The following is a 72,089-nucleotide window of genomic DNA, read 5'->3' on the forward strand; positions in this document are numbered from 1 at the left end:
TTAGAAAAGCATCCATCCATATTGGTATATGTGATTTACTGTCGTTGTTATCTGCCTTTGACTGATTAAACCAAAGGGAGACGCTTCTTAAGAATTCAGTGTTATTACAATATACATATAATAGCAATGTAGATAATATTAATAATATACTATAAAGACAACCAATATGCAATGACTATAAAACACATATAGGCAAAACTGTGAGGGGGGTAATTATTTTTGATATATAACATGCGCCAAAATTTTATAACACATATGATGTCGAGATTGGACAAATTATCAGATTTTACTTGTTCGTTGGGCAAGATAATTTAATACATTTCTTGTCTTACTTTACAATTTATACGAAGTAATATTTTTAGAAGGACAATAAACAGCTCTCTTTTTATTAACCTGAAGATGACCTAAGAAGGTCGAAACGCTGTTCTCTGCTTTATTGGTAAAATTGTTAATACTCATATTAGCAGCCCGGAGATACATTTTTACTTCAAGTGGATTTCTCGTCATCATGAATCACGAATAAACAGTTTTGCATAGATTTATTTGAGTGACTATATATATCCAGTGGCTTTGGTAAATTTTTAGTTTTTTATTTCGAACAGTTGAAGAGAGAACGAAACTTATTTATTTAGTCTAAAATAAGTAAATAGCTACTAAATTAGTGTGAAGAACACAGTAAGTCATGATGTTATAAACCATAAAATCGTTTTTATATTGTGAATCATTATCTACAGTAAGAAACTGACATCAATAGCTAGAAATGTTTAGTTGTTAACTGTAATTGTTTTATAAGCGCCCACGTTTGGAACGCGTTTTGTTGAAACATTGAACCTGATTTTCACTCCTATCTAATCCATTTTTATAGTGTATAACATCTGCGTGTTTGTTTTGTTCTTATAGCAAAGCCACATCGGGCTATCTGCTGTGCCTACCGAGGGGAATCGAACCCCCTGATTTTAGCGTTGTAAATCCGTAGACTTATCGCTGTACTAGCGGAAGGCGTATAACATTTGCAAGTTTTAGTATAACCTAATAGTTTTTGTATTATTTGTGGCTATAACCGTTACTACGACAAATCTAATGCTCCACTATCTTTGAACAACATTAAAAATAAGTGACCACAGTTAAGCTGACCTTCCGCAGTTATTTGTTATTTTTTTTACTGCAATACAGAAAAACTTTTTTTGGGGGGTTGGGGTTAACAACTTGCTTTAAACAATGGAAGTTAGCAAATGGCTAATGTTGTATATCAGAGACCATGACGTAATTCGATAGATTAATGTATCACACAGGATTAGCACTGGAAACAAAATGAAAAACATAATCCTTTTACGTTGTAGGGGCGTATTATTACTAAAGTAAGTATAACTTCCATTAGTCTAGACTAAAGTATTATCTGCTCTTTGGTGTTCGGCTACATTAATTATGCGGTTTTGTGATAATAAAAGACATATTTAATTTAAAGTAGTTTAAACTTGATTTATTAATACTTTAAACTATCTAAATATTTTAATGGTAAGGGCAGTTATACTTACTTTTGAAAAGCACCTTTTTTTCTTGGCCAATGCTAAATTGCACAATATTTCACTCGTTGGCAGCCTCGACAATACTTTAATTTATAGTAATTTATCGTTGAAAAATGCCTTTCCCGAAGGGCTGTTGTCGCTCCTCCCATAAAATAACATCTTCTAAAATTAAATAACGTTTATTCGTGTGTGGTATCACTTGGTAACCATGAGCATGAAGTATTTTGAAAACTGAGCAAGTTACAACAATGAAAGCAGAAGTTTAATTCCCTGATGTGAGCACTGATGTGTTGCTCTGCTCTAAAAACAAAATAAAGAAAGACGGATCAACTTCTACCGTAAGTGCACCTAACTGTCTGAATTGCTGAATGAGCAAAATATGAAAAGTTGAAACTTAGTTTGATACTTTTGTGAAGTATAGTAGCTCCAAGTTCTTTATACGTATTTCAATATTAATAGAAAAGTTCCATCTTTGTGCACAACATTTATTCTATTTAATGCTTATTAGCTTCAAACGCGAATAAAATTAATCTGATAGAATTAGGGTACTAACATGTATATATTTTCGAGGACTGTCCGCATATAAAAAAATACTACACAGTTTTTAACTTTTTAAGATATTTAAATTTTTTATGGTCATAGCTTTGGCAGTGACTTCAGTCAGCGTTGTACGTTTTTATTGTTCTTTTTTGTGTGTATAGTTTTTTTTGCAAGAGATACAGCAACGTATTCTTATGAAGCTGTGTACAGGTATTTCTTATAAAAGGCCCAGCATGGCCATGTGGTTAAGGCGCTCGAACCAAAATCCGTGGGTCGCGGGTTTGAATTCCAGGCGCACCAAACGTGGTTGCCTTTTCAAGCGTGAGGGCGTTATAATGTAACGGTCAGTCCCACTATTCGTTGGTAAAAGAGTAGCCCAAGAGGTAGCTGTGGGTGATGATGACTAGCTGCCTTCTCTTTAGTCTTACATTGCTAAATTAGGGACGGCTAGTGTAAATAGCCCCCGTGTAGATTTGTGCAAAATTAAAAAAAACAAACAAACAAACAATATCTTATAACAAACCTGTTAACAGCTTTTCAATAAAAGTGCTTTTCTGATAAATAAAGGACGAGGCCGCTTAAGAAAAGTATTTATATTTTAATAATGGTGAGTTTTACTTCAATGCTAATGGCGGATAATTCAGTGTATAAGTCGTACAATACATTTCTTATGTCATCTTATCTTATTCTGGTGAGATGATTCATCTTATAAAATATCAAGCAACTGTCAGTACTGTGATTGACTGTTTATGGTACTGCGTGGTTATTTACAAATATATCTGTTGTATTTATTGATGAATGTTTGACTTTCTGCTTCGAATATTAAGTGGTACAATTTTCAATTAAATATATATTTTAATCTTTTTATTGAGGAAGAAGGACTTAGCTAACCTTTTTTCTTTTATCCCATAAGAGTAACAATCAGTTTGATTTAAAACATTTCGGCGAATATTTTAATCAGTGTGTCGCCGGAGAGGGAGCAGAGGTAAGAAATCTAACACAAGTGTTTTTTTTTTTTTAATTTCGCGCAAAGCTACACGAGGACTATCTGTGCTAGTCGTCCCTAACTTAGCAGTGTAAGACGAGAGGTAAGGTAGCTAGTCATCACCACCCACCGCCAACACTTGGGCTACTCTTTTACCAACAAATAGTGAAAATGCTCATCACATTGTAACGCCTCCACGGCTGAAAGGACGAGCATGTTTGGTGTAACGGGGATTCGAACCCGTGACCCTCGAATTACGAGTCGAGTGCCTTAACCACCTGGCCATGCCGGGCTAACACAAGTGAGCCTTCATGTCGAAAAAATGAAATACTATTTCAAATCAAACTAGTTTAACTATCACGTGATTTAAACACTAAAAGATAAATCTTTAGCGGAAATTTCACTCCTGAAATAATTTATTAAGTTAAATAGCATTTTAGCACACTTTCTAGAGTTTTCTGAACTGTTGCTAGTTTCTTAATTATTTGTGGTATGCGAATGGTGGACGAAAAATATTTATGTCATGTTGTGAAACGTTTCGCATATTCAGGGTTAATGTCACTTTATTAATAGTAAGTATTAGTATTGTACGTAGAAAATTTCCAATATTTATTATGTGGTATATTTGCATAATATGTATGACTGTGCACGGACTTGCAACGATAAAATCAGGAGCTTAAAATTTAGCTTTGGTGTTTATTGCCTAGTAAACGTTGTAGTAGGTGTGCCTTATTCACTGATTTTTGATAAATCTACATTGCAGAATGACCAGTATTTAATAATTATAAGCAAGTGTTGAGGCTTGCTAAACATGTTGATTTCGTATCAGGCTTAGGTAATGTGATCATTCATTACCTACAAACTGTAATTTAAGAGCGTTTCTTTCTTTTGATTATTAGTATCTGCTCTACGTTAGTTAGTACTTTATTACTTTCGGTAACAATAAACAAATAGAAACCTGGCTACGGCTGCTTTTTGTCAGAGCAAGTTTTTTTTAATACACATATTCGTAATTTCTACAATCTCTAGTGACAAGTAGTATTTGTTTCATAATTATTATGTGTTTGTTGTATATCGATACTGCACAATAAAGAAAAGATATAAAAGGACTACCTGCGCTAGCCGTCCCTAATTTTGAGCTAATAGACTAGAGAAAATGTAATAGGTCAATAGCACCCACCATTAGCTCTTGGGCTGTGCTAATTAAGTTCTTGAATTTGGATGCAATCAGCTCTTATAAGAAACCCATGGCTCCAAAATGCTGAGTACAAATGTTTTATTTCCAGTGCAAATCATACTGGAAATTTATTAGTATATGTATAAAAAAATCATGTTAATCCTATATCTCTTTTATACAGGAATTAAAGTGATACTAATAGTATTAACGGCATTATAAAATGGGCGCGGGCTAATCCTAGAGTAAAAATTTGGACTTTGAAACTGACGAACCGGGTTTGAATCAGTGTGATACCACAAAATATCCTCCCCTCCACTTCAAGCTGCAGATGTTTTATGAGAATGATCATCATTACTTCTGTAGATGGTAGAAGTTGTACGTTTTCGCTGATGGCTACCTTCTCTTTGGTAAGTAATTTAAAATTAACACTCCTACGAAAAGACGTTTCTAGGCCTGATTTCTCGAAGCCCGATCCCCTGGCTGTGGTTTCGCTAGATAGTAGATAGGGACAGTGGGAATCTCGTTAATCCATTCATTAATGGATTTAAATGGCAATTTCATTTAAATACAAAATTATTAGCCTAATATTAATAACCTTTCAAGTTGCTCTGGGGCCTATTAGGCCCCACTTTTCGTAGGAGTGTTAAGGAAGATAGCTGATAGGTTTAATAGCTTTGTCACTGCAATAGGGTTTTAGTATACAGTACAGAGTAATTATATTATTATTTATTTGCCACATTTCAAATAGTTTGTTCTCTGAAATACGTGGGATTTGTAACATTTTTGCATCTTATACACACTTTCATTTCAATAAGTTATCTAACTTCTCTTAGTATTTCATATTAGTGATCGTCATTACAAAGCATGCTGAAAAAATTACAGAGGTACATTGGAGACTTATGGTGATATATGAATTTAGCTGTACCGAAACTTCCATCAGTATTTATCCTCAGAGTTTTCATAACAATTTATATGAGCATTAACTTTCTAATTGCATTTTTAGTTATTTAAAGTTTTATTCATAACATCTTTCTTTTATAGAAAAAAGAACTAGTTATAGTTATAACTTTGAGCAGTACATACTTGAATCAGTAAATCTTCTATTTTCTAGAGAACACGCCCACCAAACAAATTAGGTTATGTGTTACTGAGCACGTTATATTTTGAAGTTTCATTCTTGAAAGAAAGAATAAAATGGAACTCTATTTTATTTACATTTGTGTTTATTATACCTGTATTATGGCAATTAATTTGCCAAATTGTAACTGTGTAGAGGTATGTATGTATATATATATATATATAAATTTTTCATATTCACATTAATCAGTTTCAAGTTCACCAGTATTTGTCCTTTATTTTCATAGTAAAATAACAAAGTGCAATGTTTAGAAATATACCCTATATGTGAAACAGGTAAGTTATTTTAACTATTTTACAGTGCTTCCAATGGTTCTGGGTTAAGTGGAAGGGCTCTTACTGCTAAAATCCAGGTTTCGATACTCATGGTAGTGGGCACGACTATTAATTTTGTGTTTAACAATGAACAAACAGGCAATTTTACAAACTTTAAGAACAATCACAAATGATTTGAGGTGACGCAAAAAACAACAACAATTAATAATCAATCCACCAATATTGTTTTATCACGATAGAAACCGGAATTCGATACTCGCGGTGGGCAGAGCACAGATAGCCCATTCTGTTATTTTGCGCTTAACTTCAAACAAACAAATCACTTAAGTTAAATTATTAAATATATCATTAAAATCTGACGTCAGAGATAAAAGTGAAACTAACTATAGAAAACCTAAATCGTTGGTCAACTAAAGCCATAGTTAAACCTGTGTTTACGTAGACCTTCTGAGTAATAAGTTAGCACACAGGACCATCTACAAAGTTTTAATGTTTCCAAACTAGATCCAAAGCTCAAGCACTTTCGAAAAATTCACTATTCTTCTTTATTCTCGTGAAGAATAATAATCAATTATTCGAAAGTACTCGAGTTTTGGGTCTAGCTTAAAAATTCAAATAGCCATAGTATCCATGATAACACCAACGTCAAACTGCAGAAGTTTATTTTTTTATATTCCTCTGAACTTGTTCAGTACGAATTTCAGAAAAATGGTGTTTGCATAATTAAAGCATTTCATAGTTTCAGAATTAATACTCTCGTAGCTGATTTAACTATTTTACATATATATTTTAGAAGTAAGCGGTTTACTCATACGGTAGCAAAATCATACAGCTTGGAGTATACTATAAACAAAGATCGTAATGTTTGTTGTCTTCTCTCAAAATTCAACAACAGTTTGCTATAAAAGAAGGACCGTTGTAAAGAAACTATGTTATCCTTAAGATAGATTTTTGTATCACTGGTAATAAAGAAAACAACAAAAGCAATAGTAACAAATAATACTGTTCTTCTATTACTTATTACAGTATGAGATAAAAGTAAAAAACATTCCAGATATTCAGATAACACTAATACATCTATCTACCTCATCCCTGTAGAAAAATTAAATGGCCATTTTGAAGGTAATGCTTTATAGTAGCATTTCTCGAAGTGTGGGCGTGTCTTCCCAGGTGGGCGCAAATGATCTCTTGGGGTGGAGAGTGATTAGAAGGGTCAATAGTTCAATAATGTAATATTAAGCTCACGAATTTATTTTTGTTATTGAAGATAATAAGAAATTATTACAACAAATATAGCATTGTGATGCATATCACCTAACTTACAGTTTTACTAATTTAATAAGAGGTCAGTGGGCGTAAGAAAGCATATTTATTAACTGGTGTGTAGATAACAAAAGTTTAGTAAGAACTAAAAGGTTAAGTTCATATCATACAGTTGTTTCTAATTTTTTGCTTGCAATTTATGTTTTCCATGTACCTAGAAGTTAATTCATGTACACGTCTTGTGATTTAGATTGTAAATGATTTACTTTATTTTTGATTAAAAATTGTGATATCTATAATCTTTAATACGGATAAATAATACAACACTGTTTAATGTGTCCAGGAATAGCTCAGCCGACCATCGTATTGTTTGATGGTTTCATTTATACGTTATGGATTTTCACAATAGATAGTATTTTTAAATAGAACACGAGTATATAATCAAACAAACACTATTTGTGTTCTTAAAGTATCGATATACTTATCCATTAAGTTTTTAATGATTGTATTTTCAAAAGGCTTATGTTCTTGGTTAGAATACTGATTTTCCTGTTTACCTTACCATAGTTGACATACAGCGTCTAAAACACTCCTGTCAAACTGAAATCAGTATAATAATAAATTTGTTCGCTGGAGTATCAAGTGAGTAAATTAAATATTAATTTTAAAACATCGACGTTGTCTGCCCGGGGCCAACGACGCTACCGATAAACGAGCCCGGGAGACAACTGGTCTTCTGCCCGCACAGCGAGCTCTTAAGTGCAATACCTGTATGCGGTTTCTCGCGTCTGTCTCAGACGACAAGGGTGCTGGCGGTCGTTGAACCGCAGGCTACAGATGAGTTGAGGGTGTTTCCGCACTTAAAGTGTTTAGCTTGACCACTCCTGACAGGCTTCTGGTGGTCAGTTGGTGGCCACGTGACCTAACCACCCAGCAACCCTTGCGCTCCTTCCGTAACGGTATATATAATTGTAGACCGTGACGTGGGGAACCTGCTAGTTAGTGACCTAACACAGGGACTTCACGACACCGCCCACCCTGCAGCGCTACCTGGCGAGAAACCCTATTCTACACTGTCCAGTCGTCTCCTAGTGGCACGAACAACCAGACGCAGTGAAAGCACGGGCTGAGCTGTTACCTGCTTGACCACTAACGCCATGTGCGTCCCTTTGAAACCATGGTTTCTTCTAGCACTGCTGATATTCGGCAGCTGCGATTCTCACCTGACAGACAAAGAGGGAATTACAGGTATGTTCCCATAGCAACCTAACATACCCGTTTTATTAAAAAACTAAACATAATTGTAGAGAAATTTGTGATATGACATTTATTTCATGTTTTATTTAAAAAATGTCAAGGTAGGTACAAAAATTATCACTTTTGAAAACACTGATAAACAAAACATTGATACATGTAATTACAAGTTTGCGTAACGAATTGTTGAAATACAGTTCAGATATAATAACCACTGTACCAAAGTATGATAGGTTGAATTTACACATAACGTCAAAAACTGTCCTCGTTTCTTAACTAAATTGCTATAACATTCACATTTCAAAACAAAAATATATTTTCTTGCTCAATGTTAACTACTCAATTAAACATTTTGCCTAATAAGGTTAAAATTTGTCGTCCAGAAAAAACTCTCCTGATATCAAAGGCTAGTATAAAATGTTTTTCATATTACCTTTGAGAATTTCTAAGGACAAGTCACAGATGAGCTACTTATTCACGATGTACACCTGCTAATTTCAGTCACTCATAGAAATTTATTAGCTGGTCTGGTTAGACCAACTGAATTTGTATTGGTTTAATAAACGTAATCCTGTATTTCATTATATTAGCTATTGTTCGTCTTAAACCATATTACAATTTCGAAAAGTATTATAAAGGATTTTATGGTTATATTATTAACCCAATTCAAAGAGTATCATATGAGATTTTGTGGTTATATTATTAACCCAATTTAAGACTCTTTACGATCTTGAAAGCCACTAGAAAGAAACTTACGTATTAAGCTACAAATATAATGCATTTAATGTGATTTCTCAACTTTCTGTTTATTACCTATCATATTTGAAATCAATTCCACAAGTTAATTATATGTTTTTGGCATTTAAAAGTTATTTCTAGGGTTCCAATTGAACTCGTGGTTATGGAGCACAAAATGATAGCTTCATCACTCTTAATGTAAGCCATAAAAACAGGTTCGACGACCCAACATAATCGATAGTTTTAACGGGTAATAAATCTATCAAGTTTAGCAACTACACAGAATATAAACTGGTGTAATGTAACATAGAAGTCACTACATGGAGACTAAAGTGTTAGAATCTCTCTGTACACCTGCTAATTTTAGTCATTCATTGAAATTTATTAGCTGGTCTGGTTAGACCAACTGAATTTGTATTGGTTTAATAAATTATTCAAGATCTTGATATTAAAACGTGTACTACTTCTTCCATGTACAAGAGGTGCTTTGATTCTCATTATGTTCGCCCACTCAAGCAAAGTAATAGCTTTTATTAAATATCTAGTTCAATAATTTTTAGCCAGTGACGATCCGTACAAAAGAAACAATGTTTAGTGAGTGAATTTGGAAAGTAAAATATTACTATGTTTGGGGATGGTTGGAATATATTTAAATAGTTACTGTCCTTAGAAAGTCTGGAGTTACTGTTCTGTGTTCACTGTGTTAGATATTCGTTCGGGAATTCACCTACATGAGGGCAAATTCGTCTTACGATTAAAGATGTGCTACCTTCGAGAAATTAATTCACGAATAAATAATACTAAATGATCCATTAAGTAGCTAATGCCTATTACATAGAATAATCTTTCGATGCTACTAGGTGTATCGGGAGTGACGAACATTCTCTGTAAAACAGTTCAGTATAAAATAATCTATACAAAGGTATTGGATACTTCAAATATAAAGACAGATTATTACTTCTGGTCATAAAGAAACTACGGTGGGAGTTGAAATTAAAAGTTTAATAACAGATAAATGTTTGAATTAAAATACTGCTTATATTATGTTCAATTCCATCTTTGAACATTCAAATTTCCTATCGCATCTATATCAAAAATACGTGGGTGAAGATAAATGTCATGGTTTCTAGAAGGACAGGTTGTTGATCGCGATGCGCTACATATTAGATTGTAACATAACTATACATATGACGTATGCCAGCGATTGAATCAGATTAGTATTATTTTTCTTAACTGGTGGACGTAAACCTAAGCAATTTCGCTCAAGAAAGGACACTAGGCTATATAATGTGTGGAACTACTCTTAGTTGAGTTTAAGACATAGAATAAAATTGAGAAATTTGCTTTAAAGTAAAATTCTGACTTTTCCGTTATTCCTCGTATCCACATTATGATAAAGAATGAGTCCAGTAAACTTATAAACATTAGATCAATGACTTAACTTTGGGGTTACGGCCAAATATATGACTAACAGCACGGGTACGCAACTGACAAAAAGAAAAAAAGAAGCATTTTCATCTTTACAAAACCCTCAATGACACAGCGGTATGTCTGCGGACTTATACTGCTAGAAACTGGGTTTCAATACCACTGGTGGGCAGAACACAGATGGCCCTTTGTGTAGTTTTTAATAGCATAATATTTATGAGACTTAAGAAGAGTGTATTTAACTAGTCAGATTAACCTTAAGTTTCGTTTCAAGTACAGTTTACTCTGGTGGAAAGTTATTATTATTATAAACCTTGTGATTGGACTTATGAAACATTCAAGAACTAGTCAGTATTATTTGCTCTCAAATTAAGCTATCGCTTATTGTAGGTGGCTTACAGAATGCTCGTATACGAGTAACATATGAGGTGCCAGTCACATAGACGGACAGTATCTTCTATAATCTTTCTTCAAGGCCGTGCCATCATGAAAGGATAGAAAATAACATTAAAATCAAAAACAATGATGGACATCAGGTGATTATTTCTAAGATTTGGAAGAAAATACTAATAAAGATATGTTGGTCGTATTCTCTTTACGACTTTTCTTAAGAACATTGATGTCAAATAAGCAGAATATTTAAACAAGAGATTATGACACACGAGAGAGATTGTTAAATGCTGACGAGATGGACTTAATTAACGTTAAATCATAGTTGGATTATTTATGTTTGCAAGCTGCAGACATATTCTTAACTAGATATCCAGTTTAAAATCAAAACTTTCAGTGAAATATCATTATTGATAACTTATGTTTAACTCTTTACGCCATGTAACAGTGACCATAGCTTTTCTTATATGGCGCTTCATATTTGACAATATTTTTCGTTCTCAAGTTTTGTTCAGTTTCAAGACTCTGGATAAAACGTTAGGAGAAAGGTATACCGAAGACAAATGAAACAACGTATTAATATATTATGTTTTGCATCCTATGTTGCTTAAAAATAGCAAAACTTTGTAATACCCATAACGTCATAGAGCGTAGGAACACAGTTAAATCGAGCAGGGGAAACTTAGTTTTCCGACTTGTATTAAGTCAAGTAAATAGTATGAAAAGTCGCCCGGCAGAACTTGGTAGAATAGAACTTTAGGTGAAAATATTCACTTTATGTAGTGTTTTATTAATACGCTCCCTACACAATAAATAAAAATAAAACGCAACTAAATGTATATTTGAAGACATTTGCCACTTGTTTGGTCTACTCACGTAAGAGAAGGCAAATATAAACGTTTTTATAAAACTAAGAATCTGGCAGTTTGAATGTAACTCACTGGTAAGAAAACAGTAAAACGTCCTGTAGTAACAGGATATGTGACTTACAAACTATCACAGAGCAATCCCTTACTTAAAAGTGACCAAGTACACTTAAGTACGTACTAAAAATATAGTCATTTGATTGCACTACTTCGACAGTGCAGGTCCCGGGGTGCCCGTGAACTACGGTAGAAAGGTGCTACTAAGGCGTCAAGATGACTGCTCCCACTGTAGGACAGGTTAGCAGCCGAGTAGCAAGGGTCATTGGCTCCTAGGGGGTGGTGTGGGTGGCAGGGCAGCCCTAGTCGTTCGTGGGTGGTTACGAGCTAGTGTTTTCTTCCGTTTCTTACTCGTCTTTCCAAGGTTTTTTTTAAAATCCTAAAATTCTTCTGAAAGAGGTTATCATTAAGAGAGAAAAGTATAAAAGAGCTTCATTGATATCAGTGTGAAATGGGTGAATGTTATGTAAATCCAAATAAGATATAGGACCTAGATAGGTGGGTTCTGGAACTTGAAACATAATACTAAATAAAAAATTCTGACACAAAAAGTAGCATATTTTGCTGTTTAAATAAGCCAAGCTTTCTGTTACACGCTACCCTTGCTAGAAAGGTTAAGCTTTAAATAAGAATTACGTGATTTTATACAGTTGAAGTTCAATATGGGAAAAGTGATGTAGAACAGTTTTTTAATAATTAAAGAGTACATCTTTAGTGATACATGAAACATTAAAAGCGTATTGTGACGAGTAACCAGTTTTAATGGCAACCACGACTCAAAAATTTCAGGTTTGAAACATTAAGTGAAACAAGTAAGTTGATAACAGCTTGGCTGCTAGTGTTAGTGTTTCGTTACCACACTTATAAGGAGTACTAATTGAGACACTTTTCAAGTTTGTGGTGTTAACTAACGTTTGCTATGTGCCATTGTTGAAAGGTTAAGAATTTCAAAGCAATATAACTCGGTAATTTCTAAGGAGAGATAAGTAGTTACAATACTCACAATGCTTACACGCTTGAAAAAATTGATCAGCTAAAATGAACTACATATTCGAACGTAATAACATTACGTTGTCTTATGTTTCCGTATTGCGCAAAATAAACGAGGCAGTAGTTTATAATATCAACTATTATTACTCAATGGCTGTTTTTCAAGTTAGTAGAGGGAAACATCTTGAAAGAAGCTAAAGATATATGCTTATCTGTTTGTCAAATATCAACCATCCTGTGCACGTTACAGTAGATGTTAAACTTTCGACAACACAATTATAGTTGTTGTTATCCTTCAAGTAGACGCGTTGTTTATGGGTTTAAAACAAGATATTAAAGCACACACAAAAAATGACCCTTTTTTAAAATTCCAATGGAACTCTTATTTCCACGAAAGGTTTATCTGGTTGTTCGTAAGAGTAATGAAACTTTTTCCTGTATGTTCTACCAGATTATGGCAGGTTCATAAAATACGTAATTTAGACTGTTACTCTATCTGCTATGTTCTTTCGGTTTTAATCGAAATAACTAACGTCAAAAATCTGAAGAAAGTAAAATTAACTGACAACTGTTTTCAACCTTTTTCCGTCACGGCAATAAAATCAATCAGAAACTGATTAAATAATTCGATTATTTTCCTTACAAAAGTATTTGTTGTTGTATATATTAGTCAAGTCTAATGTTGTGCATATCGTGACTTGTTTATTTCGCATGTATGCGCAAAGTTACTCAAAATCTATTGCGCTAGCCGTCCCTATTTTTGAGTTGATAAAGTAGAGAGAAGGCAACCCATCAACAGCATTCACCGCCAACGTTTGGAATACTCTTGAATGACCGTATACTGAGGTCCCTACAACGCCTCTATTACCTCAATGAAAGTAGTGCGATTTTTTTTTCGTGTTAACGGGACACAAATCATGTACTCGCATATTTGTAGTTCGTTACGTTAACCACTGGGCCGCGCATGGATTAGGACAATATAACATCGGGATTTTTTTTTTACTAGTAGTAAAACATAGGATACTGGATTGTTCAAGCTAGTGAGTGATATGATATTGCGACTGTTATCTAAATAGCTGTTGTTGTTATCTAGTCACATAGTCGTGTTTGATAGAGAAACGTGATATATATACATATTTCAGAAACTAGATTTCAAAGTGATTGAACAACCAGTTAGGGAAACACAGAACCATTTCGATATCACTGATATAAGTTTCTTTGCCTTATGAGAAATCGACGTTTGTAACTTGCTATCGCTGGTGTCCTCCTCTCTTATCAGACACTTCTTCCGCTAAACGAGCCGGTGCTTACCCTATGTCTCTCACAGTTCAGGTCGTTGTTCGGGAACTAAAAGCTAAGCGTACAATCTATCTTGTTCAGTGAAACCTGCTGACAGGATATACACGAAAGTTAGTAAACAGATCATGTACATTAATTATTTTAATCATACTGTATTTGATTCACTAACAGTTTTTGTTATGGGTTTGGATGGAACCGACAGGTTTATATGTTCGGTTGCTTATAAGCATGGGGCCAGTCCGAATCGTAACGAAATTGCTTTGGCATATGTGTTGTATTAAAACTGTCACCTAAATTAATTGCAGTGCTTGTGTTCATTAGGTATAGAAAAGTCACGATGACTATTTGGGTTAGTAGGGATACTATTTACGAACTAAAATATTATTACCTGTTTGTTCTGTCAATTGCAAACTCCATTAGCCACGATAAAATGGAGTAATATAAATGCATTGTTCCTGTTGTACCGTGAAGCCAAACAATTGATTCCACTATGTAACACAAATTTTGTTCCTGGATAGTATGTGTTATTTTTTAATTTCTTATGTTGTAAAAGTACAGAAAATGGCAATTATTTCCTTTAAACTTTGCTTTTGGGACATGAATAATGAAATTTAAAAAATAGCCTATTTTATATATAAAAACGGGCAAATTTGTACATTTTCATTTACATAAGGTCTGAATAAAACAACATATGAATCAAGATTTACATGTATTTACACTAAAGGTACACAAAAATGAACAAAAATGTTTAACAGTGAATAGTTTTACCAGATTTGCAACTGTAATGTAAATCACACTTACGTAGGAGCCCCCAAAATATAGTCTCCCATCATGTTTTCGTTATACGCTTCAATGTCCAGTATATCTTGGTGAAAGCGCTCGCCTTGTTCCTCTAAGCATGCTCCCATGTTCTCCTTGAATTAATAAAGATAAGCCTCAAGGATACGGATTTTCAGGGACATTCTGCAGCCCATTTTAGCCGTAGTTCTTCACCAGAGCCTCAACCAGTTCCACAATAATTTCGGCCTTCTGATTGCCCAAGAATCTCCGAACCACTGCGATAAAGCTGCCCCAAGCTTTTTTTTTCCTTCCTAATGAGCTTCTTAGGAAATTCTGTGCACTCCAGGATCTTTTTTATTTGTGGTCTAACGAAGTCACCAGCTTTGACCTTTTCCTCAGACATCTTAGGGAAGAAGTCTCGAAGGTACCTGAAGGTTGCAGACTCCTTATCAAGAGCTGTGACAAATTGTTTCATAAGACCCAATATTTATGTGCAATGGTGGGAACAACATCTTCTGGAGGTTCGCTAGTGGCTCACACTTCACATTGTGTTTCCCCACAGAGAACTCGCTCCGTTGTAGCTAGTGCTTCCTATTATAGTGCGCTGCGGTATCCCTGCTGTCCCAAAGGCAAAGATAACAGAAAAACTTGGTAAAGCCTCCTTGGAGACCCGTCAGGAATGCCACTATTTTGAAGTATCCGATAATCTCCCAGCAATACTCATCATACTTCAAGGCTTCTAGGAAAGTCTTGACTCTGTTGTATTTCTCTTTCACAAGTACTTTTTCGCTCTTGTCTTGATAAATTGGTCACATGCATAGCAGAATGCGTCTGAAGAATGCTTGCAGCTTCTTGATACCATCTCTGATAAAATCAGATAGGTCTTTGTATTCACTTACGCCGCTAGAACTAAACTGAAGTGGTTAGTGGTAAGCCCCTGTATATATGTTACTACGGAAAGTTATTGAAAATTCTTGCAAGTTTGAGAAAATTCTCTATCAGTTACTCAGCACTGAATCTACCTGGAATGTTCTGGAAAATGGGTAAATTTGAAAATTTCATTATCCAGCTCACAAAAACAAAGTTTGAAGAGAAAAATAGGTCTTTTCCATTTACTTTAGGGGCCCGGCATGACCGAGCGTGTTAAGGCGTGCGACTCGTAATCTGAGGGTCGCGAGTTCGCATCCCCGTCGCGCCAAACATACTCGCCTTTTCAGCCGTGGAGGCGTTATAATGTGACGGTCAATCCCCACTATTCGTTGGTAAAAGAGTAGCCCAAGAGTTGGCGGTAAGTGGTGATGACTAGCTGCCTTCCCTCTAGTCTTACGCTGCTAAATTAGGGACGGCTAGCACAGATAGCCCTCGAGTAGCTTTGTGCGAAATTCAAAACAAACAAACAAAATTTACTTTAGGGATTAGCAATTAAGAAATAACACTCACTGCCCAGGAACAAGGAAAGGTAAAAATTTTGTTACATCGTGTTCTTTGCACATTATCTTCTGCTAGGCAACGAACCCTGAATTTTAGCGTTGTAACTCCATAAATTTATCATTGACTTACCAATAAACCAAGGCATTGTCAGGTAGATTTTACCTGAAAGCTGTTTGTAATGTCATACTTGCCCGACACAACACTTTTAGTCATATTTTCTTAACTTTTTTAATACGTTAGATGTAATAATACTATGTAAAATAAGTGAATAAAGTTACACTAGAGGAATAACTAAAACCAAGTAAAAAATAAACGATCGAACATATAACACTACGGTGAAAAAATATTCATTATTTTATGTCGAAATTATATGATTTTGTTTCGTTAGCTTTTTGAAATTGGTAAAAAGTTTTCTTGGCTCTTTGGCTCTTTAAAATACTGGTTTGAAATTTTGCCAAAGCTACGCGAGGACTATCTGTGCTAGCCGTCCCTAATTTAACAATGAAATACAGGAGGAAAGGCAGCTATATTTCATCGCCCCTAAATTTGGATATTAAACCAAAGGGAAGACAGCCAATGAGCTACTATATGTGCAAAAGTGATCGACTGTCATCCTTATATTGCATCCACAGCTTAAGGTGTAGAATATATAATATTTTAAAGTATCGCTCGGGTTCAAGCCCAGCTCACCAGCTTCAAAATTTCTTGCCCCTATAAATGAATAATCTACGACGTTTATTAACAAAGGAAAGATGAAAATCGTGTAATAGCTCTTCAGTAAGTTCTTCTCAGTTTCGAAGAATTCATTTATTGGTTTAGATTGGGAAATCTTATTTTTATTCGAGTGAAATATTTATTTCTAGTTATATTTAACCAGGTTTATACGAAACTTAAGGAAACATTTTTGATACTTCTATTGAAATGCAGCACTGATTAAACATAATATTCGAAGATGCGTGATACTTTTTAGATCAAGAAAGTAGATAAATCATGCTTAAAAGAACCGATATGAAAATAGTAAATGGACCCAGCTTTCTCTGTGATGTAGAAATGTCTTAATTTCCGAAAGCAATCCGGTTATCGGGTCTTTTAATCGTTATTTCAGAGTCATAGCTAAAGCTTGTATAACTCTTTATAGTGATCTATAAACACAAGAAAGGAAAGACGATTCAGACAAATTTGTAAGTACATTCTAAGCAGATTAATACAACAAGTTTAATTTTAAGAGAAAAAAGTTATATTCAGGCTATGAAACTATTAATAAAGTTTGCTTGCGACTTCAAAATACATTTTATGAGAAAAAAAATCAAATACTGAGGGAAAGGGTAATTAATTCTTTATGATGTAAATAAATTTTGTTTAATGTCGTTTAACAGAAGGTACAAGAGTCGTAACAGAGACAAGATGCTTTACAATATATATTATCCTCTGCTGAAATATTGTTTTATATTAAGTAGCAATGACATTCTACAAATAAGTATTTGAATTCAACTTTGCAAATTATTAAAGGAATACCATTGATATTTTTGGACTGACTGGTGTTAATAAGGCTAGTATTGCAATGCTAGTTGAGTGGGAATAGTGTTAAATGTAATTGTTTTTTAATGTTTCATTCGAAATTACTTTCTTTACCGTTCAACAACAGATACATAGTATACATAGCTTCCGTCCTATGCTTAATTTATAATATATATATATGTAAATATCCACACGTAAAAAATAATGTTTATTATTACCATAATAATAAGAAATAATTCACAATTTCTAAAATTTGTACGAATTACAAATTAAGATAATATTATGTTCAAGTTGAAATGAATTCCTGTTATTAAACTCAATGAATACAATACATGGTTTGTTTGTTTGGAATTTCTAGTAAAGAGGGTGATCTGCGCTTTCAACCCATGCAATAGAATTATTATTTTGTCGTTACTAGATGACAATTTGCAATATTTCAATTTATAAAAGTAAATATAATGGTTTGCGTTAAATTGGAAAATAATTATTTTTAACTCACCCTTATATTTATTATATATAATTGTTTTAAAAAATTGTCCAATAATACGAAACTGAAATATGTGAAATCAAATCAAACAAATTTCCATCTTGTTGTTTGTGTGTTTTTTATCCTCCTTAAAAAATCAAATTGTGATGTCAAATTCAGTCATATTTCTAATTTTTATGAAGCACCGAGAGACTGCAATTACAGTTGTCCGGTACAGAAATATCGGTAAATCCCCATAACAATTTACTATTTATGGGCATGTTGTAAATTTCCAAAATAGTTTTGTTCGTAAAACGGAAAATGCTTAACTAGAGCTACAAGCTATTTCGTTACGTGGAAAAAAAACAAAACAGTTAACTGAACAGAACAAATTCGCAAGCTTCATGAAGTGTTATATTATGCATCTGTAAAGACAACGTAATGATATAATCACAAAATCGTTTCTCTTAAGCAACAAGAGCTGTATGCCACAGTAGCCACAGTAGGCAAATTAGGTAATTCTCTGTGGCCCACCGCTTACGGGTAAGAAAGAATCCATGAGACCAATCGGGAATTGTACTAGCAAATCGCAAATTTACTGTGGCTCATGGGCCATAATTACTTCTATCACCATGTGAAGTAAACGTTCGGGAATCAGCTGCTAGTAGAGCATGGGGCATTATCAAATAGTGCTTGCAAATTCATAGACTCTTGCGAAAGTCCTGCTTAGGGCCAAAATTCTTCTATACCCGCCATTTTATAGGTGCATATATAATTCAAATTCAATTACACTTCTGGAAGTTTTTCACCGTTTTAAAATCTGAGTTCGTTAACATTAACAAACATGTAAAATCAGAAGTCAGAACAGTTATATGTCTCTTTCTCAGATAGAAGCATATTTATACGTTATGTTTATTTACTTCAGGACTTTCGCTCCAAGTTACACAAAGGGCTATCTGCTTATAACCTCCTTGGCCAAGAATAATAGACTAGAGGGAAGACAGCTTGTTAACGGTACTTTCCTACAATTCTTATAATGCTTTTGTCTGATTGAATAGTGAGAGTTTTTGTGGTACCTGGATGCAAATAATAAAACCTCGGATTCATAGTACCAGAAACAAATGTGTTAAAGAAAGTTAGACCCGAGCACTATTAAGTATTGCTCACTATATACGTAACGAAATAATACACGATACCGTCTAAAATCCCCCAAAAAAAAAAAGCTGTGGAAACATTTGTTAACATGCTTCTAATCTTTGAAAGATCTTAGCATTGTTTACAGAGATAACATTATTATACAATCAAACATTATTGTTTTTTGTGTAATGTTTTCGTCGGTGAACAAGTTGTTTGGCACGTGTAAGATGGATTAGGGAAGAAGCCTCGTAAATCAACAAGTTGTTTGACACGTGTAAGATGGATTAGGGAAGAAGCCTCGTAAATCAACAAGTTGTTTGACACGTGTAAGATGGATTAGGGAAGAAGCCTCGTAAATCAACAAGTTGTTTGACACGTGTAAGATGGATTAGGGAAGAAGCCTCGTAAATCAACAAGTTGTTTGACACGTATAAGATGGATTAGGGAAGAAGCCTCGTAAATCAACAAGTTGTTTGACACGTATAAGATGGATTAGGGAAGAAGCCTTGTAAATCGATTCTTGAATGGCCAACGACTAAAGTAACGACACGCAAAGAATTTAATATAATAAACACAAACCACAAATGATGTCGAACATTGCTAGTTAACTGTGAATATTTATTTTGATTGTGAAATTCAACTAAACATCACTAAGCCTTTGCGTCCTGTTACCTATCTTAAGGATATTCCTTTCTATTTGCTTTATAGCAAATCAAGGGTTGAAGAGTAAACTAATGTCATGAATCAACTTCACCCCAACGTCAAAATGACGTCAGCCATTCCACTATATTCCATCATATTTCTACTGTTTAGTTACTATTTTTGGAGATTTTGCGTCACTTTTTCGAAACAGTACACAACACATATATAGTTTTTTATATGAAAACCGTTAAACTTTTGTTTTAAAAGTGTAATCAATTATCTTAACTTTTTTACTTCTGTTAAAAATGTTTATGGACCATTCAAGAGCCTCTCTTATCCTGTTACTTGGCTTATTAACTATTCACAGTATTTCAGCTTCGAAGTCCAAGTTTTTTTTTAAACTAATAAAATATATTATTGTCATTGGTACTGGTTATAAACGCAGGTTACTAAACAGCCGAAAATATCGCTTTCAATTATTGAGTAGGTGAGATAGTGTAATTCTGTTCACTCAGTTAAAACGATAAACTTTTTAGACCTTAAAATTATGAACCACACAAAACCTGTGACATTTTACTAAATTGAAGGTATAACATGCATAAGTTTGGTCTTAAAACTATTCTTTCGCTTATTTTATACAAAGTTTAAGCTATTTGTAATTTAATCTTTCAAGTCGTGAAATGTCATTTCACGAATATGTATTCAAGTAAAGCTATAAAAATGTTTAAACTAGAAGAGTGAAACTAAGATTTTAAAGTTTATTGTCCTAGAATGCCTTTTACACTGCTGTTACTTAGATAAACTAAGTTGTTAAAGTTTACAGTCCTAGAATGTCCATTACACTGTTATTATTTAGTTTCAACTAATATGGTAAAATTTATAGAACTAGAATATCCATTACACTGCTGCTCTTTAGTTGAACTAAGATGTTAAACCTTATAGACCAAAATGCCTTGTACACTGCTGTTATTCAGCTAAAAGTGTGACTTGTGTGAAGTTTATAGACGTGAGGTGATCCACAAATATTATTTTCACTTCGTGTAGCCCGACATGGCCAAGCATGTTAAGACGTTCGACTCGTAATCCGAGGGTCGCACCAAACATGCTCGCACTTTCAGTCGTGGGAGCGTTATAATGTGACGGTCAATCCCATTGTTAGTTGGTAAAAGAGTAGCCCAAGAGTTGGCGGTAGATGGTGATGACTACCTGCCTTCCCTCTAGTCTTACACTGCTAAATTAGGGACGGCTAGCACAGATAGCCCTCGAGTAGCTTTGCGAAAAATTCTCAAGAAAGAAAGAAAGAAAAGTAAACACTTCGTGTAATTCAAGTGAAACCACTGTATGTTTGCAGCTTATTTCTCAGTTGCTAATTTGACTTTTGTTTACATAATAATAGACAGTTACAGTTTTAAATCCCCCGTATGCACTTCTCTTTTTTTTTCCTTATATTGAAATTACAATATATGATACTTTAACTATTTCACTGTCATGTGTGTAGATAAACAATTATTACAGAATTAGATTATCTTTAACTATAAAACGAGAGATAAATGTGTATTTCACTAATTATCTGAAATGTAAAGGTTATAAGCTTTGTAAGTTTGAAGGAAAAATACCCTTTCTTCATGAAGGTAAAAAATTCAAAATTCACATGTACTTAATATCACATTTTTCAAGACTAAAATAGAAATTATATATTGTGTCTCATATTTGCGTCCATAAGAATGAGAGTTGGTTAATATTAAGTTTGTAAATATGTTTATTTATTACAATTATTTTGCCTATAAACGTTTTTTTTCAGTAACTAAAATATTTGCTTAAATTCATAAAACAGTCAGAAGTAAAACTAACAGTGCTAAAATCACCTTAAATATTAAAAAAAAACTTAATATAAATTACCGCATGTGTTTTAAATCAAAAAACAACAACTTAGTCTTATAAAATTGCGTTGCTATTCAACTATTGTGTTTGTGATGACGAAAAAGAAATTATGTTATTGAAAATGAAACACTATGTAAGAAATAAATTCAAAATCAGTTGTACATTCTTAATTTACAGAAGGACACGATTAGGGTTCGAAGTCGAACAGATATCATTAATTTGTCCTTCGCTCGAAAGATAAATTTAAGTCAACTGGTTATGCTCTATAATTCCAGCTGTGTCGCTGACGCAACTGATAACGTTATCTAACTCTTAAAACGACGCACCTACCAAACATCTTGTGTTGAATGATGAAAGATTTCTTGAGCAGGTGGCACAATAGGAAATTCAAAGCATGTTTATGGAGTTAAAACAACAACAACAATGGAGAAACAAGTGTTGTTGACACTATGATGCTGCAGGTATTTGATATAATATTTTTTATAAAGTATCAGCATTCTTATCACACAACTAAAAGTTTGTACGATTGTTTTAAACCATTTCATATTAAACTCGTGTAGAAATTTCAAATAAATGGCTAAAATCGGTTAATAACATCATTCATATACTACGATACAGAGAAAAAAGTGGTATTAAAATATTTTTGAGGTGTGACATTTATATATTCAAGTAACTTCTAGTCTACTTGCAAAAATAAATATATATATATATGTATATTATAACATTGCTGTCACAGTTTACAAAATATCTCGTTATAGATGACGTGGCATGCAGTCATTACTTATAATAATGGTCCTAGTAATCTTAGCATATCATTACACGTCATTAGATAGCAGTTCATATAATTAAAAAACAAACCCTCTGGCACATAAGTCATGAGGCTTTTATTATTACCATTATTACTTATTCAAATATTGAATTGACGCGACCTAAGATTTTTCAGATTTCAATCATAAAAGTTACAGGTGTTATTAAGCATAAATTTGTTAGCGGATATTGGAATAAATATGTCGTGGTGTTATGTAGTTTTTGAACATACACTGTAATCGACAGTAAAATATTCTTTACCGATTTTTATGTTAAAAACAATTCATTTAAACAACATAACTAATAATAATATTAATAGGCTAATGCAAACATCACGTATTCGTATACGAGATCGAATATAGATAAAATAATCAGTTCTTTATTCTGGTTGCTATGATCAAAGTTGCTTTTGGTTTGTTCTGACGTTTACCTTAACCGCCAACTATTGTTCTAGGCGGTTGTTCAATGATAAAAAATAAAAGTTAAAAAAAACAACAAAAAACAGTATTTGGTTGAAACAGAGTTTTTTGAATGATCAAACCTTTATCAATAGAACCTTAATTATTCATTTGGTTAAGGTTGTTTCCTGAATTTTTGTTTTGTTTCCCCGCCTAGGGGCGTTGGTGGCGTCAAGCTTTCTCGCACCTGCAGGTGTGAGTTACAAATATCTCTTTACTGCTTCTTCATCTACCGAGCTTAATTAGTATTCCGCTCAGAATCATTTGTGTGGGTTGGAGCCTTATTAATGACACAAACCTTGTCTGTTTTGGCATCTGTAGATAATAGACGGCAGCAAGCCAAAAACCTTTGATACACAATACTAGTTTTGTATTATTTAGAAAGTTTCTGAAAGTTAATTTGTGATGCTTGTACACATCTTGAATGATTTTTTGTTCTATTCTCATTTTCAGCGGCTCCAGTCATATTACACTGACATAGTAAACTGTTTCAGAGACGTAGTAACTCTAGACGTTTAAACATTTTGACATTGGTAACACTAATATGAAGTTGTAACTTTTGCAAAAACGGTTTGTAGTCAAGTAGGTTGTATAAATTTGTTTGATAAACGCTAGTCCCCGTATTTCTATGTGTAAGTTTATAAATGTAAGTCGTTCTTTAAAAATTAATTATTCAAGTGAAAACGACAAAATTTCACATAGAAGTATTATTCTGCTGGATTTAATAATAATAATAATAATAATAATAATAATTGAAGTATGTGTTTGTATTGTACGAAATAAGCAATCGTGCTTTGGTAATTGTTTGACAAATAAGGAAACATTATTGTCGTCAGCTTAACTGGAATGATAAAAACCGATAAAACTCGAAGCTAATGATATTTTGAGTTAGTTTTTTAAATAAATATTTTATGTTTGTTCAAAGACACTCAGGTATTTTGCAATAATCATTCTTCTATGTATTACCATTAAATACTATGAACAGAACTTAATTCAATTTTTTTTCTGAACGTTGAAATCCTTACAATAATAAATTTTTAATCATTTTAAAAAAATTCATTGACAATTTAGGTTTAAATTTGCTTTAACTTAAAATTAATCTGGTTTATATACATAAATTGTATGGTATCGTTATAACTTAAGATGTAAGTCTAAAGTTACAAAGTATAATTTGAAGAGGTTATCATCAAGGGTGGTAAGATAAGGTAAATTAACGTTTAGTAATAACATTTACTCAATAAATGACATTTCTGGAGGCAACAAAGTGTACTTCTTTAGCATAAGTAAAATTCCTATTCTTAGAAATATCGATCATAAATAGTTTTTTCTAACTCATTATTTAAAAATATTTATTACGTTAAGACCTGTTTCATATCAAAACTAAAAGATAAAACTGTTTTTTTTGTTTATTGTTAAAGTATTGTAATTCTATACTATGTAATGCCACACAAAACACCAATCTACAAATAACGTTTAGCAGGCATAGGGCATTAAGTGCCGTATAGGATCATATATGATTTAACTGTAGCATATTATTAGATGAATAACTTCGCTATTTATAGTCATAATAAGTTTAAAATAAAATTTATTGACATTTTTGTGTTTCATAAAATTTGGTATGAATTAAATTACAAAGAGGTTGGTGTTGTTTAGAATTAAACACAAGGCCACATAACGGGCTATCTGTGCTCTGCCCCTTCACGGTTATCGAAACCCGGTTTTTTGCATTGTAATTCCACAGATATACCGTTGTACTACTGGGGTTAACTGGCTGTGCCCCAGTAAAACCAAATAATCACTTAAGAAAATTATAAAAGCAAATAATTCCAAACGTTGGTAATTCGCTGCTCTCCTTACAATAAGGAAGACGGGGGATATTAACATTTTTGAAAGAGTGTACAGACAGGCTATTAAAATTATACCTAATTCATGAAATTTAACCTATATCGAACGGATCAAAGTCTTGGAGTTATTTTCTCTGAGGCCTAGAGAAACTAGAGATGACTTGATTCTTTCTAAGGTGTTGGTTCACTCCAGTATGTGTTGTTCAATCAGATGTTTTTCCAACGCGAAACAACTCTCAATTTCACTGATGCTGCGAAGGGAACTGACAGTTCATGTCAGTCAACAATGTTGTATTATGTAGCCATTATTTCCTACTAACAAACTTTCTTGAAGAGAAAAGCCTCCCTCTCTCTCTCAACAATGTTGTATTATGTAGCCATTATTTCCTTCTAACAAACTTTCTTGAAGAGAAAAGTCTCCCTCTCTCTGTCAACAATGTTGTATTATGTAGCCATTATTTCCTACTAACAAACTTTCTTCAAGAGAAAAGCCTCCCTCTCTCTGTCAACAATGTTGTATTATGTAGCCATTATCTCCTACAAACAAACCTTTTTCAAGAGAAAAGCCTCCCTCTCTCTGTCAACAATGTTGTATTATGTAGCCATTATTTCCTTCTAACAAACGTTCTTGAAGAGAAAAGTCTCCCTCTCTCTGTCAACAATGTTGTATTATGTAGCCATTATTTCCTACTAACAAACTTTCTTCAAGAGAAAAGCCTCTCTCTCTCTGTCAACAATGTTGTATTATGTAGCCATTATTTCCTACTAACAAACTTTCTTGAAGAGAAAAGCCTCCCTCTCTCTGTCGACAATGTTGTATTATGTAGCCATAATCTCCGATTAACAAACTTTCTTCAAAAAAAAAGATTCTCTCTCTCTCAGCCTAATATAAATGATACTGATATATAAGTGTTATTCATACTGCATAGGTAGAATCGGTAATTGTTAAAGTGGCGACCAACGTACTTGTCTATTCAGATGATGTGCTTGGTGTTTTGTAGAACACGTGTCACATTTAATTTATAAGGTTTAAGAAGTGATATAATAATGGTGGAATGCATACACGTCATATTTTCTCTGCTTTTCATTGAGTTGCCACTAAAAGGTATGTAAACGATGTAAAATTAGTGTAAAGACTAAATTTAGTTTCAAAATACAGCTTAAGATAGATAGCTTCTGAAGTGGATTATTGGAATTTAAACATAATATATACTGTGTTTATATATACATACTTTTAAGTCTTTAAAATTTTTATTTCAGACTGATGTTTGCTTTCATATTTGTACATTAACAAAGTTAATTGGACAACGTTTCTGCATAGCGTGACACTGTATTGAAGAACAGATATATGTAAAGCAGTCAATTTTGGCTATGTTCAAGTTTGTCATATCTAACACTGACAAAGCTAAACAAATCAATTTAAGAAATTCAGAATTAAATTTGACCAAATCAAAGACGTTAATGTAAGTGAAAATCTCAAGTTTTTTGATAGTGTTAGTAGATTTATTGTTAAAAATATTAACGAGTAACGACCGCTCCCACCCTTGTCAACAGGCGTGCTGCAGAATTAGCACAGTAGACATGATCCACTAATTCGGTATTGAAATTAGGGCTGACGAGTGTTTAAGACAAATGCTACAGTATAAGACAAGTCAAGGTATAACAGATAAAGGAACTTTGGCTACGTTTCAGGAATTTTTGGGCGTGAAGCCAAGGAAGTGTTTTTGTTTTTTTTATTTTTAGAGAGGTATTTGACTACTTCTGATTTTTAAAAAAATGTTAATAAAGTTTGTTTGTCTTTAATGCCACATGATGTTTTTGTTTGTTTTGAAATTCGCGCAAATCTACACGAGGACTATCTGCGCTATCCGTCCTTAATTTAGCAGTATAAGACTAGAAAGAAAGCAGGTAGTCATTACCATCCACCCCCAGCTCTTGGGATACTTTTTTATCAACGAATAGTGGGATTGATCGTGCCATTATAACGTCCCGATGGCTGAAAGAGTGAGCACGTTTGGGGTGACGGGGATTTGCACCCACGACCCTAAGATTACGAGCCGAGCGGCCTAACCACCTGGCCATGCGAGGCCTTAACGTCACATGAATAATTACTTAAATTTAATTATTGTAAATATCTAGACAAAAATATATATGTAAAAACGGCTCGTTTGGGTTGAGAAAATTAATTACGTAGAGGAACGAACAACGTTTCGACCTACTTCGGTCATCGTCAAGTTTACAAAGAAAGAAAGAGGTAACTGACCGGAAGTTGACCACATGTTTGAAAGGGGTTGTGTAACTGAGTGTCGGAATGTAGAGAAACATAAACCAAATCAACACTAGGAATGACAGAGACAAAAAGATCTGCCACAACAAAAAAACTAGAAAAACTAAGATGCAAACAACAGAAAAGACACCACGACAAACCGTTGACTAACCTCATAATTAACAGATCCGACCGGCAATTAAACACAGACAAGATACATCTATTTAACAAAGGACTCAACTTCGCAATAACACCTAGGTACATTCCAACCTTAAAAATCAAAACATGTTTAGAATATCTAGCCAGGAGACTTGTGATACTTTCCACAGAAACCAAAAACACGAAAACAACCAACAGAAAGAAGATAACTTAGACAATTTTATTGACATCCAACAGCCAAACTTCCCAGGTAAAATTACAAATTTATATTTTCCAGAAACACCTAAAAACAACATCTTAAACGATTTTTTCAAAGAATTTTCTCACAAAACCATTAACATAATTTCACAAAACAGAAAACTAAAAAACAACCTTACAAAAAGAGACATTAATTCCATTAAAAACCTAAAACAAGACAAAAGCATAAAAATTCTAAAAGCAGATAAAGGTAACGCTACAGTCATAATGAACACGAATGAATACACCCAAAAAATGAAGAACATCCTATCAGACACAAACAAATTTAAACCAATACACACAAATCCAACAAAGACACACGAGACGCAACTAAACAAATTACTACTACAAATGAAAAAAGCCAACACAATTTCACAAACACTTTATTCTTACCCACGGAAAACCGACTCACGCACACCACAAATATACGGCATCCCCAAACCTCATAAACCAGATTGTCCATTACGACCAGTAATGTCCACATATGAATCGTTTAATTACGATCTTGGTAAATACATAGCATGGGCATTCTCCAAATATGTAACATCAGCCAGCTTATTCACCAAAGACTCTTTTAATTTCAAGTCTAATCTTAATCAACTTAATCATAAAGCCTTAATGGCCTGTTTCGATGTTATATCCCTCTTTACAGAAGTTCCAACCGCTTAAGCCTGCAAGATAGCCTTAGAACTCTATATCCGAGACCCTAACCCATCTATAGACATTCCCAGCAACCAATTAGCAACCCTCATAGAATTCACCACGATGAAGACAAACTTCATGTTCAACAACAACATTGGCAACCCAGTATCACAAGTTTTAGCCAATATTATTATGACGCATGTTGAAACACAAGCAATTAACACAGCATTACATCCACCACCATACTGATACAAATATGTAGATGACACGGTTGCGGGATTCACTTCTACAGAACACACACTTAATTTTTTCAATCACATTAACTCTATACACCCCAACATTAACTTCACATGTGAACAGGAAGAAAGCAATGAAATATCATTTCTTAACCTCAAAATTACAAGAACTGACACACAATTCAAAACAGAAATCCACCAAAAAAGCAGCCATACTGAACTATACATTTCTTGGGATTCAGCACATGAAACAAAAGAAAAAACTCAACACACTAAGAAACCAAATAAAAAAAAAGTCATAAAACTATGCTCACCAGATAAAATTAACGATGAATCAGACAAAATAAAACAATACTTCATCAACATCAATAAGTATCCTCCACAAACCGTAGAAAACATTATACGCACACACCTAGACAGAAAGCAAAATCAACCAACAAAAGTAAATATATCTAACGAATCAAAAATCACGAAACCATATACTACTGCATACCACATATCCCCGACATCAGCAGAAAAATAACCAACATTTGGCAAAAACTAGTAACAAAATATGACATTCCAGTTAATACCAAATTTATTCAAAAACCAGGCACAAAATTGAGTTAATACTATGTAAAAACTACACTGACAAACACCACACCAACATTGTTTATAAAATGCAATGTGATAACTGCCACGACTTCTATATTGGAGAAACAAGTAGAAAAATGGAAACCAGATTCAAAGAACATAAAAAGTCACCTTCACACGTTTTCGAACACTGCAAGTCAAATAAACACAACATAACCATAGAAAACACTCAAATACTAAATAAAGAAACAAACATAAACAAACGCAAAATTAAAGAAGCCTTACTTATACAACAACTTAAGCCCAAAATAAACCAATATAAAGAAACACCTTTATACCTATATTAAAAAGTAATATAATAAATAATAAAAATAAAGTAGGTAATATAAAAATATATATTCAACCATCTAAACATGCCCTCTACATTCCGACACCCAGTTACACAACCCCTTTCAAACATGTGGTCAGCTTCCGGTCAGTTACCTCTTTCTTTCTTTGTGAACCTGACGATGACCGAAGTAGGTCGAAACGTTGTTCGCTCCTCTACGTAAAAAATTTTCTCAACCTAAACGAGCCGTTTTTGCATACATATTTCTCTACAAGTGGGTTTTCTCGACATCACTGATTATTAAATCACTAGACACTTTATTACTATTCCTAGTGTGACAATTATCTTTCTACCAAAAACTGGTTAACGTTATGTTATAATGGAAAAAGAAAACTAGAATAATAAATTCTCATTCGTAGCTGAAATATCATATTGCTGTGTATGAACTCCATATCAGAAATGGGTTAACTGTTGCTGTACATAGTGGCAAGTTGTAACCGCAGTTTTCTTACGAGATGTAATCACAACTATTGTGATTTAATATTTTGGTATAAAAATCATCTCTAAATGTAGTGTGTTTTTATAAAGCTTTTTTATTGGGGGGGAAGAAGTTTGTTTTATTTTTTGAATTAAGCACAAAGCTACACAATGGACTATCTGTGCTCTGCCCACCACGGGTGTCGAAACCCGGATTTTAGAGATATAAGTCCACAGACATACCGCTGCGCCACTGGGGAGCGGGAAAGAACAGTCATTTCCCCCATTTCTTTCTTAAACATAATATCAATAGGTATTCGGGTTATAGCAATCTGAGTGCCAGCAACACATTCTAAGAAATAACTCCAAGTGATGCTTCTTTCTTTGAAAATTCATTTGGAAGTCCTTCCAATCCTCTCGGAACTTTAAACTTAACAATATCTTACAGAAAAGTGAAAGATATTTTTGTATTATTTTTCTCAAGTCTCAGTGAGCATTGGTGCATGTTGGTCAGCTGTTGCTGTAGATGTTGTTTTTATTTTTAAGTTTTTAAGGCCCTGAAATAATTTATCATCTCGCTTTTAGCGCATATTCACGCCAACCTCTGGGAACTTTTCAATTAACTTTATATTTCTTATCAAAATCGATTTTTAAATACGAAATTCACGCTTTATTGGGAATGAACTTTTTAGTTGGAATTGGAACAGTTACGAGATTTTGAAGTCATGAAGAAATAGCTGGTCAGAATAACAACAATGATTTGTAATCTATACGTTATTTACATCAATTATGGATGATTATTAACTGGGTGGGTATATTTGTTTTCAGACATCATATATCTTTGTGAGTCTGATTTTTCGATATCTTGGAAAAAAGTACACTTCGCCAAGGACGTCATGAAAATCGGTTATGTTCATCTTACGTTTTTATAACTGATTTATTTTTACAGAATGCCATTCCTAAGAATTAATAAATAAACATCTAACGGACATTAAAATAAGACATCCTTAGGTTTCTATAAGACGTTAGAGTCTCCCACGATTGCCATTTCAAGAAAAGCATTAATATTTTACTGTGTGCATTATAACAACCATAATATCATTGTAATGGCGGATAAGTATCTACTTAAAAAATAGATGGCGCATTGGAGTTTGTGGTTGTGGTAAGTTGATGATTGCGTTAAACTTGTATAAGTGATATTAATAATGGATAAAAATATCAACCGAAAATTGTTTTTGCAACCAGTTACAGTTTTAACAATTTGAAATGATGTCATTTAGGCTGACAAGTGCTCTAGTGACATTTTAGAGATTAATGCATTTTGTGCTGTTAATCCAATTCTATAATACGAATATAATTTTCAAATATAATAATTGCTTGTTTTTAACTTAAGTAACATATGCTAGAAATGACTGACTATTTTTGAATGGTTTAAATTATGTTAATTACGTCTTAAACTTTAAAACTTGAGACCAAGTGTGTTTTTTAAATTTTATTTTATGATAGAGTTCTGAATTACTATACTTTATTACAGGTCATTCGAGTTAAATAAAGATATAATTGTCTGTTGAGATGGTCCTTCAGTAGCACAAAGGTATGCCTGCGGACTTACAACGCTAAAAAGTGGATTTCGGTGCTCGTGGTGGGCAGAGCACAAATAACTCTTTGTGTATTTCTGGGCTTAATTCAAAACAACAACCGTTGAGAGATACTCCTAACCGACTTTATTTTCTTCTGATTTTATCAAGTGCGTTTATTATGTCTACAGATATTTTAAATTCTAGTTTTGGAGGAGTTGGACTCAGAGTAGAGGAAATGGGTCAGTAATTACAATAAGATAAACGAATTAAGAGTTATTTATTTTAGAAATGAAACATAAATAACCGAGTATGAATGTTTGGGTGAAAAATATGTACTATTATTTAGGATGTTTTTGTTTTATTTTATACACTATTAACAGTGTATTAAAACTGCTATTTACGCAACCAAAACCCCTTGATTGTTTAGAACTTTGTTTGAAATATTTAGTTTGGTTTGTTTGTTGTTAAGCTCAGATTTATACAATGGCCATTTGTGCTTTATTCACCATATGTAGTAAAACCCGAATTTTAGTGTTATAAGCCTACATACTCACCGTTAAACCACTTGGAGGTAGGATTGCTCAAGGAATTTGTTTTTACTTTCTGTTACTTATTGGCTGAATAAATAGTGGCTACTGTTTAAGTAACTTCTCTACGATGTACGATCATAGTAAGTAGCATTCCTGGTGAATTGAATATTGGAAGTATGTTCAAAGATAAGCTACACCTGAATAATCCCGGTTTACCTAATTTTATCACATACATAAAATACCTTAGAAGGTCGTTAGCCTGATTCATTCAGTTTATAAGATAAAACAGCATTTTATATACTATGGGGCCAAAGTTAAAGTATCACATAGCTGATCAGGGTTCAAAGTATCGCTCTAAACTCTTTACGCAACCAAACTCTATATTCGTTTTCATTATAATCCTGTTGCAGAATATCTGGGTATATCTCAAAATGAATTTTTTTCCGTCTAGTAATGACGAAAAATGTGAAAGTTTTTTGTGCACACCTTTTCTCCGTCAGGTGTCAAAACAATCCCAATAAAGACCTGCAGTTCTGAATTGTCCACATTTGTTCGTAGCTGTTTGTTAAAGTAATTTGCAACGGATTTTATAATTCCTTTACCATAATGTTTAGAGGGAGTTATATTTTAGTTTATATTATCTAAATTAAGAATTTATGTCTACATATGAATCAATCAAGCCTATCACTTACAATTAAATATAGATGTTGATTAACCAAAACAAGGAGTTGGCATTGTATTTTCTGATGCACACTTATACAAGCAGACTTTTATGCGATATGCACTGGGATTTTGTATAGAATAACTAATCTAAGATATGGTAAAGGCTAGATACTGTCCAGATGGAAAAACTAGTTTTCTTATTTATTGGTCTTAATCGTGTAATTCAATAGTTCGAAGATGGGAAATAGGAAGGTGATTGCAGTGTCATCTGGCGAGTTCCTGGGAGTGTATCACATTATAAGTATTCAATTCCTTTTTTTCCCTACACTTTTAATCAACTTTGATTGGTTTAAGTCACACTTTTTACGAAGTAGATTACCACCATTTTGGTAGAGTAGATATTAACAATAAATTAGACATATCCGTTGAGGATTCAAGTTCTGTGTAATCTATACGAGAAGAAAGATTGGATAGAGTAAAACTAACTAGATTTATTGAGGTTTTCGATGACAACAATTCTGAGGTAAAACTAGAGGAAAGCGGCAAAGGTGATTGAATTACGGGTGTTGGGAGGAACTCTTAGGATTAGCATGGCAGGTATTGATTCCACCCATTGCGTTCTAGTTGTTTAAATCTGAGACAAGAATAAGATTTACGTTAATTAAATTAGGGTGATAATTTAAGATTTATTTTTGTTTCCTTTTACAAAGTTCATTTAAAGTTACTTCGTGTTATTTTATGTAATAGCAAAAGACAGATGTTTTTCCAGTAACAGTAAGTTCTGGACAAAGAAGTTAAGAATTTTGTAAGCTTCTTTTTTCCTCAAAATAGCATTTGTTGGTCATTTATAACCACTGATTTCCCATGTGTATAATTAAACTTGTGGTTTCGCTAATTTGTTTCTACTGGCTTGGAACTGGCAGTGGTCATGACATTTCCACGCGAACGTATCATTTACACGTTAGACTCTGCATGTATTATGTGAAGATAAGTATCTTGTGGACGTTGTAAAGAATGCCGTTACGTGTGAGAACAGGTGTCTGTGTTATGCCGGAGCCTTCAGTCTTTGCAAATTCTAATGCCGCTAGAGTTGAATAAAATAGTAGCTTGTTTTGATAACATATGTTCTTATGCTAATGAACTGTCAATGATGGATGTTGTATTACGTGTCCACTATACCCAGGAAACAAGGGTTCTTTGAATAAGAAGATATATCTGTGTGTGCAGTGTGAATTTGTTACACATCTACGGGCATGTTAATCATTCTGTATAAGTGACGTCAGCGAACCATGTCAGAGATCTTGTGACCTGCAGAATGTAATCATCACAACGTGCTTTCATGGTATTAAGTTGTCACGATCAGTATTTGTTTTTGAATTTTCGCACAAAGCTACACCAAGGCTATCTGCGCTAGCCGTCCATAATTTAGCAGTGTAAGACTAGAGGAAAAGCATCGAATTGTCATTACCCATCGCCAACTCGTGGGCTACTCTTCTATCAAAGAATAGTGGGATTGACTGTTGCGATATAACGTATCCACGGCTGAAAGGGCGAGAATGTTTGGTGTGACGGGGATTAAAACCCACAACCCTCAGAATACGAGTCGATAACTCTAACCACCGGGTCATACCGGACCTATCACGATCAGTAATATTCTTTTTACTGCCCTCTGGAGGCACAGTCTGTGGACTCACATGCTAGAAACCGTGTTTCAATACCCGTAGTAAGCAGAGCACATATGTCCAGTTGTGTAGCTTTGTGCTTAATTCCAAATAATCAATCGGGCAAAAAATACTATTTTTACTACATCGCACTCGTATAACAACTTGCATGACGTGGAAATGTTTTTTTTTAATATGACTCTTTGGTAATATTGCTGTAAATGTAATTATTTTAACTATTTTAATCGAATATAGTAGCAATAAACCACATGAGAATCTATGTCTTGGCGAGTTGTTGTGAATGTCTTAATCAGAAACGATGAAGTTAAGAGTTTCTAATACATATTACTCAAATTTACCGCAACTCGTATATCAGTTGATTCAATTATTCGTGTGTCTGCTTATAGCTCACGAACCGCTGGACCGATTATCACCAAACCTGGTATTGTATGTAAAGGGTCTCTTGGGGAGGTCTTAGCTCCCCTAGGTTACCTATGAGATACCTTACATATTTCCATTGCATTGAACGTATACATCAGCTAATGTCTTGTATTTGAATAAGTTTAAAAAAAGGCAGATTTCTTCTACATTTTTGTAACTTTTATCATAATATGTACTTAAAGGGTTATTTAAGTTTACAAACTATATAATATACAGTGGTACCTCGGTTCTCAATACAGTGGTACTTCGGTTCTCGAACGACTCCTTCTCGAACAATTCGGTTTTCGAACACATTGTTTGAAAAAAAAAATGTCTCGGTTGTCGAACATAAACTCGGTTTCCGAACCAAGCTGTTGTGGCCCGAATCCCCGAAATAACCCGGCTGATGACTCAAACGACCCTTCGACCATTTTCGACCGACGTTAAGCTTGCCCAAACATTTTATCCACACCTGTCGCTCAGTCCACACCCCCGCTAAAATCTGCTGTGAACGTTTTCGTTTTTCTTTTTGTTTTTTTTTCTAAATATTCTGATTAAATAAGCCACCTTGGGGTCAAAGAAGGATAATGAAAGCAGCAAACCAAAAAGAAAAGTTGTTAGAGCCACAATAGAAATGAAAAAAGATCTCATAGCGAAGTATGAGAGTGATATTCGCGTGTTAGACCTTGCTACACAGTTTGGTATGGCAAAGTCCACAGTTTGCACCATACTGAAAAATAAAGAGGTCATCAAAGGAGCTGATGTTGCAAAAGGAGTGACAGTGCTTACGAAACAAAGATCACAAACAATGGAAGAGGTATAAAAACTGTTGTTGATTTGGGTAAACGAAAAACAGTTAGCTGGTGATAGCATTACTGAGACCATCATTTGTAAGAAAGCAAAGCAGTTGCATGCTGACCTCCTGAAAAACATTCCTGGAACGAGTCGTGATACAAGTGATGCCTTTAAGGCTAGTAGGGGTGGTTTGAAAAATTTAGGAAGAGAAAAGAGAAGTAGCATACATAGTGTGGTGAGACATGAGGAGGGTGCCAGTTCTAACAAAGACGCTGCTGATAAATTGTTAGGGAATTTAAGGACTATGTAGAAGCTGAGGGTTTTATTCCCCAACAAGTGTTCAACTGTGATGAGACAGGCCTCTTTTGGAAGAAAATGCCAAAGAGGACCTACATCACCAAGGAGGAGAAGTCACTGCCAGAACACAAGCCAATGAAAGACAGGCTAACTCTATTGTTATGTAGTAATGCAAGTGGGGACTTAAAATTTAAACCTTTGCTTGTGTAACATTCTGAGAACTCGAGGGTTTTTAAGAAAAATAATGTCCTGAAAAGTAAACGAAATGTCATGTAGAGGGCTAATAGTAAAGCATGGGTAACCAGGCAATTTTTTTGTGGAGTGAGTCCATAAAATGTTTGCCCCAAGTATAAAGAATTACCTCACGGAAAAACAGTTGCTCACCCACCAGGCTTAGAGGACGGGTTGGTGGAAGAGTACAGTTTCATTACGGTGAAGCTCTTGCCACCTAACACGACTCCTCTTATTCAGCCCATGGACCAGCAGGTCATATCGAACTTTAAGAAACTCTACATCAAAGCACTTTTTCAAAGGTGGTTTGATGTGACCTCTGACACAGAGTTAACCCTCAGAGAGTTCTGGAAAAATCACTTTAATATTCTCCATTGCTTGAGGATCATAGACAAAGCCTGGAGGGAAGTGTCTTTGAGAACCATTAACTCAGCCTGGAAGAAATTGTGGCCAGAATCAGTAGCAGATAGAGACTTTGAAGGCTTTGAGGCTGAGCCTGTTGTCGAGGATATTGTCGAGGCAAGTGTATGGGCTTGAATGTGAGTGGTGATGATGTGGAGGAGTTGGTGGAAGACCACAACACTGAGCTCACCATGGAAGAACTCCAAGACCTTCAGAAGGAGCACCAACAGAAGACAACTGAGGAAGTGTCTTCAGATGAGGAGGAGGGAAGGGAGGATGTTCCTAGTTCACTAATCAAGGAAATGTGTGGAAAATGGGGAGAGTTACAAAGTTTTGTGGAAAAATTTGACCCTGACAAAGCTGTAGCAAACCGCAGCATAAACCTTTTCAATGACAATGTTATGTCTTACTTCAGAAACATTTTAAAATGCAGACAGAAACAAACCTCATCAGACAAGTTTTTAGCGAGAAATAGATCCAGTGAGTCTCAAGCAGGTTGTAGCTGTGCAAAGAGACAGAAAAGAGAAAGAACCCCAGAAGGAGAGTTACCTGAGGTTTTTATGGAAGGTGACTCCCCTTCCAAACAATAATAACCCTCCTACTCTCCACGTTCCTCACCACCTTTCACTTACGCCATCAGCTCTCCTCAGCACAGATAAAATGTAGTTAAATTTTCATTTATTGTTTTTTATTGTGTTTATAGTTCTTGTGGTTGACTTTATGCATGTAAGTATTCTTATACAGGTATAAGTAAGCAATATTTTTACTTAAAATGCTTCATAATGCGTAACTTTTGGAGGTCTGTAACAAATTAATTTAATTTACAGTATTTCTTATGGGAAAAATTGATTCGGTTTTCGATCAAATCGGTTTTTAAACAGCCTTCTGGAACGGATTAAGTTCGAAAACCGAGGTGCCACTGTACTTCCTTCATAGTATAAAGATAATTGAGAAAACTCATTAAATTTGTTTTAATGCAATATCCTATTTAATATATATATATATATATATACTTTAAAGTATAAAAACATTTAATATTCTGGTTTTTCGACTCCACAAAAGCTCCCCAGTGGTACAGCGTTATGTCTGCGGACTTACAACACTAGAATCCGGGTTTTGGTACTCGTAGAGGTCAGAGCACAGAAAGCCAATTGTGTTTCTTTGTGTTTAATAAGAAAACAGACAAACTGGCAAATACTATGCAAAAAGTACATTAAGAATTTTATGTATAATCAAACGTTTATGAAGAAATGAGGACGTTAAATTGCAGACAACAGCAGTCACATTTTAATTTTCACGAATATGAATATTAAAATAATAAATAATTGGTTCCTTGTATATAATTTAGCCTTCAGCCTGTAATAAACATTAGAAATAAAACATTATCCTTTTGAAAATCTTTGGGTTACCACCTTTGTGCTATCAAAATTATCTGTGAAAATTATCTTTAATTGTTAGCATTTTTCTTCCATAGAATTTGAATAATTATAGTTAGTGTCAAGAAGAAAACCAAATTAAAACTTTTTGCTTGATTATTTTTGTCATGACCCGGCATGGCCAGGTGGGTTAAGGTGTGCGACTCGTAATCTGAGGGGTGCGGGTTCGAATCCCAGTCGCACCAAACATGTTCGCCCTTTCAACCGTGGGAGCGTTATAATGTAACGGTTAATCCCACTATTCGTTGGTAACAGAGTAGCCCAAGAGTTGGCGGTGGGTGGTGATGACTAGCTGCCTTCCCTCTAGTCTTACACTGCTAAATTAGGGACGGCTAGCACAGATAGCCCTCGAGTAGCTTTGTGCGATATTCAAAAACAAACAAATATTTTTGTCGTTCCTTTTAATGTTACTTACTATTTCAAGTAAAATGTAAAACAAAGGTTATCTAAGTAAAAATAGTGTTGGAATGTTCACCATGGTAAACTTTTGAAATAAAACCGTATATTCAGGAACAAAATATTTATAAAAAGCTTTATCTTGAATTATTATGAACTTTAAAGAAAGAATTATCACAGCCTTTTTTTTCTCTACCGTAATCCCTGTTATAATGAGTATTAACAAAGTTATTACTTCTATTAATCCACTTTAAAACTATTACTTAAACTGCTCGAATATTTTAAATACTTATTAGTATTCTTAACTTGAGCGTGGCTCAGACGCTTGCGTGCTTGGATTATAAGTTTAAAGGTTGGTGGTTCACGTATTGTTTCCGCAAGAATGTGTGATAAAAGTATTTCTTTATTAGATTTTTAAGGCAGAGTATTCATGATGAAACTTAGATGAATGGACGACAACTAACTGCCTATTGTACAAACACTAGAGTAGAGGCCGATATTTCAGAAGTCTTCCGCCTTTCGTTACAAGAATGTTCATCAAACTGTTCTATTCAGCCAGATAAAAATACCCAAGATGTTAATGACTGGGGATGTGCTGTTAAATAGCTTCTTTCCGTCTGATTTATGCTCAGAATTATGGATGATTATGAACTATATCCAGTTATAATTTCACAGGAATTTTCAAACGAAAAAGAGTGAGAAGTTTGATATTTTTCTTTGTTGATAATCTAAATTCACCAAGACTCTTACTTAGAGTTTTGGGATTATATACAACTTTAGTAACTGGTACACAGGAAGAATGAACGTAGCATGATACCCTTAGGTTTGAAAAGTTTGAATATGATTTTCATTCTATTAAATATTCCTTTAAATAAAATGTGTGTCAACTATCTTAATATCTAATTTTATACATCAGCTACCACTTTCACTTTGCTAATATTCTTCAGAAATTATTCACTAATGTTTGTTGTTATATTTAAAGTATATCTTAAGTATTAATGTTCTAGAAGTTATGGTGCTTTCAGAGCATAAATGAATAGTACACATAAAAACAATACTTAAAAAATAAAACTATATATTTTTTCAGATGACATGACCAATATGACGAATCTTTCCAGTACCTCAGGATGCCCAGGAAAGTGTGTGTATCCTATTGCATCACTGTTATGCAATAAGTTGCTTGACAGCGGATGTGAAGACAAATTTCTCCGTTGTTGTGTTTCCAAGACGTTTCATTTGGGAACTGTCGTAGAAACGTCGGCTCCTTTATTAACAGGCAATGGAGGAGTGACGGACATTGCTCCTGTTGTAGCTGATGTCGTTACAGATGTTGCAGGTGACATTAATTCCTATAGTATTACAGTAAAACCGTCGTTAACGGAAGAACAAGTTGGTAATAATCAACAAGACTGGATGGAAGTGAAAATTAGTTGTCGTGGTCTCTGTATTGAAACGGACTTTCTACGTTTTTGTGAAAAAGTCGTTGAGAATGGTGATTGTAATTATGGTAAAACATGTTGTGCAACTGATAACGACGAAGAACAATCTACACCCCTAACAACAGGAGAAATAACTTCGTCCCTAGAAGCACCATGTCCTGGAACTTGTGTAGCACCACTTTTCATTTCTCTGTGTGATGAAGTAAACCAAGATTTCTATTGCTCATCAGGAAGCCATTGCTGCATCAACGAAATCCCTTCTACTACAAAAGCTCCCTCTATTGGTACATGCCCGGGAACTTGTATTCCTACCTTTCTTAGTGGTGTATGCAATAAGCCAGCAGTACTGTTGGTTAAGACAACGGATTGCGCTAGTGGTACAATTTGCTGTTTCACCCCTAACCAGAATTACGAACCACAAAATGTTTCTGGATCTCAAACAACATTACCTTCTGATGGCTCCAACTATCATTGGCCAATGGCTACCACTCACTCTGCGGGACAAGGTACATTACCATCGCATCCGTGTCCAGGACCTTGTTTATCAATGTTCTTAAGATTCACTTGCTTTGGAAAGAGTGCCATCTATCCTGGTTTCACCTGTCTGAGGGGAGGACAGGTATGCTGTGCAACCCTGGAGGACATCAGTCGCTTCGAGGAAATTCTTCAGGCAAATAATGAAAAGGAAAACGATAGTGATAAAAATGGTAACTATTCGTTTCCTGGTCGTAAGTAAAAAAAGGTTTGGTTAGGCAGTTAGAAGTGGAACTACAATATTCATTACTTAATAATACCTCTTAACATTATTTTTAAATTACAAGCCACAAAACGCAAAATCCCTGTACATATTTGTTTGTTTTTTCATATGACAACCTCTCGGATGTACATGGCGTAAAAGGAACAATCAAATGGTATTTGTGTGTTATTTTCAAATGAATGTATCCGGTGTAAAAGGGACAATCAAGCGATATTTGTATTGTTTTTTTTTTTTCAGATGTGAATTGCTCAGATGTATGCAGTGTAAAAGGAACAATCAAGCAATATTTGTGTTGGTTTTTTTTCAGATGAAAATCGCCCGGATGTATGTGGTGTAAAAGGAACAATCAAGCGTGAAGGACGGGTAGTTGGAGGTAATGATTCTGATCCAGGAGAATGGTGTTGGCAGGTAAGAATCAATGAAATGACAACAATGATGTATAATGGCAGACAAACTGAAGCGCATATTTTTCCTACAAACCAAACGGAATGTATCATTTACCCTAGAAAGTTTAACCGTTTATACTTGGTATTAAGGAAAATAATAAATTATGAGAAATTATTTGTCATTTGAAGAGCATTCACATAAATATATATATATATATATACGTTAAAAAAATCTTTAGAAGTAAGTAAGAAAATGGTGAGGTAAGTATTAATTACAAGGAGTATACTATTAATTCGCAATTAGTTTATTGGTGAAGTAATGCCAGTTAGCGAGTTCAGTGTTAATGCGATATTTGCTGTTAAAGAACTGCAAGGAAGGTAAGTTATAACAACAACACGTACTGGTAGTAATGGAAATTCAATAAGTACCTCATAAAGAAAGAACATAATAGAAGCCAATTCATCTATCATGTTATGACTTGTAACAAACTATAAATTTTGAATTCACAAGTGGCTGGAGAGAAAATTATTTCATATCAGAATGTCTTGTACAAGAAAATAAAAAGAACTGGTTATACAGCTAGGGTAATTGTGCATTTCAATTTTTCCTCAACGACTTCATCAAACGTATTTTTTATTTATATTTATATGTCGAAAATAGTTCATTTTATGTCATTTTAAAGAGTTTGAAGTATCCGCTTGCTTTCCTTTGAATGTTTCAAATAATGTTTATTATCGTTTTATATCATATTAGACTTCCAGCAACAGTATTTCTAGGAGAGACGCGCCTTCATAAAACATCTAATTATTTATTTATAGTCTTATAGTAACTTCTGTTTTGTTTCTGTTTGTGGATGTATAAGAAAAATTGCCAAGTTATGGGCTCATAACAGACGTGCTACACATGAATGATAATTTGGTCAATTGAGAATCACAGCCAGTTAGCTAAAGTAAACATTGTTCAACCAGTTACTTTATCAGATGAACCGTTGACGTCAAGGGTTCGCCGATAGTAAAGGCCACTTTAAATATAAGATCTAAATTCTTATCTGAGGCATAACCACTGAAATACGGGCTATAAGTCCGCACACGATGTGATTACCGAAGGGCTAATTGGTGCTTTTGAAATCAAATATTTAGTCACAAATTTTCCTTCGATATTTTGTCTGAATGTATTTTTGGAACACTCCTTATCTTAGATATTATTTCAACTATTGGAAAAGAAGAATTATTTGTTTGCAGTTCATTTTTTTTGTTTTATGTCATATTTTCAGGGCAAAGACAACAGATGTTTAAATATATTCATCAACAGGTGAAAATAGCACAGTGTAATTCTGGAAAAACGATCTACTGAGTTTTTTCCAACTTACGTTTAAGTGTACAATGTGTTTAGCAATTAAAGGTAAATTAAATTTTATTTCTTCTACAGGTAGCTCTGATTAATGCCCAAAATCAATACCTGTGTGGTGGCGCTCTCATCGGCTCACAATGGGTATTAACAGCAGCACATTGCATAACAAAGTGAGTTTAAGATTTTTTATTTCTTTTACTATTACAGGTAATTAATTATGAATCAGCAGCTTCAGAATTTTTAATAAAAAATTAGACTCAACATCTGGAAGTTACTGCTGCAATAAAACTATAGGTGGCTGAACATGCTAGAATTTGGAGGCATCTTATTCGCTGTGTTAATCGTAGCTATCGAATTCGAAAGTAAAACAATCGGTTTTCGTGATAATTACTCACAAATCTATATTCCACTTTTAAAGGTTCAAATCACTACTTAATCAAAATTGGTAAAAAACTTCCCTCAGTCCTTCCTATCTGGAGCTCCACTGCGTATGTATAAAACTTTGTTGTTCTGTTTTCATTGTCCTGCGTGAATTAGGACAAACTGGCTATGAAACATGCTTTTATTGTACTCTAGCTTTATTTTCTTGATGAATTTCCAAAATATAATATTTTACTGGTTGAACTCTATTGTATAAACGGTTAATCATATAAATTTCTATACGTGAATTTTTATTTTAAAGATTTATGATTCATATGATGGGTCTATAGGGTATCTAACTCGTTTCTTTGTAACCAAAAGCAATTATTAACCTAAATTGGCCAAAATTATCCAAGAAATTACTGCATTTCCAAGTATATTTAACATGAACTACCAAAAAAACTCAATGTAAACCATTTGAATATCAACGTATTAAACGTTTCAGTACTTAACTAATATAAACGTAATATGAAAGATGCAATTTTTAGTCACTACGCTGCCTTCTTGTGTATTTTAGTAATTGTTTTGGAGTAAGTAGGAAAAAAGTATTGTTGTAAAACAGTAATTATTTATTTTTGTCGCTGTTGAAGAAAAAAATACAATGGTGTAAAATGAACTACAATTAGGATTCAAGACTGAAAACATAATATATTTATCAATAACAATATTTAGAAATAATTTCAACATAGTTAATAAATAGGTGATTAGGACTTAACACCAATATTAATAAATGGATTATAATGAAACCAGAAAATAAGAAGTAAAAAAAAAAAAACGAATTGCAATAAATACAGTAAGTATAATATTCAAACAATACTTCTCAATAGTCAACATTGTGTGAGAAACAGTAATAACTATACCCTCCAACAACTCTTTCGTGACACTCTGTCTTTCAGCAAAGTTCTAGAAGGGAATTTATTCACTTAGTAGGTCACAAGAGTACAAACTTATGCGATCATAAATTTACATACTCTTCTGCTACATTAATAGTATCTGAACGTCACTGCTAGGTAAGCTGATGTCAGTCACATCCTTTACACACAAATGATTACGTCGAGATGAATTAATATTTTAATGAACTAAAATTCATAGATAAACTAAACGATAGTAGAAATTCATAAATGAACGATAAACACAATCATAATAATGAAACAACAATAATAATTTACTATATCATAACAATAGTCATGAACATCGTTCTGTTGACATTAGTATGTCTGCGGATTTACAACGCTAGAATCTGGATTTCGATACCCGCAGTGGGCAGAGCACAGATAGCTTACTGTGTAGCTTTGTGCTTAACTACAAACAAACTATTGACAATTTATGTATTTTCGTACTAAAATAGTATGAAAATACAAGACGATCGGTAAAATCTCTGTATGATCAAAATGCGTAATAAAGGAAGTGTTGGTGTCGGTGCTTTATTCTTAAGTAAAAAAAAAAATTAAAGGTAGAATAAGTGTTAAGATTACACATATTAATAACAAAATAGAGTGAAGCTATCAAATTATCTATTACAGCTGTTGAAATTGTATGTCTCAGAAATTCCTTTTTATTTTTATACTAAGAGTAAAGCTGCACTGTATACTATTTGCGCTGTGCTTACCGAGGTCCCAGAATTTTAGCGTTATAAGCACTCAACTCATCGGTGAGCCTTAAAGAAGAAGATGGGAAATCAGTTTCTTATTTGGGCATGCGTACAAAGAAAGTAAACGATTGTTATAGTTCTATCAGTACAAAAAATTATTAAATATTTTAGGTATCTTATATGCGTCACAAACAATGAAGCATATCTAGACACATTTCTTTAGTTTCAGTTTTTTTAATAAGCATGTAATTTATTCCCTAATTATTCAGAGAAATAAAGACCCCTCAGTAAAACAGTTACGTTTGGCAAGTTATGGCTCACCGTCTTATTTGGGTAAGGCTAGAACTTCTTAACTTTTTCAACTATTTTTCTTTAGTTTGGTTCGAAGTGGAGATTCATTGTATGTTAGAGCTGGAGACGTGAATCTGGCTAGCCAGTACGGCAGCCCCGGAGCTCAGACACAGCGGGTGTCCACTAATTACATCCATCACAACCACAACAGTCAAACTTTAGATAACGACATCGCCCTTTTAAAGCTTGAGAAGCCCGTGGTACTGGATAACGGCGTGTGCCTCGTGTGTTTACCTAGACGGGATGACGTAGGGAGTCCGGGTACCAAGTGCACCGTTACTGGCTATGGTTTCAACGGTGAAGGTTCGTATTGTCTCATCTTCAAAAATTCAGAATTTCCAATAACTACAAATATATTTTTAAAGATGAATATTAATATTGAACCTATATATTGTTAGTCTAAGAGTGATGCAAAGGAATTAAAAAAACAACAACATAATCCTGGAATATGGAGAAATAAAACGAAAGTTTTTCCACTGGTGTTGAAGTATACTAAGAGATCGGCGGCCTGGCATGGCCAAGCGCGTAAGGCGTGCGACTCGTAATCCGAGGACCGCGGGTTCGAATCCCGGTCGCACCAATCATGCTCGCCATTTCAGCCGTGGGGGTGTATAATGTGACGGTCAATCCCACTATTCGTTGGTAAGGAGTAGCCCAAGAGTTGGCGGTGGGTGGTGATGACTAGCTGCGTTCCCTCTAGTCTTACACTGCTAAATTAGGGACGGCTAGCACAGATAGCCCTCGAGTAGCTTTGTGCGAAATTTCAAAACAAACAAACAAACTAAGAGATCGAAAGATAGCTGTAGTATCATTTGTGTATAAATCATTGAATTTTGTACAATTGTCCATTTATTAAGCGGACTTAATAAGTAGTGCTGATTCATACTTTGTTCGTGGGAAATATGTTATATTATGAAATTATTATTTGTTTTATATGAACAAGTGGGCCCGGTGTGACCAGGTGGTTAGGGGCGCACGAGTCGAAATCTTTAGGTCGTAGGTTCGAATCCCCGTCATACCGAGCATACTCTTCCTTTCAACCGTGGGGGAGTTGTAAGTCACAGTCAATCTCACTATTTGTTAGTGAAAAGAGTTATACAAGAGTTGGTGGTGAGTGGTGATGACTAGCTGTTTTATCTCTAGCCTTACGCTGCTGTTATCAATAATACTAACTTTTGTTCGCAAACATAAACTACGAGGAAAGAAAGCCTGCTCGCGTATTGCAAACTGTTCTTGTTATAATAATAAACGTTCGAATTTTGTTGCGAAGTTATGTAAAAGTTAGGGCTTTATTGAATTCCAAATGGTGATCCTTGGAGGATGTGGAAATAAAGTGGTCGTTTTAAGAATATATTCTATTTTTTGTCGTTGTTATTGTTAAAGAAACAATTGTTGGAGTAAAATAGAAGAGTTTAATTTGACAGTTGAAACTTTGAAACAGTTGTCATGTTTACCTTCATACTTTACAAATTATTTTTATGTAACTCCTACTGTGATATATATTTTTTCTTAATATTCCTCTGAAGTGGTTCACGTTAATTTGCATTAAAGTCTGCAGTAACTCGTTATAAACTATGTTCTGAAGGAAAACAGCTTTAGCCTTTGCTCCGAGCTTCTCAAACCAGTCAGAAGAAATGCATACTTAATGTTCGATAAGAACCAGATTTAGTTCATTTATGTCATGTCATTTGTTGTGAAGCAAGATTCCAGTCGATCAAAGTTGACAAACAACTACTAATCTATTTAATATTCACTTTCAGTTTACCATCTTTACCCCCACCCCAAATTATAGTTCATTTTCTTCCACTAGATGACGCAAAACATTATAAATGTCTAAATAAAAAATAAAACGGTTATCGCAACTTTTCTTCAGAGGTTAACATTATGTTGGTATCAAAAACAACCAGAATTATTTTTGTAAGCAATTCTTTCCACCACATCTTACGTTTTCCGCATACAAAGACCAGATGTTAGCGTGCCAAGACTGTAAATCTGAGGATTCATGGTCCGCCCCCCGATGCTGTGCTTGGAAGCATGCATGGAGCCAAAAATAACGCATATTTCCCACTATTAGATCACTTAATGGTAGTTAAAAAACTGGCAGATGGCGCTGTTTATTAGTTATCTTCCATCTACTCTAGAATATCAACATTAAAAAGGCTATGAACAGATAGTCTTTCCATAACTTTGTGTAAAATTTCGAAACAAAGAAACAAGCCTATATAGTGTAGTTGAACTTCTGTAAGATTTCAAGTGTTTTAAATTATCTTTCAACTTTACATAAGAACAAAATATTTGGAACAAAAGCTGCTCGTACCGCTATTCTTCGTCAGTGCTACAGTTGGAAATTTATTTCTTGTGAAACAGTTATCATACAAAGCAAAGAAAAACTGTAAATATTATTCATGAAAACAATTATAAATTACAGTTTTCGATATCCATCCAACTTATACTCAGTTCATCAACACCGATAAAAACAATTACAGCGTTTTTATATTTGTATGAACTGAACGTTTTGAAGGAATAAACTTATCATAAAAAGAATATTTTCTATAGCCGAATACTAGAGAGAAATATGATTGATTTTGTTTATTTGGAATTAAGGACAAAGCTACACAATAAGCTATCCATGCTCTGTCCACCATGAGTATCGAAACTCGGCTTTTAGCGGTGTAAGTCTGCAGACATACCGCTGTAGAAGTCGAGAAATAGGAAATGGTAATATAAAAACTCATGCATGGCTAAAACAACTAGGATTAAGAATTAAGTTGGTTTCAATTTTAGTATTCTGTTTGATATTCTAAACGGTATCTTATGCGATATACGCGCTAATTGGAAAGGTCAGAAACCCTAACGGTTAAGGCAAGTAATCGGTTATCAAAACCCTCATTGACTATTGTACAGACTTGCTCTTAACAACAAACTTGAATATTTATTTATTTTAAATAATTGTACTTTTAATTTGCTATTATTATATCTAAAATGAATTTTTCATCAATTTATAAGTTTGTATTCACTCAAACTCAATTGAAATTATAAAGAAAGAACATCGCGATTTAGTCCTATATCAATCAAGATTATATGACCAATTAGTATTTGTTTCAGTTTATAAAGCAAGTACCGACATAATAGTGTCATTTTTTGTTTTTTAATTTGCTCAATTCGGAAAATTTATTATTTTACCAAGAATCCACAAGAGGGCAGGACAGGCAGTTAGAAAAATTCCTTTTTGAATTTGTGAATTGGCACATTAAAATGAATTGACGACTTTGTCACAGTTGTTGTTTTAACAGATATACTTCAACAGATATACTTAATTTTCTTAATTTCTGTTTATAAAAGCAGTATAAATGTTTTATCTCAAAAATATAAGCAAATAAAAAATTTCATCGGTAACTACCTGTGATGTGACACAAAGAGAACTTTCAGCCGAACAAAATTTCGGCTGGAGAGTGTCATTATGTGTAAAACAAAATTTAAACAGCTCGGTTTGTATCATAAAATATGTTTTAAATCGAAGGATAATAAAGTACTAAAGGTGCATTTTATTAAAAATGATATTTCTTTTAAAAAACTCTATTAGTTCATTAATAATAAAAAATGTAAATGTACAAATATAAATATTAATTTATCTGGATATTAACAGTTGTTGTTGCGTAAATCAACATGGATATAATTAGGACAGAGGTATGTAGTATGAACGAGACTATCGTTTAACAAACGTTAGAGGTATGTAGTATGAACGAGACTATCGTTTAACAAACGTTAGAGGTATGTAGTGTGTACGAGACTATCGTTTAACAAACGTTAGAGGTATGTAGTGTGAACGTTAGAGGTATGTAGTGTGAACGAGACTATCGTTTAACAAACGTTAGAGGTATGTAGTATGAACGAGACTATCGTTTAACAAACGTTAGAGGTATGTAGTATGAACGAGACTATCGTTTAACAAACGTTAGAGGTATGTAGTATGAACGAGACTATCGTTTAACAAACGTTAGAGGTATGTAGTATGAACGAGACTATCGTTTAACAAACGTTAGAGGTATGTAGTATGAACGAGACTATTGTTTAACAAACGTTAGAGGTATGTAGTATGAACGAGACTATCGTTTAACAAACGTTAGAGGTATGTAGTGTGTACGAGAGACTATCGTTTAACAAACGTTAGAGGTATGTAGTATGAACGAGACTATCGTTTAACAAACGTTAGAGGTATGTAGTGTGTACGAGACTATCGTTTAACAAACGTTAGAGGTATATAGTGTGTACGAGACTATCGTATAACGAGCGTCTTTGTCTCAGAATTTTGATTTCGGCAACTTTGTACATAAGAAATATTTACAACTAATATGAATTGAATTAGAAGGTGAAATAAATTTTTTGTACTACTGTATATTGGGAATGAATCTAGATAGCTTGAATTATTTTTGAGTTTATAGTTCCACTAGAGGAAAAAATATATAATGTGCATTTCTTAATCTATTCAGGTAAGGACTGAAATAATCATTGTATATTGTAGAAACTTAGAGTTGACAGGGATGTGTTGCATTAAATTACGCAAAAAAAACAGAAACTAATTGAAGTTGTTTGAATGTTATAGCTGTTTTTTTATCGATTTAAGAATATTATGCTTGATTTTAATGTAACAAATTTCATTATTATCTTAATTTTTTGTTGTAATGCCTGATGATATATTTTGCTTTATGTGTTTTAAATAACTGCTTTGGATAAATGTAGAAACCTCTTCTACAAGTGATGTTTCACAGCATTGAAACGTTCTTGTAAATATATGCTGACGTGCCTTCAGTTATTTACATTGTTTGGGGTAATACAATACATATTAATTGTTGTTTCTCTCTAATTCCATTTTCATGTTAACGCATATTCAATTAACTACAGTTACTATGGTGTTAAAAAAGTAAATTATTTGGTGTATATTCATTTATTTTACCGTACACAGTGTACTGATCAACATTGTCGACATTTATTATTATTTTGTCTCTGGCGATTATTTAAAAAACCTCAGGGTAAAAACGCTGTTGAGTTTATTTTTTTAAATAAATAATAATAAAAAACACCTATATTGAAACTTCTATTGTAATATTTTATTTACCTACCTCTATCATCGCCGGTATGGTAAAAAAAAAATAAAAAATTAACCGCTGCACATATGACAAGCACGTGCATTAAACCGTTGGAACTTTTGTCCATCGTGCTTTAAAGATTAATTTGTGTTACTTCCCATAATGCTGTTTATTGGATTAATGACAATCCAACATTTTAATTTTAACAATAGTAACTACCGTTGTCTTACTCTATCCACTTAGTAAACACAATACTGACAGTTGAAGTAAAAATGTATTCTCAAGACGGCTGGTATGGTATTAACATTATTTTAATTAAAGTTCTAATACCCATACCAGCCGTCTCGCGAATACAATACTGACAATTCATTCAGCTTATAAATTAAGTTAAGCTAGTTAGTAAAACTGACCAATAAGACACTATGCTTTATGAAAACAATGCCACGTTGTTCGGGGAATATAAACGGTTTGTTTTTCCATAAACATTGGAGAAATGACGAGTTTAATTACTATAAGCATGGAACTACCTCGTGTAGGCCTGTACAACTGATTGGAATCGACAGGCAAGGAGTTACACAATGAGGCAAATGAATCATGTTAGAACAATAACAATCTTTATTATTTTATTTCAAATTCAAGTTAACACTAGCTTGTAATTTATTCAAGAGGATTTCTTCTCGAAGAAAATATGCGTTAATTATTAATAAAAGAAGTATGAATAATTAAACAAATACACAAACTTATATAAATACATAAGTTACAACATGCAGTATATTTGATACCACTAAATGACAATTGTATCATAACGTTTTTTAGTTAACTCTAAAAATAATTGAGAAAATTATGAATTTAATACACAGTTCTTGAAATATAACTTAAAATTTTCAAATAGTACATTTTTCCTACATTATTAGGTATTGTATTCCAAATTATTAACCTTTGTATAAATTAATGAGTATCGACCTGTTAGTTTTAAAAAGTGGTATGTGTAGATCAGATAGCTGTTTTAAGCGTTTAATATGATTAATAAAATATCATAAAATCACATTTTTGTGTTTTATACAAAAGAACATTGTATTTAAAAAAAATTGAAGTATGAACACAGACTTGTTATACTGTTCAAAAAACAATTCAGTATTTTGATTTACACTTTCTTTAGCCATTGTTTGTTTTTTTAATTCAACGCAAAGCTACAAGAGGCTAGCTATCTCCTTTAGCCGTCGCTAATTTAGCAATGTAAGACTAGAGAGAAGATAGCCAGTCGTCACCACCCACCTCCAACTCTTGGGCTATTCTCTTACGGACGAATAGTAGAATTGACCGTTCCAATATAATGTCCCCACGGTTGAAACGGCAAGCATGTTTGGGGTGACAGGAACTCGAACCAACGACTCTCAGGTTAGGAGTTGAGTGTTCTAACCACCTGGCCATGGTGGGACAGCTATTATTTCAATCGCGCATTAAGTTTGACTGTTGCATTTTTTTATCCGAAACTCTATGACTATAAATTAAAAAAAGGATCAAAGTGAATAGTGATTTTTCTACACATGATTTACCTCACAAGTACACTAATTTATTCTTGTTGCTGGTTAAAAGGTTTATTTAAAAAACAAACAAACAGTGATTTATCTACGTTTCTGATGTTTATTCTGGTCAATTTTAGCGTTTACATTATTGTTTGTTTAAATGTTCAATACCACTAACTATGTAGTCACTGTTTAGCGTGAAACTTATTTTAAGAAGCCGTTTTGATTCATAATAAAGCAAAGAGTACACTGAGGTCCTGCTATAATGCGGTCCATGGAGTTCATATCGCGAAACTACATCATTACGTAGAACACAGATAAACTTATTAGAACGGTCTCATAAACAACTAAACCATGTGATCTGATGCAAACAAACAGTGGAAACAAAATGAAGGTGATTAATTCTAATAAATTAAAATATTACTATACACATTGAATCGAACTTTTAAATCCACAGTTCTTTTTCTCATATAGAGTATGCAAAAATATTTTGAGAGCGTACAATCGGCAAAAATCATAGTCCATTCGTTGAAAGAATGGACGCATGTTGAAGAAATCAATACTTTTTAACTGTTTACATTTACTTATCACTTTTGCCTTTGTTACCTGTAGGATGTTCCGAAACCGTGTCAAACTTGCGACTGTTGATCTTTCGTTGGCTTCTCAGAAATTCTTCGAGCTAATGGACTAATTTATAAGATGATGGCAGTGAATCGGTTTTGGCATCGTTGTCTTTACCATCTTCTTTAGTTTGATGGACGTTTTGAGGGTGTAGATCTGTTATTGTCCTATTAGCAGCTTTTTCGTCATCGATAATTAGCCAGTCGGCATTCGGTTAAGATAGGGAGATTTCATTGGCTAAATTCCTTAATCACGAGACTGTCATCTCATTGCGTGATTCTAAATCTAACTAAAAATTAAAGTGTTTTATTATCAAAAATTTATTATTAAAATAACAATGAAGGTGTAACCAATAATCCAACAGTCGAGAAACAAAGCAATTTTGTGAATATTATATATTACATTCATGTAAATTTGTGTTTTAATAACAACTTTGCTCTAAAATGAAAAAAAGCTCGACAACAAAGTTTAATTTTATTAAATTATCTGTTAAGTGGCGACAAGTATTACTTGATAAAAGTTTGGAAACACATTTCAAAATATTAATTGAAATTAAGCACAAAGCTATACAATGGGCTATCTATGTTCTGCCCACCAAGAGTATCGATACCCGGATTTTAGTGGGGTGAGTCCGCAGACATTTAGCTGTGCTACTGAAGGTGGGATCATTCCGAAAGAATAAATTGAAATAAAAAAATTTAGGACTCAACGTGGACTAGCGTTGTGTAAAGTTTCACGCTGTAGCGGAACCTCAGTATATATATTGTTCTCTTATTCATTTTGAATATCATGAACTGAATAGAACACCTAAGAACAAAGTTTTGGTTTTTGAAAAATTTTCAACTATAATGATATATAAATGAAATATATTGTAGCTGGGTCGATTGCTCTGAAAATTCGAGAGGCGGAAGTGCCCATTGTAGGCGATCAGGAATGTACAGTGAAGATTAACAGTGTAACTGAGAAACTATTCATCTTACCAGCTAGCAGCTTCTGCGCAGGAGGAGAAAAGGGAAACGACGCCTGCCAGGTTTGTCATAGTGATTAATCAGTTAGTAGGTGGTCACAAAATGTCATCCAGGACAGGTGTGACACCTCGGTTATACGACATAATTAAAAATGCAAAATTTCAGTTCCTTTTAGAGAAGCTTACAGGTGTTGTCAAGTCGCAACGAGTAAGAACATATTTTAAACATATGCCTCTATAATAACTGACAATCCGAACATCTCTTTTAGATATAACTTCATTCCTTTCTAACCCATATAAATGCAATTGTGTCAGCTGTGTATTTTATTCAAATAATCGTATTATCAATGAAGGCGTTAAACAGTTTATAATAACATGTGGTGTAATTTGGAACTTATTTATATACTAATGATTAGAGTGTCAAACAGAATATAGGTTTATTAGGAATTTTCTACTAAAATGACAATAGTTACGCTGCTACTATTATTTCACATTTACGGATAAAGCCAAGAAGATGTGAATCTAGACTGATTACCCGATGTTATTGGATAGAAAATTACTACCGATATTCAAATAAATTAATGACAATTACAGCTCTACTAAGAAAATGTTTCAAATTACAGTAGGTTACTTGATTACATAGTAAAGACAACAGAGCAATCAGGCATAATGACTGTTGAGATAAAAGTGCAGTTCACAAACAAAAGATTTTATTTAATTATCAGAAGATTTATGAGACTGGTAAGAAGTTTCCATTAGGTGAACGAGCCACTTCAAAAACAAATGCGAGAGAGAATAGGTTTAGTAAAGTAAGCACTCTTTGGACTCACAATTCATTTAGAATAATATATATATATTTTTTAAACTATGAAATAGTGGCGAGGAAGAAGCATTAGGTTCGTTCTAGTAGGGAGCTTTTATAGTTTTATTCTTTTGACATCTTGATCGAAAATATGTTTACGAAGAGAGCATCATAATAAGAGTTTTTTTAAGGTAAATATTAAAATATGGATTATTCACTGTTCATCAAAATAACTTATCTTGTTTAAAGGAATCCGTCAGTCTGTCCATATTTTTAAATCTGGATAAAAAGTTCTTAAATCATAACCTTTTAAAAAGAACCTGATGACACTATTTCCATTTTTCTGTTCTATTACGTGAGCAGTTGCATAGCTTAAAAAGTATAGTTGTTTGTTAACAATGGTACTGCATAGGGTTTGATAAGTTCAAGAAACATAGGTACTTGTTGACAGTGATACAGAGTAGGGTTCACTGAGCTTGTTGACTATGATACTGTGTAGGCCTTAATAAGCTTAAAAAGTATAGTTTTTGTTAACAATGATACTGCATAGGGCTTAATTGTTTAATAAAAGTAGATGTCTTGGTATTAAGGAAGAAAAGAACAATTCTTTGTTGTAACGATAAGTTCATGAAAATTCAATTTATTTTCACATTTAACTGTATCAGAGTGTTTGTTGTGTGTTCAAGACATGTTGACATCTGTTCTAGAATGAGCGGAACTCCCAGAAAACGTACACATAAATTGCGTCTTTTCTTACGTGTTAGCCACAGACTGCTCATAATAAATAAGTTTTTGTTGTTTTTATTTTCTAGAATTCAGCATTTTATTATAAGTTGCAGTGAAAATGGCATATTTTGATCTTATCACTTACTAACTAGCTCTGTTTGTATGTTTGTTTGTTTGAAATTAAGCCCAAAGTTACACAATGAGCTATCTGTGCTCTGCCCACCACAGGCATCGAAATCCGGTTTCTAGCGGTGTTAGTTCGAAGACGTTCCGCTATGCCACCGTGAGGAACCTAGCTCCAACCCATTAAAACTAAATAATCACTTAGGAAAATTATAAAAGAAAATAATTAGAAACATTGATAATTCGCTCCTATCCAACAGATCATATAGAAATAAGATTTAGATGGGATGACTTACCTAAGTACATATTAGTTGTCACTTCGTGTGTCAGCGGTAAATTTTCGGAATTACAATGTTAAAACCCGGAGATAGATTTTCTTTGGTGGCCAGAGCACGAGTAGCTTTGAGCTAAGAGCAACCAGCAAAATAATCAAATAGAAATTAATCTGAAAGAGTAATACTTCGAACTTCGTTTTAACAACTTTCTCATCTAGTTACGAAACAAGTAAATGTTGTTGTAATATCTGACATGTTGAATACCGTAGATAATACTGGAACACCACAAATATCTCTGAATTATCAGGCAGTACATTAAATGAAAAACAAAGAGTGTAAACGTTATTTTGATTATTACTGAAACAGTATACACACTGCAAGAAGTATATCTAAGTGAATAAAGATTATGTGTAATTTTATGTTACAGTAAATGCTTTTCACTGTGTTTAGTTACAGTTGCTAAGTTGAAAAAGTTACAAAAATGTTGCAAGTTAATTGGCAGTCAAGACTAACACGTATTTGACGTTTGGTTAGGGTGACGGTGGAGGACCTTTGGTTTGTAAGATGGACGGCTACTATGAACTGACCGGCCTTGTGTCCTGGGGATTCGGCTGTGGTCGTGAAGACGTTCCAGGGGTTTACGTAAAAGTTTCTTCTTTCATAGGGTGGATCAATCAGATTATTAGTGTAAATAACTTGTAAGGTACTTAAAACGTAAAAAAACACGTTTCCTAAGTTTAACCTATCGTCGCGTATTCTACTTGGTTATATATATATAAAAAAAACGTCAAACATTTAAGGCGCTGATTTATCATACTAATTAACGAAAAATGAAGTGATTAGCTATACCTCCTAAAATGAACACATTTAATATAAGAAAAGAAAATGCAACCTGCATAATCTATAATTGAATTTTTTGTATAAAAAAGAAAAAAATATCAAAGGTAAACACAAACTTCTAAATATTAATTCTTTGTTAATCTGTAACCACAAAAGAAAATCGTAAAAAATACGACCAGTTTAAAACATTAAACTTCCATTGAGTTACTCTGTAACTAAATATTACCGAAACTTTGTTTGGAAGATTCGAGTTAGTTTTATTATTATTTATGCACAGGTAATTTGTTGTGCGTTGAGAGATTCGTTTATTAATAAGATGGGTAATTTTCTGCCTTCCTAGCTAGTGTGAAATAAATAATTTAATTGAATGTAATGTGTGCTTTCGCAATATGTGCCATGTTTGGAAAGCAGTGCTTCGTAATCCAGTTAAGACCTAGCAACTGAAAACAAAACACGAGGACTCAAACACCCCCATAAAAGTAAAACAGCTTTCCGTTGTATTATTTTACTTATATTACACCCTGTAAGTATGGTAAATTTCTGTGGACACAAACTGCATGGTTGTTAATTAACTAAGTTGCAAAATGGACATGTGTTACAAAATATTGATCAGACAAAGTTGAATATTTAAATCTGTTCATAAGATATATAATAAATTAAGGTAGAAAATAGGCGTAACAGTATCTTATCCACAGACATTTTTTTTATCACTGACTACCTGAATATGTAGTTATGTTTTTTGATGTCCGCAATTATAAGATTAAAAATAACTAAATGAAATGACTCAAATTACGGAAACTGATCATTAGTCAAAAATAATGACAGATTTGACCATTAGAGTATTTCATATGTACTTCACAAAATAAATAAAAAATAAAGATCTTAAATACGATGCGAAGTAAAAATTAAATTATTTCATAATTATAAGTTTAGATTCAAAAAATAAACTTAATATATAGCATTAAAAGAAGACTTTATTTCAGTTTCGTATTTTTCAAGACTGGTTTATGTACGTATCAGTTTTATTTATGACTGATGTAAAATACAGCAACAAGCAACAAGTTACAGGTTATGTATGATAGTCTTAATCCATGGTATTCAGGAATACGTATTGCTTTAAAACGAACGTTTTTATTTAAGGATTGGCAGTTATCGCTTATCCGGTAAATTTTTAGTATATATACATGTATTGTATTTCGCACATTGTCTTTTAAAGCGATTTTTTTGCCGTATAAATACCGGTGATTTATTCGTGTTGGTATTAAAGAAACATGTATGAGGTATATTCTGTATTTTTTGGGGTAATTTTAGTGTCTGTTAACTTTTTCCAGTATTTAAAATATTTGTCAAGGTAATTATGGTTTGCCAAGAAAAGGTTTATTCCAACTTGATTTAAAATTATACTGGTTTTATTGTTATCAATTGCTTGATGTTTTTAAACATATGAATACCATACTTCAGAGGGAATAGTGCCTTCTCCGTCATCCTCTAGATTTTGTGAAGAACAAAAATAAAGAGTATATAAATTGACCTTGTTGTTTTATTGCCTCTTGATAATAATAAACATACAAATTATATATTTGAAATAAAATATTTCACTTTTTTTTGTTAAATTTCACGCCATGTTACACGAGGGCCATCTACGCTAACCGTTCCTAATTTAGCAGTGAAAGATTAGAAGGAAGTAGTTAGTTATCATCATCCGCCGTCAAGCAGTAAACTACATTACAACTCTCCATTTGCTGAAAGGACGAGCATATTTATTATGACGGGGATTTGAACCCGTGGCCCTCAGATTGCGAGTCAAGAACCCTAACCGTTATAGGCAGAACTGATTATAATTTTAATTTTTGCAGATAATTATTTTCAGTTATTGACTTAGTACAAAATTTGGAATTTTCTAACATTTCTAAGGCTGCCAGAACTTCGTGAGGTATATTAGGATTACGGCCGAAAATATCGATCACTGAGAGGGTGTCAAGACGTTCTAATAATTTAAATTCTTGTTTTACTACATTGCATATTTCTTGTTAGATTATTACATTGAATTAGTTGAAGTAGATATTAAAATATTTCTTTGTTGAAATCTATGTAGATCATAGCTTGCTTTGGTCATAACTCACTGATAACTTAGAGCCGTGTAAAACAGAAGCAATAAAATGCTATCCCGTACGTTTCAACATTTTTCTATATTCACATTTTAAGATAGTTTTATTGCATTACCTTGATTCTTAGAGTTCTATTTTACGTCTGCTCTTCTTGTCTTATTTTCAATGCATGTGTTTGTTTTTCACTTATTACGAAAGTTCTAAAAATCTTGTGTTCACATGATTGACAAATTTGCAAACAAACAATCTAACCCTATTTTATACTTCATTTCAGAACGTTCTTAAAGCTTTCAGATATCTTAATCAATGACAATAACATTAAATGTCGAATGCAACTATCTATGCAGTATGGCTTTAATAAAACAAGCATACAGATATAGAACCACCAACATAAGTATATACTTCGAAAGTTTATATACTGATGCAGAATCTATTATTGCGCGAATTAAGTAAACGTTTACCTTTTAAGCCAACTTTCTAGATAAGAAAAAAAAAAAAAAGAGTATAAATAAGTGCTATATGTTATGTATTGTAACTTTTCCGGACTCTCCGATTTATGTTACGTATTATAATTTGAAATAACCTGAAAATTCAATTTTAATTTATAACTTAATTAAATCTCGGTATGTATCAAACTTAATATATTTGCTAACAAGACTCATACACATAATTTTCCTTCTTAAAACAAATATAATTTAGTATAAAAACAACAATACAATTTATAGTAAGGGTTATCACAAATAGTTATTACAAGTGATGTCTTATATTCAACCATTTTACAAACTATACTGAGTCTTTTATCTGGCCTAGAACTTAATATTTTATCCACTGTTCACGATGAGCGAATTAAAATTAATTCGATGTTGGTACATAGGTACACCTCACTTGACGGAAAGCCAGCTAGCTTCTTCACACGTGAGTTGGCCCGGCATGGCTAGGTGGTTAAGGCACTCGGCTCATAATCCGAGGGTCGCGGGTCCGAATCCCCTTCACACCAAAGATACTCGTCCTTTCAGCCGTGGGGTCGTTATAATATGACGGTCAATCCCACTGTTCGTTGGTAAAATAGTAACCTAAGAGTTGGCGGTGGGAGATGATGACTAGCTGCATTCCCTCTAGTCTTACATTGCTAAATTAGGGACGGCTAGCGCAGATAGCCCTCGTGTAGCTTTGCGCAAAATTCAAAACAAACCAAAACCACACATGAGTTTTTCCCGACGAAAATATCTAATGTCCTCGTAGAATTATGCATGCATATGTATAACGTTTGAAGCTAATTGGCTGAAGTTAATCGATTTGTAATATTTGAAATCTATAAACTTTCCTAGCCTTAGTTTACCGATTAATAGGTGTTCATTACAGTTATAGCTTCCGAGGTTTATAGTATACTAACTGAAGGAGATCCAGAGTATTATGAAAACTACATATTGCGCGCCGATGTAAAAACTTTATGCGATGTTCTCGAAAGTTCAGTTGGCAAGAATATTTTAGTTACTAACATAGTACGTTGTTGATTCTTATGTTCAAGGATCTTTTACAAATTTTGAGAATAGATGGGTATTTCGTTACATGCATTTCTATTTATATATACATATATATGTAACTGAAATAAACATCGATATTAAAATAAATACACATTAATAAATCCGTTACATATATAAGGTATACAGTCACTAAAAATAATTTATTCGAATATCTAGTATACGATCTCACTATAGTCTTAAACAAGTAACAAGTTCAGTATTTAGTTGAATATTATTTGTGTTTTTGGTATACAGAAACGAACCAATTACATTAAATCAGTCCAGTTGAACGAAATAATACGAATTTAATAATTCTCTTCAACAGTAACAATATTTGTGCCTTTCTTTAGGATACAAACAAAAGACGAATCGTATAAATTAGGCATATCTGAGAGTTCTTTAAAATCCTTTATATGAAAATCAATAGGACAAAAGACATCCAGCAAGGATAATAATAATAATAACGCATCAGGTAATATATAATATAATTTGTTCAATTACTGAGATTCTGTAAAATAAAAAAAATAATTTTATTTATTTCACGATATGTATGTATTGGTTTTTTGTTCTTTTGTGGTATTACAACCCTAGACTTCATAATTGTTAAAATGAATATTAACCCCGAATCAGTTTAGAACGAAAATAAAAACTATTCTGCTAATTATAATTATTATTTATATGTTGGGAGAGTGACCCCCTGGGAATACCGGGTGATGGTGACATTCCTTTTAAGGCTCGGCATGGACAGGTATTTAAGGCACTCGACTCGTAATATGAGAGTCACGGGTCCGAATCCCCTTTACACCAAACATGCTCGCCTTTTCAGCCGTGGGGTCGTTATAATGTTATGGTCAATTACTACTATTCGTTGGTAAAAGAGTAGCTCAAGAGTTGGCGGTGAGTGGTGATGATTAGCTGCCTTACCTCTAGTCTTACACTGCTAAGTTAGAGATGGCTAGAGCAGATAGCCCTCGTGTAGATTTGTGCGAAATTTAAAAAGAAACATACAATACTTAGATATACTTTTATTGTGTTCTTCTTACGGTTAGCGTGGCCCGGCATGCTTAGGGCGCTCGACTCGCAATCCGAGTGTTGCGAGTTCGAATCCCCGTCACACCAAACATGCTCGCTCTGTAAGCCATGGGTGCATTATAATCTGACCGTCAATTCTACTATTTGCTGCAAAAAAGATTAACTGCCTTCCCTACTAGTTTAGCGGAGGTAGCCCTCGTGTTGCTCGAAATTTAAACCAAACAGGGCTCGACATGGCCAGGTGGGTTAATGAGTTCGACTCGTAATTTGAGGGTCGCGGGTTTGGATCTCCGTCGCACCGAACATGCTCGCCCTTTCAGCCGTGGGGCGTTAAAATGTGACGGTCAATCCCACTATTCGTTGGTAAAAGAGAAGTCCAAGAGTTGGCGGGAGGTGGTGATGACTGGCTGCTTTCCCTCTAGTATTACACTGCAAAATTAGGGACGACTAGCGGAGATAGCCATCGAGTAGCTTTGCGCGAAATTCCAAAAAACAAACAAACAGACAAACTTACTGTGAGAATGTATTGAAAAGTGCCCCATCCTTCAATAGCAGCGAATAAACCTTCAATCAGTCCTGAACAACTTAGAAAAATACTGTCAGAAATATAGAATAAAAATAAACATACCGAAAAACCAAGTAATATTATTCACCAGATTAAATAAACTAAAAATATATCCACCGAAGTTATACATGAACGTATCACTTCTATAGACTGGTGCCTCGTCAAATTTTTTTAGGTTTAACCTACGATACCAAGTTAATGTGGATACAGCATACTAACAATATACTGACTAGAATCTGGAAAAGAGCAACTTATGCAAGCCTATCGGGTAAAAATAAAGACACATCACCTGATAATAAAATAAAAATCTACAAAACATACGTTAGACCCATTATAGAATAGACATGTTCAACTTGGTTAAACATATTACAAAAACAATTACACAAACTGCAGAAAACACAAAATTCAATCATCACGACAGCATATAAAGTACCGCGCAGTACTTCATCAACATTCATACACAAGTATGCAAAGTTAGAAACAGTCTCTGATAGACTCTTGCATAGTGCACTAAATTATTATAATAAAAATGATTTATTATGTGATCTACGTACATGACGAACATAGTACTAAGTATCTATCTCCTATGAATATATATTTAAGAAATATAAATCAAGCTGGCCACCATGCACCATACTTTTAGATTTAGTATTATATACATAGTTTATAAATATTTTTATATGAATAAAATGTATTTTTTCATCACCTAGGCATCCTCACCGTTAACGATATTTTTAGACGTAAACCCAACAATATCTCACGAGATTGGTCAGCTTAGGATATTTAGGTTAGTTTTAAATTCATATATTGAGCTTCAGGTGTAAAGCAATCCCTATAACAATAAGAAATAAAATTTAAAAAATATTAAAATTAGGCGTATTAGAAATTCTAACCAATGCTGCTAGTGAAAATGATAAAAGAGAAATAATAGTGTACATTACTTATGTATACTTCTGTATTTTTATATATATATTCGTGTCACAACTTACTTAAGCCTAAGTTCAGTATAACTGTAAAGTAGTTCACCAAAGTAAGCTTTGACGTATACGTGTTTAAAATATAGCTTTTACGAAGTACAGTCATATTCACAAGTAATAATTATACATTATGTTTACCAATTTTTAATTCCGATAGGAAAACAAAATTTGAAAACTTGTAAACTGAACGAAAATGATGTAAGGAAGACGATAATTTTATACAACTGGTTAAATGACGTAGACGTTGTGGTGAGAAAAAAATCAGTAGATTGATTACTGTAATCAATCTGTAATATTCCATTCTTATTGGAAATATTTTTAATCAAACGTTTTTTTTTTTTTTCAGATTTATAAAATATACATAATATATAGGGATAACATCTTATATACCGGGATTTCCCGAATCAGCCTATCTTTGTGCCGTAATACATATGTATTATTATAGGAAGATCTTAGGTAGGCTCAACATCTTGTTTTATCGATTGATGAATCATTAAACAGGAGCACTGCATGATTGTGTGGGAATCCCCTTAATCCGAGTTCCGTGTAGTTTGGTTGGCGTAAAAAATCTATTAAATAAATACTTAATTTATTATTAAGCAACTAAATATTATCATTTTCAATTTCAGAGAATGTTTTATCATTTAATAATTCACATTAGTAACTGAAAGACTAATGCATATTTTCTTATAAGATGTGTATTTGTATTACATGGAGCTTTATGCTGTGTCCACCCAGGGGGATTCGAATTCTGATAAGATATTTTCAGAACCGAAACATATAATAATACAGTTAATTTTTCGGAGCTAGTTTAATATATTAGTACTGAAAATATTACTTAAGACTTTTAACGTCTTACGGCAATGGCTGATCACATTTCGTTTAGTTCTTGAATATGTTTTGTTTTTTTTAATTTCACGCAAAACTACACGAGGGCTATCTGCGCTAGCCGTCCCTAATTTAGTAGTGTAAGATTAGAGGGAAGGCAGCTAGTCATCACCACTCACCTCTAACTCTTCGACTACTCTTTTACCAACAAATAGTGGGATTGACTGTCACATTATAACATTCCCACGGCTGAAAGGGCGAGTATGGCTGGTGTGATGGGGTATTCGAAACCGCGACATTTGGATTACGAGTCGAGCATCTTAACCACTTGGCCATGCAGGGCCACGTCCAAATGATTTCAGCCTATCATTCTTGCTGCTGCAATGAATAGAGTATTTATGGATTTTTTATAAATATATATATCTATTATTAATGGTATGATAGACCTCATTATGAGTATTCATTAAATGTATTATGTACATACTTCAGTTCTTCCATACATATAATATGTTTAAAAAACCAGTCATTTATTATAATTATAATTTTGTGGGAGCGAAGGGGAACTCGTCAATGAACGTTTTGAGTAATACTTTTGTACAAAATAAACAAATAAAATAGAATATGGAATAAGCTACATGCGCATGCCCAGTCTTGGATTTTAATATACGTCGTTTCCGTTCCTTTCAGTTAAACTAAAGATATTAATATCATTTGCACTGAATTAGCATTAGTCATTTGTTATTATCATTTGAAAATATTTTTTCTTATGCAAAATTATGCACTTTTTGGGGATATGTGTATTTCAAATGATGACTTTGAAACATCTTAACACATTTTAGATGCATCAGAGTATTATAAGTTACACCTGAATAAGAAAATTATATTATTTGCTTATTTTTTTCAGTCCAAAAGTAAAATAACATTTGATATTGGCATATTCGATCTCAACGGCATATTATGTACATGTGGGCTAAAAGGCCATCTTGACGTCCCTAAGGCTCAGGTATCGAGTCGTTCCTAGTTTTGAACTACCGAGCAGAGAGAGAAGGAAGCCAGCTATAGCAACACAAAGCTACAAATGCTCTTTCCCGGCTCTTTCGATCGGATAACGGGATTATCTACCATTTTTATAAGGTGCCTACAACCGAAAGTAAGGAGAAAGTAACCGACATCCCATCTTGAATCCCAGATTCGATACAGTCTGACATGTTAATCACAAGAATAATAAACACAGAACAAAACTGAAGTTAACTGACTTAAATGATGACTCCGTACGTGTGTTAGTGAGTAATATTTGATCTCAACAGCGACGAAGCTTATACACATTTCTTTGTTATAGGATTCGGAGTATATATGAGGCTCATTGTACACCCTCTCCAATTTTCGCTGGTTTTTAACTCAGGTTCGATTAACACAGAGTTTCACTTCAGTTTTCTTATCGAAAATAAAATATAATCTTCATGAATCAGCTTTACCTGTAAAGTGTTATAAAAACTAACACATCAAACGTTATGCACAATAGAGAAAAGCAATATTCTGCATCCGGATACGAACCATATTCAAGCCCGCATACGAACCATATTCTACACGCGGATACAAATCATATTCTACACCTGGATACAAATCATATTCTACACCTGGATACAAATCATATTCCACACCTGGATGCAAATCATATTCCACACCCGGATACAAACCATATTCCACACACGGATACAAACCACGAAAGGAGGTTTAAGGAATGCCAAAACATTAGATCACGAAACTGTGCCGTTTGGTCGAAATCTTCAGGTATTCTTACTCGGTGGATTTTAAAACAGCTTTAAATTCATTAAAAAATTTAATGTAGGTTTAAGTGAATACACATGTATAAAAAAAAAGATATATATACTTATTCTTTATCAATAAAAGAAAATTGTTCGTAAAGACTCATAATTAGGTAAATTAATGTGTATAATTATACACGGTCTTTCTCTAATTTAAAATATTTTTCTTACATGTTTGAGATACGGTCCAACTCAGCACATTGTTACATGATGAAGGTTCAGGTAAGAGGACCGCATCTCGTAAATAAAACAAAAATGTTTTTAGGTAGTGAAAAGTCTGTATACATTTCTACAAAAAGAAATTTAAACTAAATATCCATACGAGAACAAAGTAAATCTAGAGTAACGAAAATGGTTGTAATTATTAGAATAAGACCTATTCATTATTAAATAGGTTTGTTTGTTTGTTTAGAATTAAGCACAAATCTAGTCAATGAGCTATCTGTGCTCTGCCCACCACGGGCATCGAAACCCGGTTTTTAGTGTGTAAGTCCGCAGACATACCACTGTGTCACTGGGGGTTATTAAATAGGTATATATGGACCTAAAATCCCAACATGTACACAAATAATTTTTAACATTTAAAAATTAAGAATTTCCTGAATTACCTAATACGCGTGTACATATCTGAATATGTTCTGTAATTCAGGATGTTTCATGTACAAACATATATAAACCCAAACTGATTTATTTTGCGTAATTCACATAAATGAGGGTTACAGTCGGATGATTTAGATAATACATTTCAAGCACAAATTGATATTATCTGTCTATAGGTACCAGTGGATAGACTGCAGCTCTGAAAACTATATATATCGTACACTTATCATCAATAGTCTGACAGGAAGTGTATATTGGTCATTGATAAGGAAGTTGTGAATTATATGAGTAGTTTTTTTTAGTGTTTACATTATCTAATGTCAGATCCTGAATTATAAAAAATACTCTGTTCAAAAATCAGTAGCACAGTTTCTCATATTTTAAATATTGTAACCTAACTGTTCCCTCATGCAGTTGTGAGGCACAACTCTTAAGAGTAAGCGCGAAAAAAACTAAAATAAAACACGGTGTATTCTTTTGTCAGTTACCTTTATATTCTCTATTAATATTAACATTGCTACACAACTAATGTGTAGCTTTTAACTGTTGTGATTGGATAACTGCTGTAAAGGTATGAGTGGTGTTGATGTGATTCACTGGTAAGTGTCGGTGTACTTAAAATGGATTAACCAAAGTAACCCAGTACTGGAACTATTTGTAAGTTAGGTAAATAATTGGCTCATATAAAAAGGTAAAATTTTAGTCAATAAGTTTTAGAATGAAATAAATATTATAAATAGTGTAAAAACAATGAGAACAATTATATTCCATTCTGGATTACTGTCTTGGACATACTCAGATCAGGAACAAACAAACGATTACTCATAGTGATAAACTCGAAACAGGCAGTTTCTGTTTGCAACTTCTTGTCCTTCAGTGGCTCAACCGTATGTCTACGGACTTAAACACTAAAAACCGAGTTTCGATACTCGTGGTAGGTTGAACACCGAAAACCTAATATGCAACATTGGGCTTAACTACATAAAAAACACCGAAAAAACCATATGTGTCCAGTCCAGGGTAGTCTACTCAGCCTGAGGTGTGTTTTTACAAAAGTTTTTATATAATCACGTTTAATGTGTATTTATGTTTTATGTAATTTATCGGACACATTATTACATTATTTAAGTTCTCGATATGAGCAGTAATTACGTTTTTTTTTTTTGCGGTTAGTCCGTCTTATTCGCTTGTTTCATTAATAATTTGTTACTACGAACGTATATATGAAAAATGGTAATACACAACACGTTTGTTTGCTGAATTTTGCGCAAAGCTACATGAGAGCTTTCTTATCTAACCGTCCCTAACACAGCAGTGTAAGGCTAGAGTGAAGGCAGCTGGTCATCACCACCCACTGCTGGGCTACTCTTTTACCAACGAATAATGATATTGACCTTCACGCCACAGCTGAAAGAGCGGACACATTTAGTGTGACGGTGATTCGAACCCGCGACCCTCAGATTGCGAGTTGCACGCTCTAACCACTTGGTCAATACTCAACATAGTCACAAAAAATTACCTTTAACCTTTGAAAAACTCGTTCTGTCTGGTTATTACACTCAGGTCTTTAAAAAATACGATTTTTAATGATAATATTTTGGTTCAACAGCTGCAAAATCTTATTTTATTTTCATTAAGTTAGGTGATGAATAACTGACAATAATACTTAATGATTTGTTCATTATAACGAATAATTGCACATATGAAACTAAGTTTTGTGGAATAATGACAAAAATGTCTTAATGGTTTGCGTTTTGTCTTACCTAAGCTCAAACTTTGTAAGGAAGTAGAGCAAAGTTTAAAGTGTTTAGACGTAGTATGTGTGGTTTATATTAAAATACTTTGAAATGTTAGTCATCTAAAAACAAAATGCAGCGAACCCTATCGGTAGGTTAGCGAACGTATTTGCCTTGTGTCCTCAATCGCTCGGGACTTCCCGAAAAGAGGTTCAGTGATATTTTTTCCCGCTTTACCAGGCTTTAATTTAATTTTTTTTTTTCAGTTGATCTCAGCTCACCTCACAATGTGATTTATATACGGAAAACACAGAAATATGGGCCGTTAGGCCTACACCCGGATATCTAATAGGAATTACTTAGGCCAGTGGAGGATAAGATGCGGACATCAGGTGAAAACTACCTACACAGTTGTCACGTGTCTTCTGTCGCTTACTTGGTAAACGTGCCTGGAGCACAAGATAAAAGTCAGATGCTTTGAAACCCCGCATTATGGCGCGTGTCACAAGGATTACGCTTTCATTACCGGTGAAGTTGTCATTATATGACACTTATGATTAATTAGCGTGTCCAGTATACCTATTTTTCTCACAAGAAAGCCTATGAAGTCACATGTCACAGGAGTTCTTTGTATCGCATATCAAAATACAAGGTTAAAATAACGTGGTGGCTCCATAGTCCTTCGATTAAGTAGATTTAACGATTACAAAAGCGGGGAAATCCTCACAATGAAGAGGAGACATTCACTGAAAGTTTGTTTTTTCCTTTCCCTTGTCAGTGATTATTTGATTCCATAAAATATATATTTGGATTTGGTTCACAAACTTCACAGAACTGATGAATTCATGGCCACTCTTGTAGGGTGACAAAATCACTCTTTTAGTACAAGTAATAATAAAAGAATGATATATCTCGATCAAACGAAGCGAAAGTTTTTTGGTTTTTTTTCAAATTCTCAGTCCGAAAACATTAATACCATATTCGATAAAGGAACGATAATGGAGAAAAAAATGGACGATTTTGTCTTCAAAAAGTTTGATTCTCTATCGATTTTATTGAGGCAATAATTAAATAACTTTTATTAATACATTGTCATCTGATTTAATTTTCATATTTCTCTGAAACAAACAGTACATTTCAAATGACGCTTGTTGAATTCAAAATGGCAAAATATGTAATAGGATTTAAAAAAAACAAAACAACGTAAACAACCAGCCATAATATTTTATCACATATATCTTGAATAAATTAATTTCATCATTAATTCATATAACACCGAATCGCTTTCTAATTAAAGACAAAACAAACCAAAACATTACAGCATCTTATGTACATCTTAGGAAGTTTGTATTAAGCATTAACGTTCGTGTAATGTCTGAACTGACTCGTAGTAAACGTTATTTAAAAATGAAGAGTGATTGTGCAGTACAGCGTTCCCCTCCCTCTGGTAACTAAGCGGAAAGTCTGTGTTATTATAACGCTAAAAACCGTGTTTCGTCATTCGCAGTGGACAGAGCACAGATAGCCCATTGAGTATCCTTTTGTTTAACAGGAAATAATCAGTATTTTTCTCTTTCTTTTAGCTGAAATAAAATGTTTGACTTAATAAATATATAATTATACAAACATAATATTATTTTATCCTAAATGAAACACAATGAGAAATGTTTTATCTAATTAATTCATATACAGTTTATATACTGACAGTATAATATAAAGGACTTTTAGAAATAAAAATACTATTTAATTATAGATAATGTTCAACAAAATAATGTAAGCAGTGACTTAACTCGTCTTAGAGCAAAACCTTTAAGTTTAAATATACTTATTTTGTAGCCCAGAAAGGAATGAATATGAAGTAAAAGTAAGGTTATTGTTTTCCTATCAAAGTTAGTTGACTTTAGGTTGCTAAGCCATACTAAATAATTTTCCTTAAATATTGCTTCAAATATTTCTCACTAGTATACGTCTAGTAAGGCTAAACTGAAATTTCAGTATTTTATACCAGCTTAGGCTTAGTAGAACTGAATAGCATATTAAATCCCACTACTCGTTGGTAAAATAGTAGAGTTGGCAGTAAATGGTGATGACTAGCTGCCTTCCTTCTGGTCTTACATTGCTGAATTAGGGACGGCTAGCGCAGATACGCCTCGTGTAGTTTTGCGCGAAATTCAATAAACAAACAAATCAAGAACGGCACATGATAAACGTCTATTGATTCATGGTGTACACGTTAGTTTCAACTTTAAAACGTATTGATTGTGTGAAAATGAAATTAGAAAATTACCTACTTCCGCGACGAGTGTAGCCTAGTGTTTATCGTGCCTGACTGTGAATCTGAAGATCTATGTTATGCTGCTTGTGTCCCGTTGTCAAAAATTGCACTTTGTATTTTAGAACTAGTGGTGCGTTATAAGGGTAACAGTTAAGTTCAAGTATTCGATTAGAATAGCTTTGAATAGGTGGTGAGTGTTATTAACTACCCATTTTCCCCATTTCGTACCTTTTAAATGGGGGGGGGGATAAAAGTTAACTTCTATCACCCGAACAATTGACAAAAATAAAGCAAATACTATGGAAGAAGCGGTAAAACAATCTAAAAATAAAACAGAGGCTTAAAATTGCGTGTGTGTTTGTAATAGCAAAGCCATATTGGGATTATCTGCTATGTCTACCGAGGGAAATCGAACCTCTGATTTTACCGTTGTAAACCCAAAGACTTACAACTGTTCCATCGGAGGACCTTATATAATGTATTAGGAACGTTAACGGACCTTGTATATTGAATCTATCTACCAGTTGTGGGGTCGAGCGTAGTATAGTGTTTAATGTGCCCGTAATGTAGATCTGAGAATTTACGTACTATTACCTAAAGTGAAGAACAACAACACACGTAGATATATTACTCTTTGCAAGTGCATGATGAGTTACAGTTTTTCGGGTCCATATTGAGTCAACGACGTATTTTGAACTTGAAATCATCGTAAGACCGTCCTGCTGTTCGACGAACAAGCTACTAACAAAGAAAGATTGTGTTTTGAGCATAATTACTAACTAGCAACACTGGTCAAGTGTTCAAGCCCTCTCAAAACTGCAGGCATTTTTGTAAATATTAATTATCATTGTTGAACGAATTCACTCGCCAAAGGGGAAAACCCCGGTTAATTATAATCATGAAAAATTTCTCGAATTTTCTTTCGAGAAGACAAATCGTTCTCAAATGAACTAATGTGTCTCAACACAATAACGACATTCAAGTCGTTCTTGACAGATTGTCAAATGATTGCACGTAAATCATTTTGTAGTCGTTCGTGTTTATGGAGTGAACGCAATATTTCATAAACGACGTTAAAGAATTTCTAACAGGTAAAGAAAACGTAGCAGAAAATAATTACGATCTTTTAATTTTTTTTTGCTAACCAAAAGACTCATAAATTACATATACAAAGGATTTTCTAAAATTCTTCGCGTATGAAAATGTAATGTTGATTATTCTTAATATTACATTCTAAATAATAATTATCTTATTGGTCATCTAGTATGCTATTTCGAATTTGGAGAACATACAATATTGATTGCACAAGCTGTGTTATTAATTCTCGAAATAACATTTTCTTCTTACATATGGTTTAGAAAAATCAGCATATGAAATATTCAGTTGTATAACATTTCTAATTTGAGGTTTCTTCCATTCACTTGCTTTTTTGAAGGTTAACTATGTTTTAACATCGTCACTAAGTTTGAAAAAAATGTTATATCTAACTGATCTTGCTTCAATTTTACAGCTTTGAGTTTCTTAAGCGATGTTCATATGCTTCAATATTGTACATTATTCATACAATGCTCTACACGGAATTAATGTGAACGAGTTGCGACATCAAACTAGCTGTTTGTTACTCCATTATTTGTTAGTAATTATAGTACTGGGATTACAGAAGTAAATGAAGATGGATTAGAAAAATACTATGAATGTACTACATATCTTTCTTTTATCATCTTATCAAAAAGCGTTTTTGGTTTTCTTTGCTAGAAACAGATAAATGACAAGTAAATACTACCACACGTTATTTCATATTGACTTTTTTTCATCTTGTGATATAAGCTACATTTTCTTAGAGGAGCTCTCGATACATTATAGTCTGGGAAAATCAAGTGTATTCGTATATATTTAATTATTTATATAAATCTGCCCATAGTTTTGTTTCAAGTGTGCTATACGATATGTATAATATTTAATCACAAACTTACAGTTCCAGTACTCTTAACATTTAAACATCACAAATTGGCTTTCTAATGCTTTAAAGTAATTGGTCTAACTGAAAGCTTATACTTATTGTTTTCTTAAGTACATTACATAATTTGGAACATTACAGAATTTTGACGTATCTGGGACATTCAGTTCAAATTACTGATACACATTTTCTTGTTCTTTATACGTAAATAAAGGAAGGCATAACACATATCCTCTGGATGTAAAGATAGACATCAAGATTCTATTACATTAATGGACACAAAACAGAGCCTATTGTGCAACTTTGTTATTAAAGAAGCATACAAATTAATCATTCTACGCCTTTTAACTTACTTCTTGAACGTTTTGGCAACTGGTTTCTTGTAAGATAAAATTCTGTTTTAGACCGCAACTCAAAGTTCTACATCTATTCATCATGAACTGATACAAAGTACATCATCTATACAATGTACGATAAAAGTCTGGATCGCTCAACGCTAACAGTTAACTCCTTATAATATGTAATAACCGTAAAACTTGATTTAATTAAGAATTGTAATCAACGTCAATAAAAATATCTTCACATGTAAGTTATGTTTCCATTCGAGTCATCTTATCAACAGACACATTTAAAGGCTTAAGTGAATTTTTTCTTAAATTAGTCTTGACAAAGTAGGGCGTTTTAAAATAACTATTATACTAAAATGTAAGATTTCCTAAATTTTTCTTCACAGCTAATATAAATAATTATTTAAACGTGTTGTCCTTGAAATATTAACCAACTGAAGTAAAAAATATATATTTCTACACCTCACACACCCTGGTTTCATTATGCCATACCAAAACATATAGAAGGTTTTTCAAGTTCTAATGATTGTTATAGTTGCTGAAATAACTTCCTTACATTGAAAATTGTGACACCTAACAATCATTGCAAGAAAAAGATTTAATGGCCTCGATTCAGTTTTCAAAAATTCATGGGAATCTCATTTGAAATAGCGAGGTGTATATTTACATGATAGGAATTCATACTTAGAGACTAGTGTAAGAATGTGTTGTGGCAGATGTCGATTTGGTGTCCTGATAACGCCCATAGGAGGTTGCTAAGACAGCCTGAATGACAAAATAAGCAAGATAACGAGGAAAATAGATACATTTCCGAAAGTACGAACTTTCCGAATA

The 72,089-nt window shown here is 33.4% G+C and overlaps 1 protein-coding gene across 3 annotated transcripts; it reads left to right on the plus strand.

The window, feature by feature from the left end:
* The first annotated feature begins 7,916 nt into the window (after nt 1–7,916).
* Nucleotides 7,917–57,011, plus strand: LOC143225664 (uncharacterized). Of its 3 annotated transcripts, none has more exons than XM_076455483.1 (7): nt 7,917–8,152; nt 39,307–40,365; nt 40,723–40,823; nt 42,231–42,322; nt 44,540–44,817; nt 52,624–52,778; nt 55,176–57,011. In XM_076455483.1, exons 1-7 carry the CDS (start codon nt 8,062–8,064, stop codon nt 55,341–55,343), a joined length of 1,944 nt encoding a protein of 647 aa, XP_076311598.1. In that variant the 5' UTR covers nt 7,917–8,061; the 3' UTR covers nt 55,344–57,011. The 3 variants fall into 3 exon arrangements, with proteins under 3 accessions (XP_076311598.1, XP_076311600.1, XP_076311599.1); XM_076455484.1 differs by lacking the exon at nt 7,917–8,152 and adding an exon at nt 22,131–22,242; XM_076455485.1 differs by lacking the exon at nt 52,624–52,778 and having other exon boundaries at nt 55,176–55,314.
* Nucleotides 57,012–72,089: the final 15,078 nt, after the last annotated feature.

The sequence above is a fragment of the Tachypleus tridentatus genome, chromosome 9 (assembly GCF_004210375.1).
Source record: "Tachypleus tridentatus isolate NWPU-2018 chromosome 9, ASM421037v1, whole genome shotgun sequence".
Taxonomy (NCBI): domain Eukaryota; kingdom Metazoa; phylum Arthropoda; class Merostomata; order Xiphosura; family Limulidae; genus Tachypleus; species Tachypleus tridentatus.

Bases quoted from the DNA above. Each gene is read 5' to 3' on its own strand.
- LOC143225664 (XM_076455483.1), top strand. From the start codon at position 8,062: ATGTGCGTCCCTTTGAAACCATGGTTTCTTCTAGCACTGCTGATATTC. The intron at 8,153-39,306 runs GTATGTTCCCAT...ATATTTTTTCAG, and splicing joins AGACAAAGAGGGAATTACAG to ATGACATGACCAATATGACG. The intron at 44,818-52,623 runs GTTCGTATTGTC...AATATATTGTAG, and splicing joins CTATGGTTTCAACGGTGAAG to CTGGGTCGATTGCTCTGAAA.